At 43.7% G+C, this 72,089-nt stretch overlaps 1 protein-coding gene across 1 annotated transcript; it reads right to left on the minus strand.

Moving 5' to 3' along the window:
* Positions 1–30,577: 30,577 nt before the first annotated feature.
* Positions 30,578–59,524, minus strand: LOC110520721 (hyaluronan synthase 2). The gene is made up of 4 exons (XM_090216323.1): positions 58,962–59,524; positions 47,801–48,427; positions 36,456–36,557; positions 30,578–33,686 (listed from the first exon to the last, which is right to left on the minus strand). The coding sequence occupies exons 1-4, from the start codon at positions 59,013–59,015 to the stop codon at positions 32,751–32,753; spliced, it is 1,719 nt and encodes a 572-aa protein (XP_090072449.1). The 5' UTR covers positions 59,016–59,524; the 3' UTR covers positions 30,578–32,750.
* Positions 59,525–72,089: the final 12,565 nt, after the last annotated feature.

Below are 72,089 nucleotides of genomic sequence, written 5' to 3' on the forward strand. Positions count from 1 at the left end.
TTCTTAACGGACTTGCCTAGTTAAATAAAGATGACATTAAATAAATATAGAGAATAGGGTGCCATTTGGGATTCAGACCTGGCTGGTTCACTCAGGTGGTAGTAGAGGTTGTGCATATAAACAGCTGTTAGTGAATGGGTGTGCCTGTTACAGGTCCACTGAGCAAACTAGCATCCCAGCAACCTGAATGGACCTCTGTTAGCACTGCTCAGCTGATGTCATGCACTCCCTCGTAATGCTAGAGGAAGACGAGGGGGAGGTTAAGGAGGAGGTGGAGAAGGGGGTGGTGGAGAGAGATCTGGAGGAGGGGAGGAGGAGGTGGAGAAGGGGGTGGTGGAGAGAGAGCTGGAGGAGGGGGTGGTGGAGAGAGAGGTGGAGGAGAGGGTGGTGGAGAGAGAGGTGGAGAAGGGGGTGGTAGAGAGAGAGGTGGAGAAGGGGGTGGTAGAGAGAGAGCTGGAGGAGGGGAGGAGGAGAGAGAGGTGGAGGAGGGGAGGAGGAGAAGGAAAAGGTGGTGTGGTGGGTGAGGAAGGGGAGGAGGAGGAAGATGGGGAGGAGGACATCTCATATTTAGTTCAGCTTGGATATTTGAAAGTAGTTTATGAATGAGATTCTAAATGGCACCCTATTCCCTACATAGTGCACTACTTTAGACCAGGCTCCTATGGGCCCTGGACAAAAGTCGTGCACTATATAGGGAATATAAACACGCTGGATTCTCATGGTTTCTCTCACTAGATATCCATAAAAACATGACGAACAATCATCAAATATCCCAAACATAAGTGAAATTTGTTTGCCAGACATATTCCTGGCTTCCTGGTTTATCTGTGGTTATGTGGTCTTGTTTAACAAAATCAAATGTACGCTCACTACTTGGTGCTCCCAATAAGTTGGATATGCAATAAAACCCTCTCCTGTTGTCGTTGTTTTGGGTCCTGACTGACAGCTGCATTTGCTGGCACATGTACATTTTACACGAGTACACTCAGATCAGGAAGGAAAATGTGAATTCTGGGGTGTGTCTGCCTCTATGATGTCATAACCTGTATAAAGTGAGAGGTTATCAACCTTTCAATACCTTGGACCACGCCAATACAAATGGATTGAGTAGTATGTTTGGTCGTGGTGACTGAGCTCTAATTGGAAGGGATTTCAACAAAACGGATTCACATCTGGAATTGAAATAAAATCAGGCAAGCATTGCACAACCTCTTACCGTCTGTTTAAAGTACTCCTTTTCCAACTGCTGGTTTTAATGCGTTTGTTCAGTTTTGTAATGTAAACTCCTGTTGGTCAGGTTATCACCCATTACAAATACAACCCTGCAGGTCTACCATGTGCTCTGTGAATGCTACTCTCCCCACACCACCCTGCAGGTCTACCATGTGCTCTGTGAATGTTACTCTCCCCACACCACCCTGCAGGTCTACCATGTGCTCTGTGATTGTTACTCTCCCCACACCACCCTGCAGGTCTACCATGTGCTCTGTGATTGTTAATCTCCCCACACCACCCTGCAGGTCTACCATGTGCTCTGTGAATGCTCCTCTCCCGACACCACCCTGTAGGTCTACCATGAGCTCTATGAATGCTCCTCTCCTAACACCACCCTGTAGGTCTACCATGTGCTCTGTGAATGCTCCTCTCCCGACACCACCCTGCCGGTCTACCATGTGCTCTATGAATGCTACTCTCCTGACACCACCCTGCAGGTCTACCATGTGCTCTATGAATGCTCCTCTCCCGACACCACCCTGTAGGTCTACCATGTGCTCTATGAATGCTCCTCTCCCGACACCACCCTGCCGGTCTACCATGTGCTCTATGAATGCTCCTCTCCCGACACCACCCTGCAGGTCTACCATGTGCTCTATGAATGCTACTCTCCTGACACCACCCTGCCGGTCTACCATGTGCTCTATGAATGCTACTCTCCTGACACCACCCTGTAGGTCTACCATGTGCTCTGTGAATGCTCCTCTCCCGACACCACCCTGCAGGTCTACCATGTGCTCTATGAATGCTACTCTCCTGACACCACCCTGCAGGTCTACCATGTGCTCTATGAATGCAACTCTCCTGACACCACCCTGCAGGTCTACCATGTGCTCTATGAATGCTACTCTCCTGACACCACCCTGCAGGTCTACCATGTGCTCTATGAATGCTACTCTCCTGACACCACCCTGCAGGTCTACCATGTGCTCTATGAATGCTACTCTCCTGACACCACCCTGCAGGTCTACCATGTGCTCTATGAATGCTACTCTCCCGACACCACCCTGCAGGTCTACCATGTGCTCTATGAATGCTACTCTCCTGACACCACCCTGCAGGTCTACCATGTGCTCTATGAATGCTACTCTCCTGACACCACCCTGCAGGTCTACCATGTGCTCTATGAATGCTCCTCTCCCGACACCACCCTGCAGGTCTACCATGTGCTCTATGAATGCTCCTCTCCTGACACCACCCTGCAGGTCTACCATGTGCTCTATGAATGCTCCTCTCCTGACACCACCCTGCAGGTCTACCATGTGCTCTATGAATGCTACTCTCCTGACACCACCCTGCAGGTCTACCATGTGCTCTATGAATGCTCCTCTCCCGACACCACCCTGCAGGTCTACCATGTGCTCTATGAATGCTACTCTCCTGACACCACCCTGCAGGTCTACCATGTGCTCTATGAATGCTACTCTCCTGACACCACCCTGCAGGTCTACCATGTGCTCTGTGAATGCTACTCTCCTGACACCACCCTGCAGGTCTACCATGTGCTCTATGAATGCTACTCTCCTGACACCACCCTGCAGGTCTACCATGTGCTCTATGAATGCTACTCTCCCGACACCACCCTGCAGGTCTACCATGTGCTCTATGAATGCTACTCTCCCGACACCACCCTGCAGGTCTACCATGTGCTCTGTGAATGCTACTCTCCTGACACCACCCTGTAGTTCTACTATGTGCTCTATGAATGCTACTCTCCTGACACCACCCTGCAGGTCTACCATGTGCTCTGTGAATGCTCCTCTCCCGACACCACCCTGCAGGTCTACCATGTGCTCTATGAATGCTCCTCTCCCGACACCACCCTGCAGGTCTACCATGTGCTCTATGAATGCTACTCTCCCGACACCACCCTGCAGGTCTACCATGTGCTCTATGAATGCTACTCTCCTGACACCACCCTGCAGGTCTACCATGTGCTCTGTGAATGCTCCTCTCCTGACACCACCCTGCAGGTCTACCATGTGCTCTGTGAATGCTCCTCTCCTGACACCACCCTGCAGGTCTACCATGTGCTCTATGAATGCTCCTCTCCTGACACCACCCTGCAGGTCTACCATGTGCTCTGTGAATGCTCCTCTCCTGACACCACCCTGCCGGTCTACCATGTGCTCTATGAATGCTACTCTCCTGACACCACCCTGCAGGTCTACCATGTGCTCTATGAATGCTCCTCTCCTGACACCACCCTGCAGGTCTACCATGTGCTCTATGAATGCTACTCTCCTGACACCACCCTGCAGGTCTACCATGTGCTCTATGAATGCTACTCTCCTGACACCACCCTGCAGGTCTACCATGTGCTCTATGAATGATACTCTCCTGACACCACCCTGCAGGTCTACCATGTGCTCTGTGAATGCTCCTCTCCTGACACCACCCTGCAGGTCTACCATGTGCTCTGTGAATGCTCCTCTCCTGACACCACCCTGCAGGTCTACCATGTGCTCTGTGAATGCTACTCTCCTGACACCACCCTGCAGGTCTACCATGTGCTCTGTGAATGCTACTCTCCTGACACCACCCTGCAGGTCTACCATGTGCTCTGTGAATGCTACTCTCCTGACACCACCCTGCAGGTCTACCATGTGCTCTGTGAATGCTACTCTCCTGACACCACCCTGCAGGTCTACCATGTGCTCTATGAATGCTACTCTCCTGACACCACCCTGCAGGTCTACCATGTGCTCTGTGAATGCTCCTCTCCTGACACCACCCTGCAGGTCTACCATGTGCTCTGTGAATGCTCCTCTCCTGACACCACCCTGCAGGTCTACCATGTGCTCTGTGAATGCTACTCTCCTGACACCACCCTGTAGGTCTACCATGTGCTCTATGAATGCTCCTCTCCTGACACCACCCTGCAGGTCTACCATGTGCTCTATGAATGCTACTCTCCTGACACCACCCTGTAGGTCTACCATGTGCTCTATGAATGCTCCTCTCCTGACACCACCCTGCAGGTCTACCATGTGCTCTATGAATGCTCCTCTCCTGACACCACCCTGCAGGTCTACCATGTGCTCTGTGAATGCTACTCTCCTGACACCACCCTGCAGGTCTACCATGTGCTCTATGAATGCTCCTCTCCCGACTCCACCCTGCAGGTCTACCATGTGCTCTGTGAATGCTCCTCTCCTGACACCACCCTGCAGGTCTACCATGTGCTCTGTGAATGCTCCTCTCCTGACACCACCCTGCAGGTCTACCATGTGCTCTATGAATGCTCCTCTCCTGACACCACCCTGCATGAATGAGAGCATTAGCGTTAGCGTTAGCTACTTGTATCTCTCTCTGCAACTGCCTGAAACCCTGCCGGATGTCTCCTCTTGACTGTCCATTAATTCCACTGAGATGTTCCATCTGTAAGTCTACATCTGTTTCTACTTTCCCTCTGCCAGAAAGACAATCAGTAACTATTAGTCCTTCCATTAATGGCGGTGTTTACAGAGACCGGTCTAAAAAGACATTCATCAAGACCTTTGATATGGTCACTTTATTCTCTGTGTAAATAAGTATTTAAGGACATTGTTTAAGTTCGCTAGAGAATTAAAGTCAGTCATGGAGGTCGGCTGCTGTCCGTCGGTGATGCGGTGGTTGTGATGGTAACTGCTGCAGCCTGTCCTAGATCAGGCTGCTGGGATTTAAACCATTTGTTCTTTCTGACAGTTTGAATCTCATCGGCGGCGTGAGAGACGTTTTATCATTGTAACTATTATCTCAGACTGTTTTTAAAGCCTTATAATTACTGTACAGTTGGCTCTGTGCCAAGGTGTGTCAGAGTCGACATGGACAGTCTGAGGTGATCTGAAAATACAGCCAAGTGGTATCAGAGTCGACATGGTCAGTCTGAGGTGATCTGAAAGTACAGCCAAGTGGTATCAGAAGTGACATGGACAGTCTGAGGTGATCTGAAAGTACAGCCAAGTGGTATCAGAAGTGACATGGACAGTCGGAGGTGATCTGAAAGTACAGCCAAGTGGTATCAGAAGTGACATGGACAGTCTGAGGTGATCTGAAAGTACAGCCAAGTGGTATCAGAAGTGACATGGACAGTCTGAGGTGATCTGAAAGTACAGCCAAGTGGTATCAGAAGTGACATGGACAGTCTGAGGTGATCTGAAAGTACAGCCAAGTGGTATCAGAAGTGACATGGACAGTCTGAGGTGATCTGAAAGTACAGCCAAGTGGTATCAGAAGTGACATGGACAGTCTGTTTGGAGTGACCGTTCAGTTTTAAAGTCTTTAACTTCTTCTGAAGAGTTCTTATGACTGGACTGCACCGTAAGAGTCATGATACCGAGCACCGTACTACTGTAGATACTACAGCCACATCTACCACTAGTTATTTTAATCTTAATCGGTTAGCACAGCCCAAGCCTTTTAAATACAGTCCACCAGACACAAGTGGTGTCAGGGGTGATATGGATGACGTGACCTTTTGGTTTTAACAGCTTTTAAGAATGAGTTCATAAGACAGGACTGGGCAGGACGGGTCCAGCCAGGGTCATAACGACGAGAGCCATTCTAGATACTAGAGATATATTAATCAGGTACAGTCTGTCTGTAAAGCCAGGGTCGTAACGACGAGAGCCATTCTAGATACTAGAGATATATTAATCAGGTACAGTCTGTCTGTAAAGCCAGGGTCATAACGACGAGAGCCATTCTAGATACTAGAGATATATTAATCAGGTACGGTCTGTCTGTAAAGCCTTTAAAGTACAAGCCAGTTCAGTCTAGTGTTATCAAAGGTCAGATGGACAGTACATTTGGGGTGACCTTTGGTCTTGAAGGATTTTTGAATATGCTTCTGAAACTGGACTGGACTCGTCAGCTAGAGTCAGCTAGAGTCAGGGTGGACTCATCAGCTAGAGTCAGCTAGAGTCAGGGTGGACTCATCAGCTAGAGTCAGGGTGGACTCATCAGCTAGAGTCAGGGTGGACTCGTCAGCTAGAGTCAGCTAGAGTCAGGGTGGACTCGTCAGCTAGAGTCAGCTAGAGTCAGCTAGAGTCAGGGTGGATTCGTCAGCTAGAGTCAGGGTGGACTCGTCAGCTAGAGTCAGAGTGGAGGCTTGGATCAGGTCCCATCACAGAGGCAAGACAAAGCAAGCAACCATCATCCTCCGGTTGGTGTCTGTAATGATGACCGAGGAACTAGGCGCTCAGGGATGTACAGATGCCCTAACTGTAACTCGAGGTTGACCGCTGGTTTTAACGTTTTTAGTTCCTTAAACTTGACTGGACCCATCAGCTAGAGCCGAGGTGGAGACTAGAGATATAGTCTTGGAGGGCAATAGTTGTATAGTCTTGGAGGGCAATAGTTGTATAGTCTTGGAGGGCAATAGTTATACAGTCTTGGAGGGCAATAGTTATACAGTCTTGGAGGGCAATAGTGTACAGTCTTGGAGGGCAATAGTTATACAGTCTTGGAGGGCAATAGTTATATAGTCTTGGAGGAAAATAGTTATACAGTCTTGGAGGGCAATAGTTGTATAGTCTTGGAGGGCAATAGTAATATAGTCTTGAGGGCAATAGTTGTACAGTCTTGGAGGGCAATAGTTGTACAGTCTTGGAGGGCAATAGTTGTACAGTCTTGGAGGGCAATAGTTATATAGTCTTGGAGGAAAATTGTTATTTAGTCTTGGAGGGCAATAGTTGTATAGTATTGGAGGGCAATAGTTATATAGTCTTGGAGGGCAATAGTTGTATAGTCTTGGAGGGCAATAGTTATACAGTCTTGGAGGGCAAGGCAATAGTTATACAGTCTTGGAGGGCAATAGTTATACAGTCTTGGAGGGCAATAGTTATATAGTCTTGGAGGGCAATAGTTGTATAGTCTTGGAGGGCAATAGTTGTATAGTCTTGGAGGGCAATAGTTATACAGTCTTGGAGGGCAATAGTTATACAGTCTTGGAGGGCAATAGTTATATAGTCTTGGAGGGCAATAGTTGTCTAGTCTTGGAGGGCAATAGGTATATAGTCTTGGAGGGCAATAGTTATAAGGTCTTGGAGGGCAATAGTTATATAGTCTTGGAGGGCAATAGTTGTATAATCTTGGAGGGCAATAGTTGTCTAGTATTGGAGGGCAATAGTTGTCTAGTCTTGGAGGGCAATAGTTATATAGTCTTGGAGGGCAATAGTTGTCTAGTCTTGGAGGGCAATAGTTATATAGTCTTGGAGGGCAATAGTTGTGTAGTCTTGGAGGGCAATAGTTATATAGTCTTGGAGGGCAATAGTTATATAGTCTTGGAGGGCAATAGTTATATAGTCTTGGAGGGCAATAGTTGTGTAGTCTTGGAGGGCAATAGTTATATAGTCTTGGAGGGCAATAGTTATATAGTCTTGCAGGGCAATAGTTATACAGTCTTGGAGGGCAATAGTTATACAGTCTTGGAGGGCAATAGTTATATAGTCTTGGAGGGCAATAGTTGTACAGTCTTGGAGGGCAATAGTTGTACAGTCTTGGAGGGCAATAGTTATATAGTCTTGGAGGAAAATTGTTATTTAGTCTTGGAGGAAAATTGTTATTTAGTCTTGTTGGGCAATAGTTGTATAGTATTGGAGGGCAATAGTTATATCGTCTTGGAGGGCAATAGTTGTATAGTCTTGGAGGGCAATAGTTATACAGTCTTGGAGGGCAATAGTTATACAGTCTTGGAGGGCAATAGTTATATAGTCTTGGAGGGCAATTGTTATATAGTCTTGGAGGGCAATAGTTATACAGTCTTGGAGGGCCATAGTTATACAGTCTTGGAGGGCCATAGTTATACAGTCTTGGAGGGCAATAGTTATACAGTCTCGGAGGGCAATAGTTATACAGTCTTGGAGGGCAATAGTTGTACAGTCTTGGAGGGCAATAGTTATATAGTCTTGGAGGGCAATAGTTATATAGTCTTGGAGGGCAATAGTTATATAGTCTTGGAGGGCAATAGTTGTATAGTCTTGGAGGGCAATAGTTGTATAGTCTTGGAGGGCAATAGTTATACAGTCTCGGAGGGCAATAGTTATATAGTCTTGGAGGGCAATAGTTGTATAGTCTTGGAGGGCAATAGTTATATAGTCTTGGAGGGCAATAGTTATATAGTCTTGGAGGGCAATAGTTATAAGGTCTTGGAGGGCAATAGTTATATAGTCTTGGAGGGCAATAGTTGTATAGTCTTGGAGGGCAATAGTTGTCTAGTATTGGAGGGCAATAGTTGTCTAGTCTTGGAGGGCAATAGTTATATAGTCTTGGAGGGCAATAGTTGTACAGTCTTGGAGGGCAATAGTTATATAGTCTTGGAGGGCAATAGTTATATAGTCTTGGAGGGCAATAGTTGTATAGTCTTGGAGGGCAATAGTTGTATAGTCTTGGAGGGCAATAGTTGTATAGTCTTGGAGGGCAATAGTTGTCTAGTCTTGGAGGGCAATAGTTGTATAGTCTTGGAGGGCAATAGTTGTCTAGTCTTGGAGGGCAATTGTTATATAGTCTTGTTGCATTTTCCATCATCTCAGCCTCTACAGTAGCCAGAGACGTCTTATCCGATCAGTTGGATTTGTGTCTCGTTACTTAAGCAGATTGATGTTAGGCTTTGTTTGACAACACTTTGTTAATTCAATGTTTTTTAAAGGTTACAGGGAGCCAATATCTGAAGAGTTTATTGGAGCACCTACATTGTATGTCTCTTGTACGTCTTCGTCTTTATCATCAAAGCGATTTTCTTCACTATGTTGCTGTAGTCTGAGGGAGACGGAGGACAGGCAAATTTTGTAACTAACATTTACAAAAAGGAAGGCACATTTCACTTCCCCAAAGTCTGCTCATCTTAACGACCAAAACTATGTAGACTTGACAGCAGTTTTGAATAAGAAAAAAAATGCCTTACCGTCTGTATTTAACAACCCAGAACAAACGGCATGAGGATCCACCCATCCATCGTCCATCCATCCATCCATCATCCATCCATCCATCCATCCATCCATCCATCCATCGTCCATCCATCCATCGTCCATCCATCCATCCATCCATCCATCGTCCATCCATACATCGTCCATCCATCATCCATCCATCCATCAGTCCATCCATCATCTATCCATCCATCCATCCATCCATCCATCCATCGTCCATCCATCCATCCATCGTCCATCCATCCATCCATCCATCCATCCATCCATCCATCGTCCATCCATCCATCCATCCATCGTCCATCCATCCATCCATCCATCCATCCATCCATCGTCCATCCATCCATCGTCCATCCATCCATCGTCCATCCATCCATCGTCCATCCATCATCCATCCATCCATCCATCCATCCATCGTCCATCCATCCATTGTCCATCCATCCATCCAGGCAGGCTGGGAGGGCACTACAGCCATGTTAAACCTATCAGAATGACTCCTTACCTAGATGGAAGAACAGTTTAGTTTTAAGGCGAGGCTGATACAGCAGTGTTTCTCCCAACACTCCTAAATGAACAGAGAATGACATAAATAAAGCCAGGCCAGTAGCACTCAGACACACGAAGCATCTGAGAAAGTACTTCAGTGTCCAGCTTCGCCTGTGGACTTCAGATGTAAAGGATGTGAGGATGTGAGTGGAGATCTCTGAGGTACAGGATAGGTGTTGTGTTCTCTATATTATCTCTGAGGTACAGGATAGGTGTTGTGTTCTCTACAGTATCTCTGAGGTACAGGATAGATGTTCTGTTCTCTACATTATCTCTGAGGTACAGGATAGGTGTTGTGTTCTCTACAGTATCTCTGAGGTACAGGATAGGTGTTGTGTTCTCTATATTATCTCTGAGGTACAGGATAGGTGTTGTGTTCTCTACAGTATCTCTGAGGTACAGGATAGGTGTTGTGTTCTCTATATTATCTCTGAGGTACAGGATAGGTGTTGTGTTCTCTACAGTATCTCTGAGGTACAGGATAGATGTTCTGTTCTCTACATTATCTCTGAGGTACAGGATAGGTGTTCTGTTCTCTACATTATCTCTGAGGTACAGAATAGGTGTTCTGTACCCTACATTATCTCTGAGGTACAGTATAGGTGTTCTGTTCTCTACATTATCTCTGAGGTACAGGATAGGTGTTCTGTTCTCTACAGTATCTCTGAGGCTCTACGGAGTCTAAGACACTAAACTACTGATAATGAATGAAAGGCTATAGTTGGATTTAGAGGCACAACTTATTTTTGACATTGGCAGAGACTGTAGATGTACAATATGTCATAGTTTTGTTTGAATGTTTTCAAGGTTATCCAGAGAGTTATTCATGAATCAAAGTCACTTCAACACAGCACTTTCAACGTGTTCATTTCCTTTACGCGTTAAAACAATGATTTAAAACGTATCCGCTAAAAGGCTCAGAGTAGTCTTAAATCACTGTGTTCTGAAGCAAATAACTCTTTAGAGGGGCTTGTCTTTTCATGTCGGATGTACAGCGTAAACACTCTTAACAGATGTTGCTCGGTGACAAGATAATCCCAGCAGTACTATTGGGAAGACTCAGCAGTCAGGCTGCACAGTACTGCTGTGAACCACTACAACACTATAAAACCAGGGCCCTCCAAGCCCTCCCACCCTTCAGAGACTGCGCCAGGCAGTTTTCAGGGCTGGAAGTGGGACTGAGGGCTGACTGAGGGGAGTGCTTTGCTTGACATGTGCAAGGAGCGCCAGTCAGGCTGAATTTCAAAATGGCACCCTATTTCCCTATAAAGTGCACTACTTTAGGGCTCTGGTCATATGACTCTGGTCACAAGTAGTGCACTATATAGAGAATAGGGTGCCATTTGATACGTAGTCTCCAGAATCACAGGAAGTCCCCTTGTTTATAAAGCATCTGGAGCTGAGCGGAATGGCAGTGTCCCTGGGGACCAGTAAATCACCCGAGCACAGCCATGTCAGAAGGGCCTTTGTTGCATGCTCAATCAAAAACGCAACCAAATGGAGGAATGGGAAGTTACTTTCAGACTTGAAAAGAGTACAGAGACATGTTTCAGATAGGGTTGATTCTTGCCTTTTCCTCTGATTGCTGTTGTCACCAATGCAAGAAAACACACAGTCCTTTCCAGTGGAGATTTATTTTTCATTAGTATGGTCTGAGTACTTTCATTTTGAATTGTATTTAACTGAGTACTGTAGCCTGTCTGCCTGACATCTACTGTATCAGCCCCGATATTGGACACTAAGCCCTTTTTGAACCAGATCTTGGTTTAGGGAGGAGGAAATCCCATTGCTTTTATTTATTTATTCATTGTTTGTTTTAGAGGAACTCGAGCGTCAATATGTCCTTCCTGCATTGGCTTTTCTCTTTTCTACCAGCCGTTCCTCCAGTTTCCACAGCCATTTTCTCTGTTCTACCAGCCGTTCCTCCAGTTTCCACAGCCATTTTCTCTGTTCTACCAGCCGTTCCTCCAGTTTCCACAGCCATTTTCTCTGTTCTACCAGCCGTTCCTCCAGTTTCCACAGCCATTTTCTCTGTTCTACCAGCCAGTCCTCCAGTTTCCACAGCCATTTTCTCTGTTCTACCAGCCGTTCCTCCAGTTTCCACAGCCATTTTCTCTGTTCTACCAGCCGTTCCTCCAGTTTCCACAGCCATTTTCTCTGTTCTACCAGCCGTTCCTCCAGTTTCCACAGCCATTTTCTCTGTTCTACCAGCCATTCCTCCAGTTTCCACAGCCATTTTCTCTGTTCTACCAGCCAGTCCTCCAGTTTCCACAGCCATTTTCTCTGTTCTACCAGCCGTTCCTCCAGTTTCCACAGCCATTTTCTCTGTTCTACCAGCCATTCCTCCAGTTTCCACAGCCATTTTGAGTAGAAATATATTTATTTATTAGTCCCTTGTGATATACCTGATTTAAATAATGCGTGGAAAGCTTGGGAAAATAAAATCTCAAAGATGTAGTTCATTAATTGAAGTCCACTCCTCCATCTTCTACATACAGTCGCTAGTGAAAGTCTACACCCCCCCGGTACAGGCTTCACATTTTGCCACCTTAACCTGTTACTCAGGACAGACGGGCGACTCTGGCAGCTCAAGACAGACGGGCGACTCTGGCAGCTCAGGACAGACGGGAGACTCTGGCAGCTCAGGACAAACGGGAGACTCTGGCAGCTCAGGACAGACGGGAGACTCTGACAGCGCTGGGCAGGAGAAAGACTCTGGCAGCGCTGGACAGGCGGGAGCACCTGTAGGGAGGAGACGGAGAGACAGCCTGGTGCGGGGGGCTGCTACCGGAGGGCTGGTGCGTGGAGGTGGCACCGGATAGACCGGACCGTGAAGGCGCACTGGAGGTCTCGAGCACTGAGCCTGCCCAACCCTACCTGGCTGAATGCTCCCCGTAGCCAGGCCAGTGCGGCGAGGTGGAATAGCCCGCACTGGGCTGTGCTGGCGAACCGGGGACACCATGCGTAGGGCTGGTGCCATGTACCCCGGCCCGAGGAGACGCACTGGAGACCAGATGCTCTGAGCCGGCTTCATGGCACCTGGCTCGATGCCCACTCTAGCCCGGCCGATACGAGGCGCTGCTATGCACAGCACCGGGCTATTTCTGCGCACCGGGGACACTGTGCGCCTCACGGCATAACACGGTGCCTGCCCGGTCCCTCTCTCTCCACGGTAAGCACGGGGAGTTGGCTCAGGTCTCCTACCTGACTTAGCCACACTCCCCGTGTGCCTCCCCCAATACTTTTTTGGGGCTGCCTCACGGGCTTCCAACCGCGCTGCCGTGCTGCCTCCTCATACCACCGTCTCTCTGCTCTGGCTGCCTCCAGCTCTGCCTCCAGCTCAGCCTTGGGGCGGCGATATTCTCCAGCCTGTGCCCAGGGTCCCTTGCCGTCCAGAATCTCCTCCCATGTCCAGGAGTCCTGAGTTCGCTGCTGCTGCCTGTTACCATGCTGCTTGGTCCTTTGGTGGTGGGTGCTTCTGTAACGTTCGTTGTTGGGTGAAAGAGAGGAGGACCAATGAACAGCGTGGTAAGTGTTCTGTAACGTTCGTCGTTGGGAGAAAGAGAGGAGGACCAATGAGCAGCGTGGTAAGTGTTCTGTAACGTTGGGAGAAAGAGAGGAGGACCAATGCGCAGCGTGGTAAGTGTTCTGTAACGTTCGTCGTTGGGAGAACGAGAGGAGGACCAATGAGCAGCGTGGTAAGTGTTCTGTAACATTGGTCGTTGGGAGAAAGAGAGGAGGACCAATGAGCAGCGTGGTAAGTGTTCATCGCTTTTAATGACGTACTAGAACAATGAACAAAACAATAAATAACAAACGAACAGTCCCGTAAGGTGACCGACAAAAACACTAAACAGGAAATAAGCACCCACAACTCAAAAGTGAAACCAGGCTACCTAAGTATGGTTCTCAATCAGGGACAATGATTGACAGCTGCCTCTGATTGAGAACCATACCAGGCCAAACACAGACATCCCAAATCATAGAAAAAAGAACATAGACTACCCACCCAACTCAAGCCCTGACCATACTAAAACAAAGACATAACAAAAGAACTAAGGTCAGAACGTAACAATCACAGAAGACTGAAATATCACAAAACCATTTGACCTAGAAACACCGGATTTTCAGTGTAAAAAAAAAAGGTATATTAATTATGAAATTATGGATAACATTCCACCCATGAGGCCACTGGATCATGTGACTGCAGGAGAGGACTACAATTATATCTGAAAAGGAATTCAATTGTTTTTTTGTTTTTTTTATCTACACAACCTACTCTACATTTTCAAAATAATAGTTTTCTTTTTCAGCTGGACAATTACACACATTTTAATGCCAAAGACACACCAGAATGGCTTTCCAAGCAGTGTTAAGTATGCCAGTCAGTCCTGGCTGAAATCTTCTAGAAAATGAGAGACAAAGTTTGAATAATGTTTCCCAACCAAATTTACTGAGCAATTTTGACAAAAAACTATGGATATATGTTGCCTGCTGTAAAGGTGCTTCCACCCAGTATTAAATCTGGGGTGTGAAGACAGACGCAATCAAGACATCTTCATTTTCTATTTGTAATTAACCCCTGACAACCCCACCCAACTCATGGTTTATAGTGAACCCTGATAACTCCACCCAACACATGGTTTGTAGTGAACCCTGACAACCCCACCCAACACATGGTTTATAGTGAACCCTGACAACCCCACCCAACTCATGGTTTATAGTGAACCCTGATAACTCCACCCAACACATGGTTTATAGTGAACCCTGACAACCCCACCCAACTCATGGTTTATAGTGAACCCTGATAACTCCACCCAACACATGGTTTATAGTGAATCCTGACAACCCCACCCAACTCATGGTTTATAGTGAACCCTGATAACCCCACCCAACACATGGTTTATAGTGAACCCTGACAACCCCACCCAACACACAGTTTACAGTGAACCCTGACAACCCCACCCAGCACACAGTTTATAGTGAACCCTGACAATCCCACCCAGCACACAGTTTATAGTGAACCCTGACAATCCCACCCAGCACACAGTTTATAGTGAACCCTGACAATCCCACCCAGTGTATAGGGAAACCGTTCCAAACTGACTACATACCGAGAAAGCCACAAGGCAACGTTTACAGAGTTTTAAATGAGCTCTCCTTGGTAAGGTCCACAACATTTAAAACAACATTTCCTCCAATATACCACACACAGAGATGATAGAACAATACCTAAAGGTCGACGCAAGGTCAAATAATAAAGGTCAATAATTGGTTGAACTCTGGAGTGGTATCCTGTAATATATCTACTACTACTATCTAGAAATCATTGGACAATCATTTAGACCCTCGAACCTCATTGTCAATACATTCAATGAATCCTCTTTGACAAACTCTTGTTCCATACCCAGGTTCTTCCAGACATAATGTTGGCAGCAGCACATGAATTAAAAAGCTCACAAGATGGTGTGCATTGACTTCCTGTCCTTCAGCCATTCATCAACAGTCAAACACGGAATTACTTACAATGTTCATTCATTTGATTTGTGGCACAATGATCACCAATGCCCAGTATTGGCTGTAGAAAGTAAATACAGGTGGTGGAAGACCGTCCAGTCGAGACCTGCAGGGTTCAAGTGCTACTTGAAATATTTCAAACACGTGTAACGTTTGCTTTAGTTTGCCAGGAGTGCCAGGCGGGTGTGGTTTGCAGTGTTGTGACTATTCCGTTAGTCCCATTGTGCCAGGCCAGCTCAATCAAGCCCAGATAAAGTATGTGAAAGGGTAAACAAATAGTCTTTGAACCCAGGTCTGAGTCTGATCAGCCTCTCATGCTGTGTATTTTCCTCAGTGTTATGACATAATGTTTTCTTTATAAATGCCATATTCTTTTCAATCAACAGAGTAGCTGATTGCTGGCAAACCCCAGTGATCCTGACTGGGGCAGTCGGATATATTTGGAAAACTATCCCAAGTGGTTTACCCCGTGGAAAAAGGGGAAACTGCAATCTCATTACCAATACACTGTACCTTTTTATAAATCCTGTTTTTCAGGGTTGATCCATCATGTCAGTGTCTTTACTGTCATTTGTCATCCTGTAGGGAGCAGCCCTGCTAGTAATCATATATAACCACACTATTGACCTGTCATTGTGGAGTCAATAATTAACCTACCATTGTGGAGTCACTAATTAACCTGTCATTGTGGAGCCACAAATTTACCTGTCATTGTGGAGTCACTAATTAACCTGTCATTGTGGAGTCACTAATTAACCTACCATTGTGGAGTCACTAATTAACCTACCATTGTGGAGTCAATAATTGACCTGTCATTGTGGAGTCACTAATTGACCTGCCATTGTGGAGTCACTAATTAACCTACCATTGTGGAGTCAATAATTGACCTGCCATTGTGGAGTCACTAATTGACCTGCCATTGTGGAGTCACTAATTAACCTACCATTGTGGAGTCACAAATTGACCTGCCATTGTGGAGTCACTAATTAACCTGTCATTGTGGAGTCACTAATTAACCTGTCATTGTGGAGTCACTAATTGACCTGCCATTGTGGAGTCACTAATTAACCTACCATTGTGGAGTCACAAATTAACATGCCATTGTGGAGTCACTAATTGACATGCCATTGTGGAGCCACAAATTGACCTACCATTGTGGAGTCACTAATTAACCTACCATTGTGGAGTCAATAATTGACCTGTCATTGTGGAGTCAATAATTGACCTGTCATTGTGGAGTCACTAATTAACCTACCATTGTGGAGTCACTAATTAACCTGTCATTGTGGAGTCACTAATTGACCTGCCATTGTGGAGTCACTAATTAACCTGTAATTGTGGAGTCACAAATTGACCTGCCATTGTGGAGCTACAAATTGACCTGCCATTGTGGAGCCACAAATTGACCTGCCATTGTGGAGTCACAAATTGACCTGCCATTGTGGAGTCACAAATTGACCTGCCATTGTGGAGTCACTAATTAACCTACCATTGTGGAGTCAATAATTGACCTGTCATTGTGGAGTCAATAATTGACCTGTCATTGTGGAGTCACTAATTGACCTACCATTGTGGAGTCACTAATTAACCTGTCATTGTGGAGTCACTAATTGACCTGCCATTGTGGAGTCACTAATTAACCTGTAATTGTGGAGTCACAAATTGACCTGTCATTGTGGAGTCACTAATTGACCTGCCATTGTGGAGTCACTAATTAACCTGTAATTGTGGAGTCACAAATTGACCTGCCATTGTGGAGCTACAAATTGACCTGCCATTGTGGAGTCACAAATTGACTTGCCATTGTGGAGTCACAAATTGACCTGCCATTGTGGAGTCACTAATTAACCTACCATTGTGGAGTCAATAATTGACCTGTCATTGTGGAGTCACTAATTGACCTGCCATTGTGGAGTCACTAATTAACCTGCCATTGTGGAGTCACAAATTGACCTGCCATTGTGGAGCCACAAATTGACCTGTCATTGTGGAGTCACTAATTAACCTGTCATTGTGGAGTCACTAATTAACCTGTCATTGTGGAGTCACTAATTAACCTGTCATTGTGGAGTCACTAATTAACCTACCATTGTGGAGTCACTAATTAACCTGTCATTGTGGAGTCACTAATTAACCTGTCATTGTGGAGTCACTAATTAACCTGTCATTGTGGAGTCACTAATTAACCTGTCATTGTAGAGTCACTAGTTAACCTACCATTGTGGAGTCACTAATTAACCTACCATTGCGGAGTCACTAATTAACCTGTCATTGAGGAGTCACTAATTAACCTGCCATTGAGGAGTCACTAATTAACCTGTCATTGTGGAGTCACTAATTAACCTGTCATTGTGGAGTCACTAATTAACCTACCATTGTGGAGTCACTAATTAACCTACCATTGTGGAGTCACTAATTAACCTGTCATTGAGGAGTCACTAATTAACCTACCATTGTGGAGTCACTAATTAACCTGCCATTGTGGAGTCACTAATTAACCTGTCATTGTGGAGTCACTAATTAACCTGTCATTGTGGAGTCACTAATTAACCTACCATTGTGGAGTCACTAATTAACCTACCATTGTGGAGTCACTAATTGACATGCCATTGTGGAGTCACTAATTAACCTGTCATTGTGGAGTCACTAATTAACCTGTCATTGTGGAGTCACTAATTAACCTGTCATTGTGGAGCATAAGCAAAGTGTCTTGACTCTTTCCAGACACTCCTGCCCTGGGGCAGCCATGGTAAATCCCATTGACTTCTCCCCCCCAACGTTACGGGTGGTCGGGCTGATCTGGCCTGGTGCTCCACAATCAAAGTATCCCCTCTAGTGCTCTTTCCTTCCCTTCTTCAGACCCTCTCTACTTAACCACTAATAACGTCATTACATCTATTCACCAGAACTTAACTACATAATTACATGTAATCACCAGCAGGTAATGAGTTGATAACTCCCTTTTGTTGCAGACAGCCAGGGCTTCAGTATGACGGGGGACGTTGGTAAACTCCGTCTGCTGCTCTACCAGAGGTTTGTGGTTGACCACCCAGGGTTCCCCCACAGAAACACCATGTTTGCGTCTCAAATGGCACCCTATTCCCTATTGTGGGCCAAAGGCCCTGGTCAAAAGTAGTGCCCTATATAGGGAATAGGGTGCTATTTGGGACGTAACACCATCAAAGTGGGGGCAACCGTGGGATATACAGTTTAATCCTGTTAAAACACAATGGGTTCTTCTATGGTTGTAAACCTGATTCAGGGCAGACAAACAGGCAGGATGGCTGAGTCAGTCATATGGGATCCAGTCAGGATAGCTGAGTCAGCCATATGGGATCCAGTCAGGATAGCTGAGTCAGTCATATGTGATCCAGTCAGGATAGCTGAGTCAGACATATGGGATCCAGTCAGGATAGCTGAGTCAGTCATATGTGATCTAGTCAGGATAGCTGAGTCAGTCATATGTGATCCAGTCAGGATAGCTGAGTCAGTCATATGGGATCCAGTTAGGATAGCTGAGTCAGCCATATGGGATCCAGTTAGGATAGCTGAGTCAGTCATATGGGATCCATTCAGGATAGCTGAGTCAGCCATATGGGATCCAGTCAGGATGGCTGAGTCAGTCATATGTGATCCAGTCAGGATAGCTGAGTCAGTCATATGGGATCCAGTCAGGATAGCTGAGTCAGTCATATGTGATCTAGTCAGGATAGCTGAGTCAGTCATATGTGATCCAGTCAGGATAGCTGAGTCAGTCATATGGGATCCAGTTAGGATAGCTGAGTCAGTCATATGGGATCCAGTCAGGATAGCTGAGTCAGCCATATGGGATCCAGTTAGGATAGCTGAGTCAGTCATATGGGATCCATTCAGGATAGCTGAGTCAGCCATATGGGATCCAGTCAGGATGGCTGAGTCAGTCATATGGGATCCAGTCAGGATGGCTGAGTCAGTCATATGGGATCCAGTCAGGATAGCTGAGTCAGTCATATGGGATCCAGTCAAGATAGCTGAGTCTGTCACATGGGATCCAGTCAGGATGTGTGTGTGTGTCAGGATGGATGTGTGTGTGTTTATGTGTGTGCATGTGTGTGTGTGTTGTTTCACATACCTCATGCCCATCAGGAGAGTCTTGACTTTTCACTGTTTTCAGATGGAGCACACAGCTGTTTTAGCAGGGAGGGGAACAGCAGGCTGTTTTATCAGGGAGGGGAACAGCAGACTGTTTTATCAGGGAGGGGAACAGCAGGCTGTTTTATCAGGGAGGGGAACAGCAGGCTGTTTTATCAGGGAGGAGAACAGCAGGCTGTTTTATCAGGGAGGGGAACAGCAGGCTGTTTTATCAGGGAGGGGAACAGCAGACTGTTTTATCAGGGAGGGGAACAGCAGGCTGTTTTATCAGGGAGGGGAACAGCAGGCTGTTTTATCAGGGAGGGGAACAACAGGCTGTTTTAGCAGGGAGGGGAACAGCAGGCTGTTTTATCAGGGAGGGGAACAGCAGGCTGTTTTATCAGGGAGGGGAACAACAGGCTGTTTTAGCAGGGAGGGGAACAGCAGGCTGTTTTATCAGGGAGGGGAACAGCAGGCTGTTTTAGCAGGGAGGGGAACAGCAGGCTGTTTTATCAGGGAGGGGAACGACAGCAGGCTGTTTTATCAGGGAGGGGAACAGCAGGCTGTTTTATCAGGGAGGGTAACAGCAGGCTGTTTCATCAGGGAGGGGAACGACAGAAGGCTGTTTTAGCAGGGAAGGGAACGACAGCAGGCTGTTTTATCAGGGAGGGGAACAGCAGGCTGTTTTATCAGGGAGGGGAACAGCAGGCTGTTTTATCAGGGAGGGGAACGACAGAAGGCTGTTTTATCAGGGAGGGGAACGACAGCAGGCTGTTTTAGCAGGGAGGGGAACAGCAGGCTGTTTTATCATGGAGGGGAACAGCAGGCTGTTTTAGCAGGGAGGGGAACAGCAGGCTGTTTTATCATGGAGGGGAACAGCAGGCTGTTTTATCATGGAGGGGAACAGCAGGCTGTTTTATCATGGAGGGGAACAGCAGGCTGTTTTATCATGGAGGGGAACAGCAGGCTGTTTCATCAGGCAGGGAAACGACAGAAGGCTGTTTTAGCAGGCAGGGGAACGACAGAAGGCTGTTTTAGCAGGGAGGGGAACGACAGAAGGTTGTTTTAGCAGGGAGGGTAACGACAGAAGGCTGTTTTAGCAGGGAGGGTAACAACAGAAGGCTGTTTTAGCAGGGAGGGGAACGACAGCAGGCTGTTTTATCAGGCAGGGGAACGACAGAAGGCTGTTTTATCAGGGAGGGGAACGACAGCAGGCTGTTTTAGCAGGGAGGGGAACAGCAGGCTGTTTTATCAGGCAGGGGAACGACAGAAGGCTGTTTTATCAGGGAGGGGAACGACAGCAGGCTGTTTTAGCAGGGAGGGGAACAGCAGGCTGTTTTATCAGGCAGGGGAACGACAGAAGGCTGTTTTAGCAGGCAGGGGAACGACAGAAGGCTGTTTTAGCAGGCAGGGGAACAGTAGGCTGTTTTAGCAGGGAGGGGAACGACAGAAGGCTGTTTTAGCAGGGAGGGGAACGACATCAGGCTGTTTTAGCAGGGAGGGGAAGAGTAGGCTGTTTTAGCAGAGAGGGGAACGACAGAAGGCTGTTTTAGCAGGGAGGGGAACAGTAGGCTGTTTTAGCAGGGAGGGGAACAGTAGGCTGTTTTAGCAGGGAGGGGAACAACAGCAGGCTGTTTTATCAGGGAGGGGAACGATATCAGGCTGTTTTAGCAGGGAGGGGAAGAGTAGGCTGTTTTAGCAGGGAGGGGAACAACAGTAGGCTGTTTTATCAGGGAGGGGAACGACATCAGGCTGTTTTAGCAGGGAGGGGAACAGTAGGCTGTTTTAGCAGTGAGGGGAATGACAGAAGGCTGTTTTAGCAGGGAGGGGAACAAAGACAGGCGGTGCGTTTCGTTGATTCTAGGTTCCAGGTCCATCTGTGATTTTATTAACGGCGGCAGGGTAAATATGATTTCTCTGAATGTCCTGTTGGTCATGAAAGACTAATGACGACAGTCAGTAAATAATTGCTGTCGAGGGGAGGGAGGGTCTCTTCATTTGTCTCCGTTTGGACCATTCCCCGCTGAGCGAAACAATGACACAAATGAAATAAAACACATGTTTTTTGTTGGGAGGCAAGAGACAAAACCCCCTGGAGATAAGTGAACAGGACATCTTGACAACAGACACTTGAATGGTAGATGACGTAGAATGGTAGATGACATTGAATGGTAGATGACATTGAACGGTAGATGACATTGAATGGTAGATGACATTGAATGGTAGATGACATTGAACGGTAGATGACATTGAATGGTAGATGACATTGAATGGTAGATGCCATTGAATGGTAGATGACATTGAATGGTAGATGAATGGTAGATGACATTGAATGGTAGATGACATTGAATGGTAGATGAATGGTAGATGACATTGAATGGTAGATGACATTGAATGGTAGATGAATGGTAGATGACATTGAATGGTAGATGAATGGTAGATCAAATTTATTTAAATCAAATTTATTTATATAGCCCTTCGTACATCAGCTGATATCTCAAAGTGCTGTACAGAAACCCAGCCTAAAACCCCAAACAGCAAGCAATGCAGGTGAAGAAGCACGGTGGCTAGGAAAAACTCCCTAGAAAGGCCAGAACCTAGGAAGAAACCTAGAGAGGAACCAGGCTATGTGGGGTGGCCAGTCCTATTCTGGCTGTGCCGGGTGGAGATTATAACAAAACATGGTCAAGATGTTCAAATGTTCATAAATGACCAGCATGGTCGAATAATAATAAGGCAGAATAGTTGAAACTGGAGCAGCAGCACAGTCAGGTGGACTGGGGACAGCAAGGAGTCATCATGTCAGGTATTCCTGGGGCATGGTCCTAGATGACATTGAATGGTAGATGGCATTGAATGGTAGATGACATTGAATGGTAGATGAATGGTAGATGACATTGAGTGGTAGATGGCATTGAATGGTAGATGACATTGAATGGTAGATGAATGGTAGATGACATTGAATGGTAGATGACATTGAATGGTAGATGAGTGGTAGATGACATTGAATGGTAGATGACATTGAATGGTAGATGACATTGAGTGGTAGATGGCATTGAATGGTAGATGACATTGAATGGTAGATGAATGGTAGATGACATTGAATGGTAGATGGCATTGAATGGTAGATGAATGGTAGATGACATTGAATGGTAGATGACATTGAATGGTAGATGAGTGGTAGATGACATTGAGTGGTAGATGGCATTGAACGGTAGATGACGTTGAATGGTAGATGACATTGAATGGTAGATGACATTGAATGGTAGATGACATTGAATGGTAGATGAGTGGTAGATGACATTGAATGGTAGATGACATTGAATGGTAGATGACATTGAATGGTAGATGAATGGTAGATGGCATTGAATGGTAGATGACATTGAATGGTAGATGAGTGGTAGATGACATTGAGTGGTAGATGACATTGAATGGTAGATGGCATTGAATGGTAGATGACATTGAATGGTAGATGAATGGTAGATGACATTGAATGGTAGATGGCATTGAATGGTAGATGGCATTGAATGGTAGATGGCATTGAATGGTAGATGACATTGAATGGTAGATGGCATTGAATGGTAGATGACATTGAATGGTAGATGGCATTGAATGGTAGATGGCATTGAATGGTAGATGACATTGAATGGTAGATGGCATTGAATGGTAGATGGCATTGAATGGTAGATGGCATTGAATGGTAGATGGCATTGAATGGTAGATGGCATTGAATGGTAGATGACATTGAATGGTAGATGGCATTGAATGGTAGATGGCATTGAATGGTAGATGGCATTGAATGGTAGATGGCATTGAATGGTAGATGACATTGAATGGTAGATGGCATTGAATGGTAGATGACATTGAATGGTAGATGGCATTGAATGGTAGATGACATTGAATGGTAGATGGCATTGAATGGTAGATGGCATTGAATGGTAGATGGCATTGAATGGTAGATGACATTGAATGGTAGATGGCATTGAATGGTAGATGACATTGAATGGTAGATGGCATTGAATGGTAGATGACATTGAATGGTAGATGACATTGAATGGTAGATGACATTGAATGGTAGATGATGTTGAATGGTAGATGACGTTGAATGGTAGATGATGTTGAATGGTAGATGACATTGAATGGTAGATGACATTGAATGGTAGATGGCATTGAATGGTAGATGGCATTGAATGGTAGATGGCATTGAATGGTAGATGACATTGAATGGTAGATGACATTGAATGGTAGATGGCATTGAATGGTAGATGGCATTGAATGGTAGATGACATTGAATGGTAGATGACATTGAATGGTAGATGGCATTGAATGGTAGATGGCATTGAATGGTAGATGACATTGAATGGTAGATGGCATTGAATGGTAGATGACATTGAATGGTAGATGACATTGAATGGTAGATGACATTGAATGGTAGATGGCATTGAATGGTAGATGGCATTGAATGGTAGATGACATTGAATGGTAGATGACATTGAATGGTAGATGGCATTGAATGGTAGATGACATTGAATGGTAGATGACGTTGAATGGTAGATGACGTTGAATGGTAGATGACGTTGAATGGTAGATGACATTGAATGGTAGATGACATTGAATGGTAGATGACATTGAATGGTAGATGACATTGAATGGTAGATGACATTGAATGGTAGATGACATTGAATGGTAGATGACATTGAATGGTAGATGACATTGAATGGTAGATGACATTGAATGGTAGATGACATTGAGTGGTAGATGACATTGAATGGTAGATGGCATTGAATGGTAGATGACATTGAATGGTAGATGACATTGAGTGGTAGATGACATTGAATGGTAGATGACATTGAATGGTAGATGACATTGAATGGTAGATGAATGGTAGATGACATTGAGTGGTAGATGATGTTGAATGGTAGATGACATTGAATGGTAGATGGCATTGAATGGTAGATGAATGGTAGATGACATTGAGTGGTAGATGATGTTGAATGGTAGATGACATTGAATGGTAGATGACATTGAGTGGTAGATGACATTGAATGGTAGATGACATTGAGTGGTAGATGACATTGAATGGTAGATGACATTGAATGGTAGATGACATTGAGTGGTAGATGACATTGAGTGGTAGATGACATTGAATGGTAGATGACATTGAGTGGTAGATGACATTGAATGGTAGATGACATTGAATGGTAGATGACATTGAGTGGTAGATGACATTGAATGGTAGATGACATTGAGTGGTAGATGACATTGAATGGTAGATAAAGGTTAAATAAAACATACAAAATAATAAATGACTCTAATGTAACTATATAAGCATGTGGGAAGCAATAGTTGATGCTGAATTAAACACAGCTATTAAGACTCAGATCGTATGGCCTTGGACAACCTTTTCTATGTGGATAGATGTTATCTATTTATTTACATATACACCCTCATTAAGTATGTATTTTGACCTCTCAAAACCATGGTAACTGATAATGTTATAGTGGCCAGCCAAATCTATAAAATGTACTGTAATGACCTCTAGATTCCTAACAATTATTCAGTGCCTTCTTCACCTAGCCTGAGTGTTTATGTATTACAGTAACCATGCTCTAGTATGTCCCAAATCTAATTGTCTTATTAAGGCCAACAGTTGTAATGAACATTGAAGTCACAAGTATAAACCTAAAAAATAAATTAATTCAGTGGAATTCATGTAAGGTTGACCTAGTGTGTACTGTAGATTCATGTAGGGTTGGCCTAGTGTGTACTGTAGATTAATGTAGGGTTGGTCTAGTGTGTACTGTAGATTCATGTAGGGTTGACCTAGTGTGTACTGTAGATTAATGTAAGGTTGACCTAGTGTGTACTGTAGATTAATGTAGGGTTGGTCTAGTGTGTACTGTAGATTCATGTAGGGTTGACCTAGTGTGTACTGTAGATTCATGTAAGGTTGGCCTAGTGTGTACTGTAGATTCATGTAGGGTTGGCCTAGTGTGTACTGTAGATTCATGTAAGGTTGGCCTAGTGTGTACTGTAGATTCATGTAGGGTTGGCCTAGTGTGTACTGTAGATTCATGTAGGGTTGACCTAGTGTGTACTGTAGATTCATTCAGGGTTTAGTTGCAAAACGCTGTATACCCATTGGTTATCTGGAATGGTATGCTCCTATCCTGTATGTCCATTGATTAGCTGGAATAGAATGTTCCTATCCTGTATATCCATTGATTAGCTGGAATAGAATGTTCCTATCCTGTATATCCATTGGTTATCTGGAATGGTATGCTCCTATCCTGTATGTCCATTGATTAGCTGGAATAGAATGTTCCTATCCTGTATATCCATTGATTAGCTGGAATAGAATGTTCCTATCCTGTATATCCATTGGTTATCTGGAATGGTATGCTCCTATCCTGTATATCCATTGATTAGCTGGAATAGAATGTTCCTATCCTGTATATCCATTGATTAGCTGGAATAGAATGTTCCTATCCTGTATATCCATTGATTAGCTGGAATAGAATGTTCCTATCCTGTATATCCATTGGTTATCTTGAATGGTATGTTCCTATCCTGTATATTTAACACCAATTCTAGCCTCATGCTACAGTGTTTGGTTAGAGTTTGGCCTCGTCCCAAATGGCACCCTATTCCCTATATAGTGCACTACTTTTGACCAGAGACGAGATAAAAACAAATTCAATTTAAATAATTTGAGCACCCAGTGTTTAGTGGGGTGGCCGTGGTTCACCGTGTGTGCACTATATTGAACTGTCCGTTTTCCCTGTGCCTGACTTCATACTAACGACACCCAGTACGTTACACCACTCATAAATCTACACCAAATACCTCATAATGACAAAGCAAAAACAGGTTTTTAGCATTTCTTGCAAATGTAATAAATATAAAAAACCGGAAATATCAAGTATTCAGACCCTTTACTCAGTACTTTGTTGAAGAACCTTTGGCAGCGATTACAGCCTCAAGTCTTCTTGGGTATGACGCCACAAGCTTGGTACACCTGTATTTCAACAGTTTTGACGATTCTTCTCTGCAGATCCTTTCAAGCTCTGTCAGGTTGGATGGGGAACGTCACTGCACAGCTATTTTCAGGTCTCTCCGGAGATGTTTGATCAGGTTAGAGTCTGGGCTTTGGCTGGGCCACTCAAGGACATTCAGAGACTTGTCCCGAAATCACTCCTGCGTTGTCTTGGCTGTGTGCTTAGGGTCGTTGTCCTGTTGGAAGGTGAACTTTCGCCCCAGTCTGAGGTCCTGAGCACTCTGGAGCAGGCTTTCATTCAGGATCTTTCTGTACTTTACCTCTGTTCATCTTTCCCTCGATCCTGACTAGTCTCCCAGTCCCTGACAGGTTTCCTCCAGACGTGAGGCTTGGCATTCAGGCCAAAGAGTTCAATCTTGGTTTCATCAGACCAGAGAATCTTGTTTCTCATGATCTGAGAGTCCTTTAGGTGCCTTTTGTCAAACTCCAAGTGGGCTGTCATGTGCCTTTTACTGAGGAGTGGCTTCCGTCTGGCCACTCTATCATAAAGGCCTGATTGGTGGAGTGCTGCAGAGATGGTTGTCCTTCTGGAAGATTCTCCCATCTCCAAAGAGGATCTCTGGAGCTCTGTCAGAGTGACCATCGGGTTCTTGGTCACCTCCCTGACCAAGGCCCTTCTCCCCCAATTGCTCAGTTTGGCTGGGCGGCCAGCTCTAGGAAGAGTCTTGGTGGTTCCAAACTTCTTCCATTTAAGAATGATGGAGGCCGCTGTGTTCTTGGTACCTTCAATGCTGCAGAAATGTTTTGGTGCCCTTCCCCAGATCTGTGCCTCGACACAATCCTGTCGCTGAGCTCTATGGACAATTCCTTCAACCTCATGGGTTGGTTTTTGCTCTGACATGCACTGTCAACTGTGGGACCTGATATAGACAGGTGTGAGTCTTTCCAAATCATGACCAATCAATTGAATTTGGACTCCAATCAAGTTGTAGAAACAATTCAAGGATGATCAATGGAAACAGGATGCACTTAATTTTCAGTCTCATAGCAAAGGGTCTGAATACTTATGTAAATAAGGTATTTATGTTCTCTAATTTTAATACATTTGCAAATATTTCTGAAAACCTGTTTTCACTTTGTCATTGTGGGTATTGTGTGTATATTGATGAGGAAATAGTTTTAACTTAATACATTTTAGAATAAGGCTGTAACGTAACAAAATGTGGAAAAGGGGGAGGGGTCTGAATACTTCCTGAATGCAGTGTATCTTGTTTTGCAACAACATGCGATGGTTTGTCTCTGACATGAAACCACGTAGTGATAGGTTTTAAACACACCTGTCTGTCATTCAACAACCCCGTTCCGAAAACACACCAATCTCTTTCATAAATTCTTTAAACAAAAAAAATAGAATTTACGAAAGATTCAGAAAATGCATATATATACAGTGGGGCAAAAAAGTATTTAGTCAGCCACCAATTGTGCAATTTCTCCCACTTAAAAAGATGAGAGAGGCCTGTTATTTTCATCATTGGTACACTTCAACTATGACAGACAAAATGAAAAAAAAATCCGGAAAATCACATTGTAGGATTTGTTATGAATTTATTTGTAAATTATGGTGGAAAATAAGTATTTGGTCAATAACAAAAGTTTATCTCAATACTTTGTTATATACCCTTTGTTGGCAATGTAAGTCTTCACAAGGTTTTCACACACTGTTGCTGGTATTTTGGCCCATTCCTCCATGCAGATCTCCTCTAGAGCAGTGATGTTTTGGGGCTGTTGCTGGGCAACACGGACTTTCAACTCCCTCCAAATATTTTCTATGGGGTTGAGATCTGGAGACTGGCTAGGCCACTCCAGGACCTTGAAATGCTTCTTACGAAGCCACTCCTTCGTTGGCCGGGTGGTGTGTTTGGGATCATTGTCATGCTGAAAGACCCAGCCACGTTTCATCTACAATGCCCTTGCTGATGGTAGGCTTTGTTACTTTGGTCCCAGCTCTCTGCAGGTCATTCACTAGGCCCCCCTTGCGTGGTTCTGGGATTTTTGCTCACCGTTCTTGTGATAATTTTGACCCCACGGGGTGAGATCTTGCGTGGAGCCCCAGATCGAGGGAGATTATCAGTGATCTTGTATGTCTTCCATTTCCTAATATTTGCTCCCACAGTTGATTTCTTCAAACCAAGCTGCTTACCTATTGCAGATTCAGTCTTCCCAGCCTGGTTCAGGTCTACACTTTTGTTTCTGGTGTCCTTTGACAGCTCTTTGGTCTTGGCCATAGTGGAGTTTGGAGTGCGACTGTTTGAGGTTGTGGACAGGTGTCTTTTATACTGATAACAAGTTCAAACAGGTGCCATTAATACAGGTAACGAGTGGAGGACAGAGGAGCCTCTTAAAGAAGAAGTTACAGGTCTGTGAGAGCCAGAAATATTGCTTGTTTGTAGGTGACAATTACTTATTTTAAACCATAATTTACAAATAAATTCATAAAAAATCCTACAATGTGATTTTCTGGAAAAAGTTGAAGTTGTGTACCTATGATGAAAATTACAGGCCTCTCTCATCTTTTTAAGTGGGAGAACTTGCACAATTGGTGGCTGACTAAATACTTTTTTGCTCCACTATAGGGTTTTGGAATGAAACTCTTCACATCTAGAACATTCACAACAGCCAATGTGTTCTTTAGAGTCTCAATGGCTTCTAGAATGGTTGAGTTATTCAGTCCCACAGATCCTCATGGTATATGATTCAGCTGTACTGCTAATGATTCCACTGTGCAGAGTCTGGCAGCTCTGACCAAGAACTGGAGCTCTGCATGCAGGAGAACATGACATGAGTTACATACATTCATTCCCACAGACAAAGGGGAATAGCTCCAGCTCTGAGCGCTACTTTAATGCCTCTGGCAAAGCTGGGAATGGCGTTTCACTGCTGACGCACTGCAGACCCTGGGTTCAAGTAGTATTCCAAATCTTTCACATAGTTTCAGCGTTTGCTTTAGCCTGCCTGGAGTGCCCGATGGGCGGGGTTTTACACTTTTGGAATGATTCCATTGGTTCCATTTTGCCAGGCAAGCTCAATCAAACATAGACAAAGTATGTATAAGGATTTCGGATAGTTTTTGAACCCAGGTGTGACTCACTGGGGGACTTGGCTCCGATGTTGCCCACATGTGCCGTTCTGGATGTATGACTGGGTCTCTCGGTCTGTTACTACAGTGAGGTAGCTAGACAGAGAAAACACAGCTGGCTTGGTGGCTGTGCAGTACTGAGAGAATTCACGTGTACTTTTTCTTTCCATGACCCAACCAACCAGGAAGAAGCTGGATTTCAGTTTTTTTACCACCTGTTGAAAGTGGTATAGTACAATGTTGTGGTTCCAGTTTTCCCCTTATGGTCTGAGACCAGACAAGAGTTTTCATCACAAATGGAACCCTATTCCCTATATAGTGTACTCTTCTTGACTTGGGTCGTTTGGGAGCCATGTTGGAGACTGGACAGAAATACAGCAGAACTCAGGAGGATTTTAACAGCAGGTGTTCAATCCAATGTTAGTCTAGGAGGACTTAAACATGTCATTTTGTGTGAGTAATAACCTAGTTCTGTACTCTGGAATGGGCTGTCTTGAGTAATAGAGTATTGAGTTAGAATTCTGTGGGAGAATTCTGTGAGAGAATTCTGTGGGAGAATTCTGTGGGAGAATTCTGTGGGAGAATTCTGTGGGAGAATTCTGTGGGAGAATTCTGTGAGAGAATTCTGTGGGAGAATTCTGCTTTAAGAAAAATAAAAATCTTCCCCATTAATACCATGTGATGTATCTCATTCAAAGTGAACCTCCTGGATGACCTGGGAAGATCAGTGAGAGGATTCTTATGGAATGGCCAAGTCTAGACGACTGATTTCACTACTCTGCTACAGTATACTAAAATGTTTGTGTGTACAATAAATAAGCTTCTCTGCCATGGCAACTCTCCACCCCGTGATACTTGTCTGGAGAAAGGCCCTCTATTCTCCAGATTCAGCTGTCTCCATTGAAACAATAAAACACAACAGCAGCCAAACAGCAACATCCGCCAATGTAAACCGAACACTACTACACTAGTGAGAATGTCTCATTTTATGTGCAAACAAGTGTGTTTTACTGACCATCAGTGTTATAAGACACGAGGGAGTCACACATATTCATTATGACAGAAGTAGTATTACAGATCAATGATGACAACTTTCTAGACATAGTAAGACATTATTTATTTATTGTTTGGCACAACACAAAAGTGCTTCAGGATAATACTACCCATGATCCCAAAATCACGGTTCAATATTCGGTCTGATCAATTCTAATAAAATGGATTAAAATGTGTTCTTAAACTCTCTAAAGAGTCAATAATCAATAATCAATACTCTGGAATAGATCATTACATTTTTGCGAAAATGTATCTTTTGGGATTTTAATCTGATGTGGATTAACGCATTGTTTATACAATTTTCAGAACGCATCATGTGACGAAAGTCCTCATGTGTATGAAACCTTGAAACCTATTTCAGGAAGTCCTACAGTAAGGCAAGAGGTGGTCAAAACCGCCGCCTGAAGAGATACTGCGTGGCAGGCTTTTGCTCCTGCCCTGCAGTAACAGTTAGCCTGGTCCCAGATCAGTTTGTGCTGATCAGTAGATTAGAGTGTGTTAGAGCTAGCCTGGTCCCAGATCAGTTTGTGCTGATCAGTGAATTAGAGTGTGTTAGAGCTAGCCTGGTCCCAGATCAGTTTGTGCTGATCAGTAGATTAGAGTGTGTTAGAGCTAGCCTGGTCCCAGATTAGTTTGTGCTGATCGGTAAATTAGAGTGTGTTAGAGCTAGCCTGGTCCCAGATCAGTTTGTGCTGATCAGTAAATTAGAGTGTGTTAGAGCTAGCCTGGTCCCAGATCAGTTTGTGCTGATCAGTAGATTAGAGTGTGTTAGAGCTAGCCTGGTCCCAGATCAGTTTGTGCTGATCAGTAGATTAGAGTGTGTTAGAGCTAGCCTGGTCCCAGATTAGTTTGTGCTGATCAGTAGATTAGAGTGTGTTAGAGCTAGCCTGGTCCCAGATTAGTTTGTGCTGATCGGTAAATTAGAGTGTGTTAGAGCTAGCCTGGTCCCAGATTAGTTTGTGCTGATCGGTAAATTAGAGTGTGTTAGAGCTAGCCTGGTCCCAAGATCTGTTTGTGCTGTCTTGCTAATTTAGATTTGCGAAAGGCTATGTTAAGATTAGGGCTGGAGCAAAATCCTGCAGAACGGCTACCTCTCCAAAACCAACGATGGTCTCTATAAGGTCTATTATGAAATGTATATTATCAAATATATAATTATCTATAAACCACAGAATCTTCTTATAAATATTGCTGGTTTTCTCTCAATGTACATAAAAAAAACACACAGGTTAATCACCCTTCTTGTATTCAATAACTTATCCCTAGAATTGCATTTTATTGTTATCATTGCAGACAAAAACCCAGCTGTTAACTTCACATTTTTGGTCAGATACACACATCATTGTTATAACAGTTGAATGCACAATGCATTTTTTTTCTCTCCATTTTATATAAAAAAATGAATGAAAATAAAGAATCTTTGGTGTTTATTAAAGCAAAAATAGAATTTAAAAAAAGTCTATATAAAAAGGCATTAAAATATAATATGTAAATTACAAAGTAACACGTCAACAGATACAGCATGGCCAAAGAACTGAGAAATTCCAGCTTTGACTTTCATTAACAACTGTGTATAAAAAAAAGAGGACAAATATGACCAAAAAAACATCATAAATTATGTTATAATCAAGAACGAGCCATTTTCTGGGTGCTTCCCGATCACTCACTCATACAATGAAAAGCATACCCACTGAGGTATTTCATCTTCAAATGACTCTGTCAAGCATTATGCACAATGGGAGTGAGACTTTAAAAGTGCATAGGACATTATGCACATCATCTCTGTGTATCTATGTGGAAAAAACAGGATGTCCATTTGGTGGTTTTCCATTTGGCAAAACACATCACCAACAAGAGTTTTTTTTACCTCATCATCACAATATTTCATAAGGAAATATCTAGGGTTTCTTGTTGCAGTCAGTCACAGCAGCAATGATATCGCTCTTCTGGCATCGTCACTTCACGTCACCTGCCGAGAGTCCAACAATCAATGAGCAGTTTGAGATTCTTCACTTTGTAAACGTTGAGAGGGAGCATGTCTGCGTCTCGAACTGCACCCTGATCCGTAAAAAGTGTGTTACTTTGTTGACCAGAGCCCTGTATGGACCCTGGTGAAAAGTAGTGCACTATACAGGAAATAGAGTGGCGTTTAAGATCCGATCGAGGAGTTTCAGTGGAGGAGGGGGAGGAGGAGGAGGAAAAGAGGAAGATGTCATACATCCAGCACCATATCATACTGCTGTTCTTTCTTCCTCTTGCCACATTTAGTGATCAGTACCATGTACAACGTCAAGAGCATGACCCAGTAGCTGGCGTACACTATCGCACCAACGATTAAGACTATCTTTTCAGAGTCTGGAAAAGGAGAATCTTTTCTGGTTTCCTGGACGACCGTATAGATAATGCCAAGGAAGAGGATGGTGAACCAGACCGATATGGGAACGAGCCCTACGAAGTTAGTCACGATCGTCTTCCTCCCTGACGTGCCCCAGCCAGCCTTGTTTATGGTGGCGATAGCAAACATCTTGGCCGGTAGCAGACTGGACATGTACAACACTGAGTAGAAGGACATGAAGACCATGACGATGTTGCCCCTCATGCAAGAGGCAAAGGAGGACTTGATGAGGGCGACCGCCTGGACGATCAACAGGAAGAGAAGGATATTCCAGATCCTCCCCTGGTAGAACAGCTGTATCGCCGTGGCGATGAGGAAGAAGGGGAAGAACCCAGTGATGACAGCCTCGTAGGTCATCCAGAGGTGGTGTTTGTGGAACCACATGGCGTTGTAGAGCCACTCTCTGAAGTAAGACTTACTCCACCGGGTCTGCTGGTTCAGCCAGCGCAGGTAGGTGATGGGGGTCTCGGTCAGGCACTTGGACCGGGCCGTGTACTTGGTGGCGTAGCCCAAGCTCAGCACGCGGTTGGTGAGGTGGCGGTCGTCGCCGAAGCTACAGTGGCTGCCCATGAAGGTCTGGTTGTACCAATCCTCTATGAACTCGTGGAGCAGGTTGTTCCTGTACATTCCCAGTGGTCCACTGATACACTGGACGCAGCCGAAGTAGGACTGACACGCTCGCTCGATGTTGAAGGCCATCCAGTAACGGACGCTGCTAAGAAACGAGATCCAGGACTCGTATTTGTTCAGGATCTGTGGAGGAAGAAAGACACATAAGGTCAGGGTATTTAAGTTGGTTAACAACTGCTGTAAACACATTCTATAGTATCAGCATAGCAACCAAACGGCACAATCGTGGGCAGTTGGTTTAAGGACCCCTAATTAGCAAAAGAAAATGCTATCAACTCTCCCAGAGCTCCTACAAATGTTCCACCTATCAACCTGCTATTGTGTAGAATTCTCACATGGGAGTAATCAATGTAAGCCTAAGGTATAGGCTAACTCAATTTTGTCGAGGAATGTCCTGTTGTGTAGATACATTTTTATAGTTTGTATTATTTGGTATTCGGGGAACTTTAAATGAAATAAGGGCAGATTTGGTCCTCAACAACAGTGTAGGCTTAACCATGAGTCTTACTCTTGTCCAGAATACTTTACAGGATCATAAAAGAAAGCACTAAAGCTTTATTTTATGCACTGAAGCTTACTTGTTGAAAAAGCTATCAAAATACTTTTACTAGGTTTGTGTTTATTTCTTTGTAGTTTCTAGATGTGGGCCGTAAAAGGCATCAACATCACTACATCAGTTAATAAACCACAGGGTGAGAAGATTCTCTCAGCTTAACCCGGAGCAACTCTGAAGATTCTCTCAGTTTAACCCGGAGCAACTCTGAAGATTCTCTCAGCTTAACCCGGAGCAACTCTGAAGATTCTCTCAGTTTAACCCGGAGCAACTCTGAAGATTCTCTCAGTTTAACCCGGAGCAACTCTGAAGATTCTCTCAGTTTAACCCGGAGCAACTCTGAAGATTCTCTCAGTTTAACCCGGAGCAACTCTGAAGATTCTCTCAGCTTAACCCGGAGCAACTCTGAAGATTCTCTCAGTTTAACCCGGAGCAACTCTGAAGATTCTCTCAGTTTAACCCGGAGCAACTCTGAAGATTCTCTCAGCTTAACCCGGAGCAACTCTGAAGATTCTCTCAGTTTAACCCGGAGCAACTCTGAAGATTCTCTCAGTTTAACCCGGAGCAACTCTGAAGATTCTCTCAGTTTAACCCGGAGCAACTCTGAAGATTCTCTCAGTTTAACCCGGAGCAACTCTGAAGATTCTCTCAGTTTAACCCAGAGCAACTCTGAAGATTCTCTCAGTTTAACCCAGAGCAACTCTGAAGATTCTCTCAGTTTAACCCGGAGCAACTCTGAAGATTCTCTCAGTTTAACCCGGAGCAACTCTGAAGATTCTCTCAGTTTAACCCGGAGCAACTCTGAAGATTCTCTCAGTTTAACCCAGAGCAACTCTGAAGATTCTCTCAGTTTAACCCGGAGCAACTCTGAAGATTCTCTCAGCTCAACCGAAGCAACTCTGAAGATTCTTTCAGTTTAACCCAGAGCAACTCTGAAGATTCTCTCAGTTTAACCCGGAGCAACTCTGAAGATTCTCTCAGCTCAACCGGAGCAACTCTGAAGATTCTCTCAGCTCAACCGGAGCAACTCTGAAGATTCTCTCAGCTCAACCGGAGCAACTCTGAAGATTCTCTCAGTTTAACCCGGAGCAACTCTGAAGATTCTCTCAGTTTAACCCAGAGCAACTCTGAAGATTCTCTCAGCTTAACCCGGAGCAACTCTGAAGATTCTCTCAGTTTAACCCGGAGCAACTCTGAAGATTCTCTCAGTTTAACCCGGAGCAACTCTGAAGATTCTCTCAGTTTAACCCGGAGCAACTCTGAAGATTCTCTCAGTTTAACCCGGAGCAACTCTGAAGATTCTCTCAGTTTAACCCGGAGCAACTCTGAAGATTCTCTCAGTTTAACCCGGAGCAACTCTGAAGATTCTCTCAGTTTAACCCGGAGCAACTCTGAAGATTCTCTCAGTTTAACCCGGAGCAACTCTGAAGATTCTCTCAGCCTACATGTGTTTGATACCATTTAATTCAGTCCATAAACCTAATCCAGACATTATTATGAGCCGTCCTCCCCTCAGCAGTATCCACTGGGTTAGATGACCCACCTGCACACCCAGTACATCTCTGAAAGCAGTTGGACAACCCTAGCTTTGTATCCATGCCGTATGTGCTGTAGGTGCTGAACCAAAGGAGGTTGGTGGCACCTTAATTGGGGAGGACGGTGCTCGTGGTAATGACTGGTGTGGAATGAGTGGAATGGTATCAAATACATCAAACACATGGTTTGCTGCCATTCCATTTACTCCATTCCAGACATTATTATGAGCCGTCCTCCCCTCAGCAGACTCCACTGTGCTGAACCCAACACTAGTATTCTATCAACAGAAGACTGGAGCTGGTTTCAGCACCTACAGTACGGTACCAGGCTAGGAGAACACAGTCTCAGACAAACAGACTAGTCAATAACAATGGAGACTGGAGCTGGTTTCAGCACCTACAGTACGGTACCAGGCTAGGAGAACAGTCTCAGACATACAGACTAGTCAATAACAATGGAGACTGGAGCTGGTTTCAGCACCTACAGTACGGTACCAGGCTAGGAGAACACAGTCTCAGACATACAGACTAGTCAATAACAATGGTAGGAGCTGGTTTCAGCACCTACAGTACGGTACCAGGCTAGGAGAACACAGTCTCAGACATACAGACTAGTCAATAACAATGGTAGGAGCTGGTTTCAGCACCTACAGTACGGTACCAGGCTAGGAGAACACAGTCTCAGACATACAGACTAGTCAATAACAATGGAGACTGAAGCTGGTTTCAGCACCTACAGTATGGTACCAGGCTAGGAGAACAGTCTCAGACATACAGACTAGCCAATAACATTGGAGACATTACCTGGACGTCTCCTCCCACTCCTCCCACCATGGGGTCTTCCTCCAGAACCTTCACCATCTCCACAGAGGACGCAGGATCCAGCATAGTGTCAGAGTCACACACCTGAAACACAAGGGGGGACACACAATCCTGTTGAATCCACAAAACACTTCACACCTGAAACACAAGGGTACACACTATCCAATTCAATCCCCAAAACACTTCTCTCTCTCTCTCTCTCACTCACTCACTCACTCACTCACTCACTCACTCACTCACTCACTCACTCACTCACTCACTCACTCACTCACTCACTCACTCACTCACTCATACACTCACTCACTCACTCACTCACTCACTCACTCACTCTCACTCTCACTCTCTCTCTCTCTCACACACACACACACACACACACACACACACACACACACACACACACACACACACACACACACACACACACACACACACACACACACACACACACACACACACAAAGTTAGAAAGTTAAACTAGGCCAGAAGATCTCGTTACACAGACAAAGAGTCCTTCATCAAGTTTTTGGGCGGGATATGTTTGTTTTATATTGGCCAATTTGACCAATCAGCAGCGCATGAATTACACTGACTACTGATGTACAGGGTTGCTACATTAATTACACTGATTACTGATGTACAGGGTTGCTACATTAATTACACTGATTACTGACGTACAGGGTTGGTACATTAATTACACTGATTACTGATGTACAGGGTTGGTACATTAATTACACTGATTACTGACGTACAGGGTTGGTACATTAATTACACTGATTACTGATGTACAGGGTTGGTGCATTAATTACACTGATTACTGACGTGCAGGGTTGGTACATTAATTACACTGATTACTGATGTACAGGGTTGCTACATTAATTACACAGATTACTGATGTACAGGGTTGGTACATTAATTACACCGATTACTGATGTTCAGGGTTGGTACATTAATTACACTGATTACTGATGTACAGAGTTGGTACATTAATTACACTGATTACTGATGTACAGGGTTGGTACATTAATTACACTGATTACTGACGTACAGGGTTGCTACATTAATTACACTGATTACTGATGTACAGGGTTGGTACATTAATTACACGGATTACTGACGTACAGGGTTGGTACAATAATTACACTGATTACTGACGTACAGGGTTGGTACATTAATTACACTGATTACTGACGTACAGGGTTGGTACATTAATTACACTGATTACTGACGTACAGGGTTGGTACATTAATTACACTGATTACTGACGTACAGGGTTGCTACATTAATTACACTGATTACTGATGTACAGGGTTGGTACATTAATTACACGGATTACTGACGTACAGGGTTGGTACATTAATTACACTGATTACTGATGTACAGGGTTGGTACATTAATTACACTGATTACTGACGTGCAGGGTTGGTACATAAATTACACTGATTACTGATGTACAGGGTTGGTACATGAATTACACTGATTACTGGTGTACAGGGTTGGTACATTAATTACAATGATTACTGATGTACAGGGTTGGTACATTAATTACACTGATTACTGACATACAGGGTTGGTACATTAATTACACTGATTGCTGATGTAAAGGGTTGGTACATTAATTACACTGATTACTGATGTACAGGGTTGGTACATTAATTACACTGATTACTGACGTACAGGGTTGGTACATTAATTACACTGATTACTGACGTACAGGGTTGGTACATTAATTACACGGACTACTGATGTACAGGGTTGGTACATTAATTACACTGATTACTGATGTACAGGGTTGGTACATTAATCACACTGATTACTGACGTACAGGGTTGGTACATTAATTACACTGATTACTGATGTACAGGGTTGGTACATTAATTACACGGATTACTGATGTACAGGGTTGGTACATTAATTACACTGATTACCGATGTACAGGGTTGGTACATTAATTACACTGATTACTGATGTACAGCGTTGGTACATTAATTACACTGATTACTGACATACAGGGTTGGTACATTAATTACACTGATTACTGACGTACAGGGTTGGTACATTAATTACACTGATTACTGATGTACAGGGTTGGTACATTAATTACACTGATTACTGATGTACAGGGTTGGTACATTAATTACACTGATTACTGACGTACAGGGTTGGTACATTAATTACACTGATTACTGACGTACAGGGTTGGTACATTAATTACACTGACTACTGATGTACAGGGTTGGTACATTAATTACACTGATTACTGATGTACAGGGTTGGTACATTAATTACACTGATTACTGACGTACAGGGTTGGTACATTAATTACACTGATTACTGATGTACAGGGTTGGTACATTAATTACACTGATTACTGATGTACAGGGTTGGTACATTAATTACACTGATTACTGATGTACAGCGTTGGTACATTAATTACACTGATTACTGACGTACAGGGTTGGTACATTAATTACACTGATTACTGACGTACAGGGTTGGTACATTAATTACACTGATTACTGACGTACAGGGTTGGTACATTAATTACACTGATTACTGACGTGCAGGGTTGGTACATTAATTACACTGATTACTGACGTACAGGGTTGGTACATTAATCACTCTGATTACTGACGTACAGGGTTGGTACATTAATTACACTGATTACTGATGTACATGGTTGGTACATTAATTACACTGATTACTGATGTACAGGGTTGGTACATTAATTACACTGATTACTGACGTACAGGGTTGCTACATTAATTACACTGACTACTGATGTACAGGGTTGGTACATTAATTACACTGATTACTGATGTACAGGGTTGGTACATTAATTACACTGATTACTGACGTACAGGGTTGGTACATTAATTACACTGATTACTGACGTACAGGGTTGGTACATTAATTACACTGATTACTGACGTACAGGGTTGGTACATTAATTACACTGATTACTGACGTACAGGGTTGGTACATTAATTACACGGATTACTGACGTACAGGGTTGGTACATTCATTACACTGATTACTGATGTACAGGGTTGGTACATTAATTACACTGATTACTGACGTACAGGGTTGGTACAATAATTACACTGATTACTGACGTACAGGGTTGGTACATTAATTACACTGATTACTGACGTACAGGGTTGGTACATTAATTACACTGATTACTGACGTACAGGGTTGGTACATTAATTACACTGATTACTGACGTACAGGGTTGGTACATTAATTACACTGATTACTGACGTACAGGGTTGGTACATTAATTACACTGATTACTGACGTACAGGGTTGGTACATTAATTACACTGATTACTGACGTACAGGGTTGGTACATTAATTACACTGATTACTGACGTACAGGGTTGGTACATTATTACACTGATTACTGACGTACAGGGTTGGTACATTAATTACACTGATTACGATGTACAGGGTTGGTACATTAATTACACTGATTACTGACGTACAGGGTTGGTACATTAATTACACCGATTACTGATGTACAGGGTTGGTACATTAATTACACTGATTACTGGTGTACAGGGTTGGTACATTAATTACACTGATTACTGATGTACAGGGTTGGTACATTAATTACACTGATTACTGATGTACAGGGTTGGTACATTAATTACACTGATTACTGATGTACAGGGTTGGTACATTAATTACACTGATTACTGACGTACAGGGTTGGTACATTAATTACACTGACTACTGATGTACAGGGTTGGTACATTAATTACACTGATTACTGACGTACAGGGTTGGTACATTAATTACACTGACTACTGGCGTACAGGGTTGGTACATTCATTACACTGATTACTGACGCACAGGGTTGGTACATTAATTACACTGACTACTGACGCACAGGGTTGGTACATTAATTACACTGACTACTGACGTACAGGGTTGGTACATTAATTACACTGATTACTGACGTACAGGGTTGGTACATTAATTACACTGATTACTGACGTACAGGGTTGGTACATTAATTACACTGATTACTGATGTACAGGGTTGGTACATTAATTACACTGATTACTGATGTACAGGGTTGGTACATTAATTACACTGATTACTGATGTACAGGGTTGGTACATTAATTACACTGATTACTGATGTGCAGGGTTGGTACATTAATTACACTGATTACTGACGTACAGGGTTGGTACATTAATTACACTGATTACTGACGTACAGGGTTGGTACATTAATTACACTGATTACTGATGTACAGGGTTGGTACATTAATTACACTGATTACTGATGTACAGGGTTGGTACATTAATTACACTGATTACTGATGTACAGGGTTGGTACATTAATTACACTGATTACTGATGTACAGGGTTGGTACCTTAATTACACTGATTACTGATGTACAGGGTTGGTACATTAATTACACGGATTACTGATGTACAGGGTTGGTACATTAATTACACTGATTACTGATGTACAGGGTTGGTACATTAATTACACTGATTACTGACGTACAGGGTTGGTACATTAATTACACTGATTACTGACGTACAGGGTTGGTACATTAATTACACTGATTACTGACGTACAGGGTTGGTACATTAATTACACTGATTACTGACGTACAGGGTTGGTACATTAATTACACTGATTACTGACGTACAGGGTTGGTACATTAATTACACTGATTACTGATGTACAGGGTTGGTACATTAATTACACTGATTACTGACGTACAGGGTTGGTACATTAATTACACTGATTACTGATGTACAGGGTTGGTACATTAATTACACTGATTACTGATGTACAGGGTTGGTACATTAATTACACTGATTACTGATGTACAGGGTTGGTACATTAAACTCTTTTGGATGTCAAGTTGAAGCTTTGTTTGCAACGTGGATGTTTCCCCGGAAAGATCGTTCCAAAACAAGTTAGTGTCCAGTGGGAAGGTCCGTCCGTTGGTCAACAAACAACCGTGTGAGTATTGTGAGTAAAGTCATATTTGCAGCGATCTCTTCACAGATTAGAAAGGTTTCTTCAGTCACTCCTTAATTGGGAATGATTTCATTGGGTAAGTGAAGTCATTGGGGCCGGTGTAAGGAGGGCTGGGGTTTGGCTGGAAGGCTGGAAGGAAGGAAGGTTGCTGTGCTGTTTGGGACGTCATCCTGTACTGGAAGTGATACAGTAAGGTTGTGTTCTGACTGAGAGAGGGTTGTGATTGGTTGTGTTCTGACTGAGAGAGGGTTGTGATTGGTTGTGTTCTGACTGAGAGAGGGTTGTGATTGGTTGTGTTCTGACTGAGAGAGGGTTGTTATTGGTTGTGTTCTGACTGAGAGGGTTGTGATTGGTTGTGTTCTGACTGAGAGAGGGTTGTGATTGGTTGTGTTCTGACTGAGAGGGTTGGGTTGTGATTGGTTGTGTTCTGACTGAGAGAGGGTTGCTATTGGTTGTGTTCTGACTGAGAGGGTTGGGTTGTGATTGGTTGTGTTCTGACTGAGAGAGGGTTGTTATTGGTTGTGTTCTGACTGAGAGGGTTGTGATTGGTTGTGTTCTGACTGAGAGAGGGTTGTGATTGGTTGTGTTCTGACTGAGAGGGTTGGGTTGTGATTGGTTGTGTTCTGACTGAGAGAGGGTTGTTATTGGTTATGTTCTGACTGAGAGAGTGTTATGTTATGATTGGTTGTGTTCTGACTGAGAGAGGGTTGTGATTGGTTATGTTCTGACTGAGAGAGGGTTGTGATTGGTTGTGTTCTGACTGAGAGGGCTGGGTTGTGATTGGTTGTGTTCTGACTGAGAGGGCTGGGTTGTGATTGGTTGTGTTCTGACTGAGAGGGTTGGGTTGTGATTGGTTGTGTTCTGACTGAGAGAGGGTTGTTATTGGTTATGTTCTGACTGAGAGAGTGTTATGTTATGATTGGTTGTGTTCTGACTGAGAGGGTTGTGGTTGGTTGTGTTCTGACTGAGAGAGGTTTGTGTTCTGATTGGTTGTGTTCTGACTGAGAGAGGGTTGTGATTGGTTATGTTCTGACTGAGAGAGGGTTGTGATTGGTTGTGTTCTGACTGAGAGAGGTTTGTGTTGTGATTGGTTGTGTTCTGATTGAGAGAGGGTTGTGTTGTGATAGGTTGTTTTCTGATTGAGAGAGAATTGTGATTGGTTGTGTTCTGATTGAGAGAGGGTTGTGTTGTGATTGGTTGTTTTCTGATTGAGAGAGGTTTGTGATTGGTTGTGTTCTGATGGTGACAGCGATTTTGTAGTATAGCTGTATAGCTGTTTCAAAATGGTCATTTATGGAGAAAGATCAAGACAGCTGTTTGTATTGTTTGAAGAGGAATACATTTTGATTGTGTAGCGCTGTGATAATTCAATTTCTATCTTTCTGCTGTAAGAGCAATGTATTAAAACACAAATGGCATGAAAGGAGAGTAACTAAAGAGAATGATATCGCCAGAATATAATCAAACCACCTCAGGAAAAGACTTCTGTACCCCTAACCAGTCTATTGGTTTTGATACACAGAACACCAACACACACTCCCCCTTTCCCGGTGAGAACAGATACCCATGCGTAGGTAGGCATAGCCAGTTGGCACGTCTGCTAATGTGCACAACATTCCTCATGTTATTTTCATCATCAGCAGAGTGTTTGATTAAGCGAAGCTGCATCACTGCCATAGAAATGGAATTCCGTTTCTTTGATCACTGCCCCTTGGCAACCAGTCCCATAGCAACATTAGCACCAAACCTGTTCTGACGGGGCCATAAATGGCATTAATATTCACAGATCACCCGCATCAAATTACTGCAAAGACTACAGATGCTGAAAACGAAGGGGGAAAGTCCCATTTAATATTTATAGTTTGACTGTAAAAGAGGTAACAGATTGCAGCTGTAGCGAGCCTCAGCTTGGGGAGATGACATGAAAACCGCTAATAATCAGTTGTTCCTTCGATAAGTGGTTATCGGGAATAGCTTGTGTAAAAGGTCTCCTCTGTAAAACATGTTCAATCTGGCGTCAGTCGGTTGATCTGTGCCACAAATACCACAGGGTTTTGACATCACAAAAAGCTAAGGTCGGGGGGGGTCATGAAGTCAGCAGACGAACAATGGATTCACCGTGGTTCCATCTGGATTCATACTACACATACGACATGTCCTCTGTCTGACAGAGTTGTAGGTCTTCTCCTAACGTAGGACATGTCCTCTGTCTGACAGACAGCGTTGTAGTCCTTCTCCTAACGTAGGACATGTCCTCTGTCTGACAGACAGCGTTGTAGTCCTTCTCCTAACGTAGGACATGTCCTCTGTCTGACAGACAGCATTGAAGTCCTTCTCCTAACATAGGACATGTCCTCTGTCTGACAGACAGCGTTGTAGTCCTTCTCCTAACGTAGGACATGTCCTCTGTCTGACAGACAGCGTTGTAGTCCTTCTCCTAACGTAGGACATGTCCTCTGTCTGACAGACAGCGTTGAAGTCCTTCTCCTAACGTAGGACATGTCCTCTGTCTGACAGACAGCGTTGTAGTCCTTCTCCTAACGTAGGACATGTCCTCTGTCTGACAGACAGCGTTGTAGTCCTTCTCCTAACGTAGGACATGTCCTCTGTCTGACAGACAGCGTTGTAGTCCTTCTCCTAACGTAGAACATGTCCTCTGTCTGACAGACAGCGTTGTAGTCCTTCTCCTAACGTAGGACATGTCCTCTGTCTGACAGACAGTGTTGTAGTCCTTCTCCTAACGTAGGACATGTCCTCTGTCTGACAGAGTTGTAGGTCTTCTCCTAACGTAGGACATGTCCTCTGTCTGACAGACAGCGTTGTAGTCCTTCTCCTAACGTAGGACGTGTCCTCTGTCTGACAGACAGCTTTGTAGTCCTTCTCCTAACGAAGGACATGTCCTCTGTCTGACAGACAGCGTTGTAGTCCTTCTCCTAACGCCGTAGTACGCCTGTACGCCTCACATGGAGCTAGTTCCTCGAACAAACGAGGGGTTGTCTGAGGACAGCTTGGGTGTCCTGGGGAGCTTTCGTCTCACAGTGTGGTGAATATTACCCATAATGCACCTGTCGGCAGAATAATGACCCCGCAAAGCAATGCCGGGTAACACTCTTTACACTAAGTTTCTCTTATGCCTGTGTAGTTAAGTGTTTACCCAATGCCAACATATCAATACATCCACACACAGTTATGGTGAGAATATAAGGTTTAGTTATTTTGACCCTATAGGTCCTGGTTAAAAGTAATGCACTATATAGGGGAAAAGGGGGTGGTATTTGGGACGCACTCGGCCATGTTAGTTTATTGTGATGATCATGCAGCAACCGGTAGCTGGAGAAAGGTCACGTCAAGTTCATTCACTGATGCAACATATCTTATCAGACATAACAGGACTGCTAAGAGGAATGCTTAAAGGGACAATTCAACGTCATAGCCATCCTCTCCAGCACCACTCCATCGTCAATATGTCTTATCAGACATAACAGGACTGCTAAGAGGAATGCTTAAAGGGACAGTTCAACATCATAGCCATCCTCTCCCGCACCACTCCATCGTCAACATGTCTTATCAGACATAACAGGACTGCTAAGAGGAATGCTTAAAGGGACAGTTCAACGTCATAGCCATCCTCTCCCGCACCACTCCATCGTCAACATGTCTTATCAGACATAACAGGACTGCTAAGAGGAATGCTTAAAGGGACAGTTCAACGTCATAGCCATCCTCTCCCGCACCACTCCAACGTCAACATATTTGAAAATGGCACGTTTCTATGTTTAGTAGCACTTGTTGGCTGAAGCTAGTCGTACCAAACAAGTGTGCTAGCATACTCCCTTAAAAACACCTTCACTTTAAAAATGATAAAAGAGTGGCAATAGTACTGTTTGTCCATTTTGAGATGCCGTAGCCAGTATACACTTCCTCAAAATAGTCAGAATTAATCTAAGATAACTCAAGAAATCAGTTTTTTGCCGAAGTGATCTTAGTGATCTTACATCTAACTAAGATGTTTGGTGCTGTGTTTTTCAATGAAAAAATGTGCATGAAACAAGTCGTCTTATGTTGAATGACAACAATGACTTTATTGAAGAATCCCTACCGTTGACCAATCACCGACCAAGGGGTGGAAACAGACACCGAACTTAGGCCAGTCACCGACCAAGGGGTGGAGTCAGACACCGAACTTAGGCTTGCCTCCAGAAAAAAACTGTGTGTGCACGAACAGCTGAAAAAACCCTGACCGAAGTCCAAAACGAACCAAAATGTCACTAAATGTTGTTATAATACAGTATATGCACGAACTCTACCGAACTGTTTTGGCACCCTATTCCCTATATACTGCACTACTTTTGACCAGGGCCCTTAGGGTAGTGATCAAAAGTAGTGCACTATGTTTGGGAATAGGGTGCCATTTGGGACGTAACCTAAGTCAAGTCAAGTAGGTAATCTGTGTGTTGCCAAGCCAAGGCTTTAACAGTCACGATCAGGTACATTAGACAGACAACCCCGCAGTGAGAATAACCACACAGGTCTGGTAGCTAATAGCTAGCTAAAACAGATCTGTGACAAGGACAACACAGTTAGCCCTCCATAAGCTTTGGATCAGAGGTTAGAAGTTTGATCAGATCTACACTCCAGTATTATCCAGAGCAGTTTGGAGGACCTACACTCCAGTATTATCCAGAGCAGTTTGGAGGACCTACACTCCAGTATTATCCAGAGCAGTTTGGAGGACCTGCACTCCAGTATTATCCAGAGCATGTTTGGAGGACCTACACTCCAGTATTATCCAGAGCAGTTTGGAGGACCTACACTCCAGTATTATCCAGAACAGTTTGGAGGACCTACACTCTAGTATTATCCAGAACAGTTTGGAGGACCTACACTCCAGTATTATCCAGAACAGTTTGGAGGACCTACACTCCAGTATTATCCAGAGCAGTTTGGAGGACCTACACTCCAGTATTATGCAGAACAGTTTGGAGGACCTACACTCCAGTATTATCCAGAACAGTTTGGAGGACCTACACTCCAGTATTATCCAGAGCAGTTTGGAGGACCTACACTCCAGTATTATCCAGAGCAGTTTGGAGGACCTACACTCCAGTATTATCCAGAGCAGTTTGGAGGACCTACACTCCAGTATTATCCAGAACAGTTTGGAGGACCTACACTCCAGTATTATCCAGAGCAGTTTGGAGGACCTACACTCCAGTATTATCCAGAGCAGTTTGGAGGACCTACACTCCAGTATTATCCAGAGCAGTTTGGAGGACCTACACTCCAGTATTATCCAGAGCAGTTTGGAGGACCTACACTCCAGTATTATACAGAGCAGTTTGGAGGACCTACACTCCAGTATTATCCAGAGCAGTTTGGAGGACCTACACTCCAGTATTATCCAGAGCAGTTTGGAGGACCTACACTCCAGTATTATACAGAGCAGTTTGGAGGACCTACACTCCAGTATTATACAGAGCAGTTTGGAGGACCTACACTCCAGTATTATACAGAGCAGTTTGGAGGACCTACACTCCAGTATTATCCAGAACAGTTTGGAGGACCTACACTCCAGTATTATCCAGAATAGTTTGGAGGACCTACACTCCAGTATTATCCAGAACAGTTTGGAGGACCTACACTCCAGTATTATCCAGAGCAGTTTGGAGGACCTACACTCCAGTATTATCCAGAGCAGTTTGATCAGACCTACACTCCAGTATTATCCAGAATAGTTTGGAGGACCTACACTCCAGTATTATCCAGAACAGTTTGGAGGACCTACACTCCAGTATTATCCAGAGCAGTTTGATCAGACCTACACTCCAGTATTATCCAGAATAGTTTGGAGGACCTACACTCCAGTATTATCCAGAACAGTTTGGAGGACCTACACTCCAGTATTGCTGTATAACTATTCACAATGTACTATATACAGCACAGTTGGTGCTGTTTACTTAGTAAATGTTAATGAAGGAACTTAATACACGCCTTGGGATAGTAGCTAATGCGGATACTGTCACTTTTAAAGTTCCTCACTGAGAATACTGTGTGTTTTGACGCGATGCTACGCAACATGATCTGACTCCAACCTATTAGCCTACAGGTCTCTCCACTTTGTCTGAGTTGGACTGAGTGCAGAAACATATGTAAATGGGTTTCACGCTGAGCTCTAGCACTCTGTGAACAGCATTAGCCTTACAGCCGTAGGGCTACAGTACATACACAAGGCCTCCGGCACCATCCTTTTAAAGAAGGAGAGCACAAAAGGGTCTTTGTGCACCCCCCCCCCCTCCAACCCCTCCTCCCCCCAGGACTTACCTGAACATAGTCCACACTCCTCCCCAGGGCTTTGAAGGCTGTGTACATTACTTCCCTCTTGCCTCCCCACTTCTGCATGATACAGACACATTTATTATTGAGCACAAGGCGCGAGATGGCCTGCAGGCTCTCAGCGTACATCTCGTCCGTCTCCTCAGATCCCCGGTGGTGGTAGTTATTTTTCCAGACGTACGTGGTGGCTTTATCCCACCCCATGATCTCCCGGAAGATCTCCATCATGTAGTTGTCGTCCTCGTTATTCCCGTCGATCACCATGATGACCTTGATGCCCGGGTAGGTCAACCTCTTGACCGATACCAAACACTTCCTCAGGTAGGCCGGGTCCTCCTGATAGGCTGCAATGCACAGGGCCAGTGATTTGGTGAGTTTGATGGGCGTCTCCATGGATCTCCTCATGTTCCGGTGTTCTAGGACAGCAAACAGGCTCTGGATGATAAGGTGGATGACCAGGATGGCCCCGTACAGCCCGAAGGACAAGTGGTTTCGTGCCGTGGTGAAAAACTGGTAGCCCATTATGTAGGCGGTAGAGATCCCCACGAGGAGCGACACTCCAAACATTGTCGTCCCGAAAATTCTTAGGTAGGTGAGAGCTTTGTCACATTTCATCTGGAAAAGCAAACAAGAACAGAATCACTGTCAATGTCAAATGAGATGACAGTAGAGACATACAGTGGGATCAATAATGAGATGACAGTAGTGACACTGGGAGGACATTGATATGGTAATTACTAAATGAACACAGCTTCAGATATTAATTGGTCAACTTGTTAGAGATATACAGAAGACATAATGATGATAATGATGATATATGTTCCTAATAATCACTATAATGATGATAATGATGATAAATGTACCTAATAATCATCATTACGATGCGTCACTGTAAAAGCTCTTCCCTAACTCTACACTGTCACCATAGCAACAGACTCCATGTTTCACAACAACAACAAAAAACGGGTTCAGATAGACTGTAAACAGACTCCTCCCATCTCTCTCTCCCTACATCCCCCTCCCCAAAATCCCCCTCTAAATGTCAGATGGTTCTCTATGGCCGATTGTTCCCAGTCTCTTTATTAATGCTGCATCCCATCTGCTGGGCAGACGTAAGAGTCGAGCGAGAGAGAGAGCACCACCCTCTGACATCATCTGTTTATATCTCCGTGGGAAGACAAGAGCAGGGAAATGTAAAACGCTGCCTCTCCACTAAAGACCCTTCTGTCACATTGAACAATATGGTGGTACATTTTATCAGTTGAGGCAGTAGGAAGGTGGCACCTTTTGTTTAAGGCTTAGACATGTGATAGTTTAAGTGACACTTCAAGGTGTCTAATGCTGTTGAAAAGCAATGAAACACTAATCACGACTTGTTTTATTTGAATGCCAGTTTTTTGGGTCTCCACTAAAGACCCTTCTGTCACAGTGAAGCAGGTAGTAGTGCATCTTGTTACTTTGTTTTAATTAAAGATCTTGGATCTATCATAAGTGACACTTTGATGTGTCCAATGCTGCCTACATGGGTCTGTCCAGTAACACTAAAGACCCATCTGTCACAATGGAGAACAAAGTGGTACTTCTTGGTCAAGTAAAGGCTGAGGTCTTCTGGGTAGACTATATTAAAGGCTGAGATCGTCTTGGTAGACTACATTAAAGGCTGAGATCGTCTTGGTAGACTACATTAAAGGCTGAGATCGTCTTGGTAGACTACATTAAAGGCTGAGATCGTCTTGGTAGACTACATTAAAGGCTGAGATCGTCTTGGTAGACTACATTAAAGGCTGAGATCGTCTTGGTAGACTACATTAAAGGCTGAGGGCATCTTGGTAGACTACATTAAAGGCTGAGATCGTCTTGGTAGACTACATTAAAGGCTGAGATCGTCTTGGTAGACTACATTAAAGGCTGAGGGCATCTTGGTAGACTACATTAAAGGCTGAGATCGTCTTGGTAGACTACATTAAAGCCTGAGGGCATCTTGGTAGGTTACATTAAAGGCTGAGGGCGTCTTGGTAGACTACATTAAAGGCTGAGTGCGTCTTGGTAGACTACATTAAAGGCTTATATGTAGTCTAAGTTGCAGTCCAAGTCTATCTAAAAGCAAAGAACCCCTGACATGTCTTGTTTGACTTGTGCTTGTAATTAGAGTTTTTAAATCAGCCGCCTCCTTGACTTGGATTAGGGACTGGAACGGGAACAGTGACATATAGAATGCTGCATGCATGGGTCTCTCTCCACGTGACCTAAAGCAGTAGGCGTAAAAGAAACGCCTGAACTAGATCCCCCTACATACTGGTCTGGAACTAGATCCCCCTACATACTGGTCTGAAACTAGATCCTCTACATACTGGTCTGAAACTAGATCCCCCTACATACTGGTCTGAAACTAGATCCCCCTACATACTGGTCTGGAACTAGATTCCCTACATACTGGTCTGAAACTAGATCCTCTACATACTGGTCTGAAACTAGATCCTCTACGTACTGGTCTGAAACTAGATCCTCTACATACTGGTCTGAAACTAGATCCCCCTACATACTGGTCTGAAACTAGATCCTCTACATACTGGTCTGAAACTAGATCCTCTACATACTGGTCTGAAACTAGATCCCCCTACATACTGGTCTGAAACTAGATCCTCTACATACTGGTCTGAAACTAAATCCCCTACATCCTGGTCTTGACAAGAAGGAAATAAATTGTCGGGGGAGGTTCACTTCTGCACTGTTCAACCAATCCAGTAAATGTAGAGGATGAGTTAAGATGGTGTTTCTCCTTTTTAACATCCAAAAATGGAAGACAAATTAAGTCACAGGCTCTCTTTTCTTTTCCCCTGAAAACTGGAACATCCGGTTGTTGGGGACTCAGCAGAGGCTACTCTCCATGAAAGACCTCTCTATCTGTCACAGTGAAGAAGAAGCTGGTACATCGTGGTTAAAGTCTTGGATATGTGATTGCATAAGTGACACCTTGAAGTGTTTCCGTGCTGTTGTGAAGCAAAGAAACCCTGACACGCCTTGTGTCTAGACCGTAGTTTGGTTTCTTTTTGTTAAATCAGCCACCTCCTTGGCATCGAATAAGGCCTGGCTCACTTGATACAGGATGAAAAGTGGATGTAATCAGTGTGTGAGGCGAGCTGAGTGCTGAACTGGCATGTTTCTGGACTTTTAAGCGTCATCACATTTACAAGACCTCTGACTCCATTCCCCTCCATATGGTCCATAAGTCCCCACCCCTTGGCCAACTGGTTAACCTAACGCATTGGTGTTACCGTCTGTAGTGTTAAACCAGTACAAAGAGTGTCCAAACCCTAAAATCTTTATTTTCAAGTCTCACTGTTGTAGGCTACACTTTGTGTGAACTGTGAACCTAAACCCCCTCATTCAGATGGTGCTAAAACAGCCTAGATAACTAAACCCTGCGGGCCAGATGCAGAAGGATTTAACCACTAATGTGTGTGTGAAGTGACGTTTTGCCTGCCCCCCCTCCCTCCTCCTCCCCTTAACCCCCTTGTACCTCCGGACCCTATGTAGATCTAAACCCTAGTTTGATGTTGGTAATGATGTGTTGTTGTTGATGGGGGCCGGGGGGGGGGGTGCTCATTTTGGAAGTGGGCTGCTCATTTGACGGCTACTTGGAGCAGGCCTTTGCCGAGAAGCTGCTTAAGCACCAGTCCCTCGTGGCACGCTTGGACAGCCTCGGGTGGAGCCTCCAGATTGTGGGCCTGACGAAAACTAGGACAAAGAAATTGGCTAGGTACTGTTCTGTTTCAGCTGTCGTGGACTGTTTGGAGAAGGAGGTGCTTTCTGTACCCTTGGGTGCCATATATGCAGGGACCTTTGAAATCTTTGAACTGAAATAAAATGTACTTGGTGGATGTAAATAAAGTATTTCAAATGTGTGTGTGTGCGCACGTGTGTGTGTGTGTGCACGTGTGCGACATTGAGGGTGTCATCAACGTATTGAGATGATGTCACCTCACAGTTGCACAAGGCCCTGTGTGTGTGTTGTCCCTGGGCTGTTTGCCGGTGGGTTAGCTTGAACACTTGCAGACTGACAATACGTCCCAAATGGCACCCTGTATAGTGCACTACTTTTGACCAGAGCCATATGGGCCCTTGTTTAAAAGTAGTGCATTAAATAGGGAATAGTGCGCCATTTGCAACGCGGACTAACTGACGCACTGTGTTGGCTGGGTCTGGGGCTGGGGCTGGGTCTGGACCTGGGTCTGGACGGGACACTCCCTTTGCCTGAGATAACACCGCCAATGATCTCAATTGATAGTGAGTAAGGATGAGTAAGTGATGGGGGATGTTAGAGAGTGAAGGCTGAGTTAGTGATGGGGGATGTTAGAGAGTGAAGGCTGAGTTAGTGAAGGGGGATGTTGGAGAGTGAAGGCTGAGTTAGTGAAGGGGGATGTTGGAGAGTGAAGGCTGAGTTAGTGATGGAGGATGTTGGAGAGTGAAGGCTGAGTTAGTGATGGAGGATGTTGGAGAGTGAAGGCTGAGTTAGTGATGGAGGATGTTGGAGAGTGAAGGCTGAGTTAGTGATGGAGGATGTTGGAGAGTGAAGGCTGAGTAAGTGAAGGTGGATGTTGGAGAGTGAAAGTAACCAATAAAAACCTTGTGGCTGCAGCCAACTGCAAATCTAACACATGTCATGTTGTACCGTGCTATAACTACAGTTGAGGTAGCGTGAGAGAGTGTGTGTGTGTGTGTGTGTGTGTGTGTGTGTGTGTGTGTGTGTACGTCAGCTACCATGTCGGCATGTAAAGACTTCATATTTACACCTGTTGTCTGACTACATGTCTGAGAATCCAACATGAAGACCATTAGTTTGATTCTGCTGGAGCTGGCCCTGTTCCAGGAGGGGTATAAAGGCTAGGCGGACACAGGGAGGGGTTTCCTGTGCTGAGCTGGATAGACTCGACGGAGAGTTGAAAACCTAAACTCTAAGGCTTCTACAGGTTAGATGAAATACAACACTGAGGCCAGAGCAGAGCTGAGCATTAGCTGAAACTGGGCCAAGAGGACTTGACGTCTGTTCTGTGCAACAACTGAAATATAATCGTGGCAATGACTGGAGTCAATGGACTTTACAGCTCTAAAATGAATACCTGCTGTAGTCAAAAACACTTTATTAATGTAGTGGTCTACCGCCGTGGAGGTGCAGTTCACACCTGGTCAGTGACACCAAATCCCCTGTATAGTGCACTACTTTTTTTTTACCAGAGCCCTGTAGGCCACAGCTGTATGAAGTGCACTAGATTGGGAATAGGGTGCCATTTGGGACACAAACCATGCCCACACTTGATATAACTTTAATAACCCTTGTCTTGGTAACACTTGTCTTGCTAACAGTTGTCTTGGTAACACTTGTCTTGCTAACAGTTGTCTTGGTAATAGTTGTCTTGGTAACACTTGTCTTTCTAACAGTTGTCTTGGTAACAGTTATCTTGCTAACCATTGTCTTGCTAAGCATTGTCTTCGTAACACTTGTCTTGTTAACAGTTGTCCTGCTAAAAGTTGTCTTGCTAACAATTGTCTTGCTAAAAGTTGTCTTGCTAACAGTTGTCTTGCTAAACGTTGTCTTGCTAACAGTTGTCTTGCTAAACGTTGTCTTGCTAACAATTGTCTTGCTAACACTTGTCTTGGTAACAGTTGCCTTGCTAACAGTATGTGTAGAAGGAGGATGAAAGGATAGAAGAGGGTTGTTGAATGAAAAAACAAGACATTGAATTGACATTCTCAGGTGTATGGTGAGGTGGAACTTCATGTGTGGAATAATCAATCAATCAATCAGTCAATCAAATGGTGTACCATCACCATGAATATATGGCGTCAATGGCTCTTACACCTTCCAGCATGTGCAGAAGGGGGAAATATATCTGGATAGAAGGGGGTTATTGAAGGAAAAAATCAGTTGGTGTCCTGTATTTAATAAACGTTAAAGTGATGTCCTTGTGTTGCTGGATGGGATTTAGCGTAGCACTTACAGACTGCACGCTGAAGTGGAACCTCGTGTGTAGTCATGAAGACCAGTAAAGAAGGATCCCCATTCCATTATCTCTAGTTTCATAACGCATTTGTGTTACATGCTAATACAGTAACGGTACTATATTACAGTACTGTAGTTCAAGACGACAGAGATTCCACTTCATGTCCTGAGAGGCACAGCTGCAGTGAAATGAAAGACGGCCCTCAATACTGCCATTATAAATGTCAGGAAACACATGCCTCATGACGACTATTCTATAGCAGATTAAAAGACAGGAGCGCATGGAATGACCAGGGATCCTTGTACAAGATGTTAATTATATATACAGCACTGTACTATCTTAAAAGCTTGCTTCTGTAGTTAGTTACTTGTAGTTCTTGCTTGCTTAAGTAGTTAGTAACTTGTAGTTCTTGCTTGCTTCTGAAGTTAGCTACTTGTAGTTCTTGCTTGCTTCTATAGTTAGCTACTTGTAGTTCTTGCTTGCTTCTGAAGTTAGCTACTTGTAGTTCTTGCTTGCTTCTGAAGTTAGTTACTTGTAGTTCTTGCTTGCTTCTATAGTTAGCTACTTGTAGTTCTTGCTCGCTTCTATAGTTAGCTACTTGTAGTTCTTGCTAGGCTTACTTCTGTAGTTAGCTACTTGTAGTTCTATCTAGGCTTGCTACTGTAGTTAGTTCAGATCAAACCTTCTCTTGAACTGGACTTATAAGCAAACTCAATGAACAAAAGTCACTGAGGTTCTGAGGTTCGGAAACGTGATTAAGAGACAACTAATGTGTCAAAAGGGTGTGTGTGTGTGTGTGGTTGTGTGAAGTGACGTCCCCCGTCCCCCCCTCCTCCCCTTAACCATCTTGTAGTTCCGGAACCCTATGTAGATGTACAGCCTTTCCCTGTGGCTGCAGTATTCTCCCTGGTGGGGGAATCATGTTGTCATTAAGTGTTCCATCATTAAATGGAACACCCTACTCCTCTTCCTCTCCTGATTGGAATCAGCTGTAGTAGTTACCGTACAGCACAGAGTCTTTCCTCATACAACTCCCTCTGTCTTTCTGGATGGGTTGAACCTCAGGAAGAGGAGGAGACTGTGTGTGATGTTGAACTTGGGCGGTGGTGGCGCCTTGCCATCCATGGCTCCTGGATGCTTTCCTGATTCAGCTAGCTCTCTGACTCATCCATCACATCTCTCTGTCCCTCCCTCCTTCCTGTCTGGTCCGGTCAGTGATCCTCCACCACTACTACTTATTGTTGCTCCAGCTCTCTGACTTTCTCCTACTCACCTCCTCTTTATGCTTCCCTCCTTCCCTCGCTCCTAGCTTCCCTCGCTCCTAGCTTCCCTCCATCCCAGCTTCCCTCCATCCCAGCTTCCCTGCTTTCCTCCCTCCCAGCTTCCCTGCTTTCCTCCCTCCCAGCTTCCCTGCTTCCCATCTTCCTTCCTTCCCTGCCTCCCAGCTTTCCCGCTTCCCTGCCTACCTGCTTCCCAGCCTGCAGTGTTTAAGCATGGCTGGAAAGGCCCTGACTGGGAGCACTAATACGGAACAGGCGTGGAATGCTTCCTGTGTAAATACACTAACTAACTCATTAGTGGATAGTCCTACAGAACTCTTCCTCTGTAAATACACAAACCACGTCATTGGTGGATAGTTCTACAGAACTCTTCCTCTGTAAATAGACAAACCACGTCATTGGTGGATAGTCCTACAGAACTCTTCCTCTGTAAATACACAAACCCCCTCATTGGTGGATAGTCCTACAGAAGTCTTCCTCTGTAAATACACAAACCACCTCATTAGTGGATAGTCCTACAGAACTCTTCCTCTGTAAATACACAAACCACCTCATTGGTAGATATAACCCTCAGAGATCTTGATTGCACACTGTATATAGTGTAGGTGGGATTAGATAGGAAGAGTACGCCTACTAGAAATGGGATAAATAGTAGTCTGAAATGCAGACATAAACAATGCATTAGTTTGTGTGTGTTGCCATCTCTCTGTGTAAGTTGTTGAGCAATGGCCCACACGTAGACACAGGCATGCTGAGTCATGACTTTCCTCATAGTAAGGAAGAGTAAGTAACCTTGTCCGAGCCAGAACGGACAAACGACTTTCCTCACAGGCAGCGGGCTTTATTGTGACAAAGTTATTGTTAAGCTATAAATGTGTACTGGTCCGGTAGATCAGGGATTCCCCAACTTGGTCATGGAGCCCCCCTTGGGTGAACGTTTAGTTTTTTTCCCCCAAGCACTACACACCTGAATCAAAGGGTTGATTATTTAAATGGGTTGTGTAGTGCTAAGGCAAAAAACGGGGGGAGACTGAGTTTGTGAAACCTTGCGGTAGATGACAGTAGTCTTAACTAGATGACTGGATGTTTCGGTTTTAAAGACAGTATTGCCATTGTGACAATCTATGTGGTCATGTTCAACCATTTAATAACAATGTCATAACTGTGGCTGAGGAAGTAGATAAACGCTGGTTATCTGACCTATGATGCCTGCCATCTGTCATAACAATGTTGACAATATAGTGACATATAATGAAAGGGAAGTCGGCCCACAGGTTTATGTCGTGGCTGTGTTAAACCCAGAATTCTTAGTTGCTACATTCATTTTTGGACGTATTAATTAATGAATTTAAAAAACAGAGGCGGGTCACTGCTTTGTTATTGTTTCAACTGAGGATTCCAGCTTTAAGCATCTCCATATATGTTGAGTTGAGGACTCCCACGTCTCAACAGGAGTCTTCATGCGGTTATAATGAATGACAGCATGTACCCTTGCAGTCATGTGGTTTTGTTTTCACACAGTTTAAACCATGTATTTGATCATTTACAGTCATATCCCACTGGGCACACACTGGTTTAAACAACATTGTTTCCATGTCATTTGAATTAAATTATGTTGAACCAACGTGGAATTAAATTACGTTGAACTAGCGTGGAATAGACGTTGAATTGACATCTGTGCCCAGTGGGATATTTTACTTTCAGAAATGAAAATAGTCTACTGTATACTGTAGGTGTACATCTTTGAAAAAATATATAATCCCTGCACAACACATGAGATATGATTATCTCCATAAAGTATAGGCTTATCATAAATAAACTGCTGTGGAATCAAGTCAACTCAACACCACGAGCTAAATAAACTGCTGTGGAATCAAGTCAACTCAACACCACGAGCTAAATAAACTGCTATGGAATCAAGTCAACTCAAAACCACTAGTTAAATAAACTGCTGTGGAATCAAGTCAACTCAACACCACGAGCTAAATAAACTGCTATGGAATCAAGTCAACTCAAAACCACGAGCTATATAAACTGCTATGGAATCAAGTCAACTCAAAACCACTAGCTAAATAAACTGCTATGGAATCAAGTCAACTCAACACCACGAGCTAAATAAACTGCTATGGAATCAAGTCAACTCAAAACCACTAGCTATATAAACTGCTGTGGAATCAAGTCAACTCAAAACCACTAGCTATATAAACTGCTGTGGAATCAAGTCAACTCAAAACCACTAGCTATATAAACTGCTGTGGAATCAAGTCAACTCAAACCACTAGCTAAATAAACTGCTATGGAATCAAGTCAACTCAAAACCACTAGCTAAATAAACTGCTATGGAATCAAGTCAACTCAAAACCACTAGTTAAATAAACTGCTATGGAATCAATACAACTCAAAACCACTAGCTAAATAAACTGCTATGGAATCAAGTCAACTCAAAACCACGAGCTAAATAAACTGCTGTGGAATCAAGTCAACTCAACACCACGAGCTAAATAAACTGCTATGGAATCAAGTCAACTCAAAACCACGAGCTAAATAAACTGCTGTGGAATCAAGTCAACTCAACACCACGAGCTAAATAAACTGCTATGGAATCAAGTCAACTCAAAACCACGAGCTAAATAAACTGCTGTGGAATCAAGTCAACTCAAAACCACTAGTTAAATAAACTGCTATGGAATCAATACAACTCAAAACCACTAGCTAAATAAACTGCTATGGAATCAAGTCAACTCAAAACCACGAGCTAAATAAACTGCTGTGGAATCAAGTCAACTCAACACCACGAGCTAAATAAACTGCTGTGGAATCAAGTCAACTCAAAACCACGAGCTAAATAAACTGCTGTGGAATCAAGTCAACTCAAAACCACGAGCTAAATAAACTGCTATGGAATGAATGGTGGGCTGCTATTTATGTATTTCGAACACCGCGCGCATCCACGCTGAGGGTCTATAAAACGCCTGAGCGGGAAAGGGAGGAAGTTCGAAGATTGTTGTGTCCTTGAATAAGGAGGGAACTTCACCCTAATTGGCTCCAGTACTACTGTGGCTGACCGTGTAAAACACCATATTTCACTGCATCTGACCTGTGTATATATGACAATAAATACAAAATAAATAAAATACTGTATCCATGGAAAAACCGACATTTCGAACCGACTGAGCGTGCTCTGGAAGGAAACCCAATAGCTGCCTTGTCATTGGCTCAAGCACCCTTGCGATTCGAATGACGTATGAGGCTGTGACGTCGACATATGTTTTATTCTAACGGTGCAATAAATGATTTGGACAGTGATTATGTCCATCCTCGATGGAGTACCGTGTGAATCCAGTTTACGTTATGGTGTACATTTGTTTTATCCCCGTAGGCAGCAGGGAATAATAAAGAACTACGCTGTTTCGACTTTATAGTTCCACTATTTCATTTATCCACCGCATATTGGCTGAGATTAATGCAATACTAATGTCCATAAAAATAAATAAAAAGTCGTAACCAAACCACACATCAACATGTCTACAGGACTGTTCTATATGGGGTATATCCTACCATATCCCAAACATATGCCATAGTACTTTAATATAACAAACACTAAATACTTTCCACACCCTGACAGATACAGCATCACGATTCATTGATGTGGATTAAACCATGACTTGGCAACTACCGGACAATCATGACATGTCAATGAACTTTAGTTGCCAAGTTTCATCCAAAGCTCCATTCATTGAATTCAAATTATTCTAAATGAAAATGTCAAACAAAATAAAAATGTATGTTCTCACAATGAAATAAAAACAGCCAGTTAGTTGATAACAAAGTTGTCAAAGTGAATAATATTGATGTGATGGGCATTACCTTGAAGTAGCTGTGTGTGGCTGTGCCGTTTCTTTCAATGGATGCAGTCAGCATAGGCTCGGTTAGCAGCGTTCAACTTGGAGAAAACTTCTCAGCAACGTATCTTCTTCTATGAGTCACCTTTGCAGAAACACTCATGAAGCTTCATAAAATGTCTCTTCAGAAATAAAAAAGTTTGTGCAATTTTCCAAGTCTCCTTGCTGTGAACGGTTGAAAACATTCATTCAAGTATTGTATTTGTTCTTCTTCTTTTAACTTCTCTCTTTGCAGACATTAATTATATCATGTATACATTTTAAATGTATACAAATCATCTTGTTAGTCAACTTTGGCATAAGTGTAATATATACAACAAATAAAAGAAATAAACAAAATAAAGAAAAAATTGGTCATTCAACAGTAGTCAATGTTGGTGAGAAGAGCTGTAGGTAATACAGGTTAAAGTCATGAACTGCCCAACCGCGCTACTTTTACTACTTCTTCAGCGTCTAATTCCTTCCAGACGTCCTGGGTTTATGCTTCCTGCACGTAGCTCCTTACATTTCAAAAGACTCTTAACCAGGGAGAGTTTTTGGACTTGTTTTAATAAGGGGGGAAGGTTTGGGGATGAGGAGGAGCAACATATTGAGGAGAGAAGAGAGAGAGAGAGAAAAAAAGTTGATGCCCACAAGTAAGTACCCCATTCAAACTTCTGAGACGTGGACCCCGGGATGGAGACGTGCCTTAGGCGAATTAACCTCAATGTTCTTGGGGGAATACATGCAGAGAGATTGCATTCGATTTTGAATATGCTTTCGAAATCTGCAAATAGTTTCTTTGCTACTTTGAATGAGGGTTTTCCATGACAATGTCAGAGTATAGCCTACAGATAAAACACATAATCCTTTAGCAAAACAAAACAAAAAAACACTGCATTTAGTCGTTGTTATACTAGCTCGAAATAATCACTATTATTCTTGCAATATAACTTGTAATATTTTCCTGCTATCTTTTCTGTGCCCGTAAAGACCGTAATTATCCACCTGGTATTTGTCTGCCATCCATCAGTAGGAGCGCAGTACAAGCATTGGCCAGCAGGGAGCGCCATATAATTCTAAACCCAGTACTAGAGCCCTTGCCATGGAATAGTCTACTGCGGAGTCATGTAATAAGATCTAAATATATGACTCTGGTCTACTGTAGATGCACAGTCATTGGACAAGGCACATTCCTCTACCTTGTGATGGAATTCAAATAGGTGTAAAAATGACAATATCAGTTATTCTAAAAGCTAATCAAATGGCTAGCCACAGTATTACCCCCACCCTTTACGCTGCTGCTATTCTCAGTTTATTATCTATGCATAGTCACCTTAACTCTACCTACATGTACATATTACCTCAATTACCTTGACTAACCGGAGCCCCCGCACATTGACTCCGTACCGGTATCCCCTGTATATAGCCTCGCTATTGTTATTTTACTGCTGCTCTATAATTATTTGTTACTTTTAATTCTTAATTTTTTAATTATCTATTTTTTTTACCTAACATGTATTTTTCTTAAAACTGCAATGTTGGTTAAGGGCTTGTAAGTAAGCATTTCACTGTAAGGTCAACCAACACCTGTTGTATTCGGCGCATGTGACAAATACTATTTGATGTGATTCATTAGCTCATGTTTTCAACAGAGAAAAAGTGGTTTTCATCTACCGTCCCAAGAGCTTTGTATGTTATCATTATTGAATGTGACAGAAATTCCTAATTAAAAGTCACTTGGCTGAAATTCCAAACATAATATATAAGATGAAAATAATATTGGTCGCTCACATTTCTTATTATTATAATCCCTGAGTTGAACACGAACAGTTGGATCGAATGACATGTCATTGAAATACCCCATACAGCTGTGTGTGTTTATTTGTTCTGTATAAAACATATTCCTGTCAAGCTCAAATGACTTTCTCTGCCAGGGAGGGACATTGTCATGGCCTGTTTGACAGAGGGCCAAATATGAGTACCCTTATTTCTCCTGTCTATGTTGCCCAGCCACTATATTGATTTAAACAAGGATACCCAATTACTTTTACCTTCCCCACGCACACGAATACACACACAAACACACACACAATCGTTCCCCATCAGTGCTGCAGTCAGAACGACCACCTTGGATGGAGAGAGACAGAGCGAGAGAGAGACAGGCAGACAGAGAGCCAGAGAGAGAGACAGAGAGAGAGACAGAGAGAGAGACACAGAGAGACAGAGAGACAGAGAGACAGAGAAGGAGACAGAGAGAGACGAGAGAGAGACAGAGAGAGACAGAGAGACAGAGAGACAGAGAGACAGAGAGGGAGACAGAGAGAGACAGAGAGAGAGACAGAGAGAGACAGAGAGAGAGACAGAGAGAGAGACAGAGACACAGAGAGAGACAGAGAGAGAGACAGACAGAGAGCCAGAGAGAGAGACAGAGACACAGACAGAGAGAGACAGAGAGCCAGAGAGAGAGAGAGAGAGAGAGAGATAGCCAGAGAGAGAGACAGAGAGAGAGACAGAGACACAGAGACAGAGAGAGACAGAGAGAGAGACAGAGAGCCAGAGAGAGAGCCAGAGAGAGAGACAGAGAGAGACAGAGAGAGAGACAGAGAGAGAGACAGAGAGAGACAGAGAGCCAGAGAGAGAGAGAGAGAGAGAGCCAGAGAGAGAGACAGAGAGAGAGACAGAGAGACAGAGACACAGAGAAAGACAGAGAGAGAGACAGAGAGAGAGACAGAGAGAGAGACAGAGAGAGACAGAGAGCGAGACAGACAGAGAGCCAGAGAGAGAGACAGACAGAGAGCCAGAGAGAGAGACAGACAGAGAGCCAGAGAGAGAGACAGAGAGAGAGACAGAGAGAGCCAGAGAGAGAGAGAGAGAGAGAGAGAGAGAGAGACAGAGAGAGAGACAGAGAGAAAGACAGAGAGCGAGACAGAGACACAGAGACAGAGACACAGAGACAGAGAGAGAGACAGAGAACATGAAGGGTTCTATGCTATTCCATCAGCCCAGAGAGGTGCTGATGAGTGATGAATTCAGGCCTTCACTGGTTTTCTTAGGATACGTCCCAAATGGCACACTATTCCCTATACAGTTCACTACTTTTGATCAGAGCCCTATGGGATTCCCTGATGGGCTATGGTCAAAAGTAGTTCACTAAATAGGTAATAGGGTGTCATTTGGAACTCTAGCTCTGCCCGACTTTGATGAACAGCAACCGTATGTTTCCCAACTGAGGATGCCCAGAGCAGAGGCAATGGCACCAGGCTAGGACACAAACCATGTATTGTTTTAAGGCCTAGTCAGTCTCGCCAACCAAGCACCAATCTAAACATCACGTTGGTTTCCTCGCTAGTGATAAAACAATTATGACATCACATTAAATGTCTCTTTCCTTCCAAACAGTAGACTGTTGAAGTGTATACTTTTGGTACTGTTCCATTGGTTAATTTGGTTCCAAATTGGTTAAAGGTGAAAAAAAAACGCTTCTTGACAGCTTCTACCCCCAAGCCATAAGACTCTTGAACAGTTAATCAAATGGCTACTCGGACTATTTACATTGTCCCCAACCCCAACCCTCATTTTTACACTGCTGCTACTCTCTGTTCATTATCCATGCTACACCATCTCTTTGCTGTATTAGTCTATAAGATAAATAAGATGGAAATATGAGCATGCTCTCATGGTAATGTTTAGAAGGGTCTATTTTCTGGATTGTTTTTCTGAATTTTGTTTTATATTATCTTTATCTTACTTTACCTACATGTCCACAATAAAGAAAGGGAAGGGGGATACCTAGTCAGTCGACCAACTGAATGTATTCAACTGTAATGTGTCTTTCATTTTGAATTTGTCAATCAAGTGCCTCTTAAGTATTTCAAAGTATATGACATGTGTTTTGAAAATATCTAAACTGACGCAGGTGAAGGTCGTCAGGATTGACTCTTCTACTAGAAACAGTGGCACCTTTAGAGGACCGTTGCCTTTTAGTGTGTTGATTGTGTAAGACGTGAGACGGATTATGATAGGATGTTGTCATGGTTTAATGTGATAGGCAGGCAGACCATGTTCCCTTTCCTCAGATGAGTCAGGTGATTTTTAATCCATGTTGTCAGACTAAGCCTACAGGGCGTCATGTGACAGGGCCCGTAACTGTTGCTAACAACACTCTGTTGACCAACCAGGAATCAAACCCTGGTATCCAGGATGAATGTGTCGGCTCGTCACGCTAAAGCCTAGGCATTAGCATGGAGAATTGAGGCTTTGATTTGTTCTCTTCTCTCCAGGCCCCTCTAAAGTAATGCAGTGATCTTCAGGCTACCTAAAAAGGCTACCTAAGTATGATTCTCAACCAGAGACAACTAACGACACCTGCCTCTGATTGAGAACCATACTAGGCCGAACACAGAAACCAACATAGAAAAACAAACATAGACTGCCCACCCCAACTCACGCCCTGACCATACTAAAACAAAGACAAAACAAAGGAACTAAGGTCAGAACGTGACAAGGCCCCTCTACAGTAATGCAGTGATCTTCAGGCCCCTCTACAGTAATGCAGTGATCTTCAGGCCCCTCTAAAGTAATGCAGTGATCTCAAGGCCCCTCTACAGTAATGCAGTGATCTTCAGGCCCCTCTACAGTAATGCAGTGATCTTCAGGCCCCTCTAAAGTAATGCAGTGATCTCAAGGCCCCTCTACAGTAATGCAGTGATCTTCAGGCCCCTCTACAGTAATGCAGTGATCTTCAGGCCCCTCTAAAGTAATGCAGTGATCTCAAGGCCCCTCTACAGTAATGCAGTGATCTTCAGGCCCCTCTAAAGTAATGCAGTGATCTCCAGGCCCCTCTAAAGTAATGCAGTGATCTTCAGGCCCCTCTAAAGTAATGCAGTGATCTTCAGGACCCTCTAAAGTAATGCAGTAATATCCAGGCCCCTCTAAAGTAGTGCAGTGATCTTCAGGCCCCTCTAAAGTAATGCAGTGATCTCCAGGCCCCTCTAAAGTAATGCAGTGATCTCCAGGCCCCTCTAAAGTAATGCAGTGGTCTCCAGGCCCCTCTAAAGTAATGCAGTGATCTCCAGGCCCCTCTAAAGTAATGCAGTGATCTCCAGGCCCCTCTAAAGTAATGCAGTGGTCTCCAGGCCCCTCTAAAGTAGTGCAGTGATCTCAAGGCCCCTCTAAAGTAGTGCAGTGGTCTCCAGGCCCCTCTAAAGTAATGCAGTGATCTTCAGGCCCCTCTAAAGTAATGCAGTGGTCTCCAGGCCCCTCTAAAGTAATGCAGTGATCTTCAGGCCCCTCTAAAGTAATGCAGTGATCTCCAGGACGCTCTAAAGTAATGCAGTGATCTCCAGGCCCCTCTAAAGTAATGCAGTGATCTCCAGGACGCTCTAAAGTAATGAAGTGATCTCCAGGCCCCTCTAAAGTAATGCAGTGGTCTCCAGGCCCCTCTAAAGTAGTGCAGTGATCTCCAGGCCCCTCTAAAGTAATGCAGTGGTCTCCAGGCCCCTCTAAAGTAATGCAGTGGTCTCCAGGCCCCTCTAAAGTAATGCAGTGGTCTCCAGGCCCCTCTAAAGTAATGCAGTGATCTTCAGGCCCCTCTAAAGTAATGCAGTGATCTCCAGGACGCTCTAAAGTAATGCAGTGATCTTCAGGCCCCTCTAAAGTAATGCAGTGATCTCCAGGCCCCTCTAAAGTAATGCAGTGATCTCCAGGCCCCTCTAAAGTAATGCAGTGGTCTCCAGGCCCCTCTAAAGTAATGCAGTGATCTTCAGGCCCCTCTAAAGTAGTGCAGTGATCTCCAGGACGCTCTAAAGTAATGCAGTGGTCTCCAGGCCCCTCTAAAGTAATGCAGTGATCTTCAGGCCCCTCTAAAGTAATGCAGTGATCTCCAGGACCCTCTAAAGTAATGCAGTGATCTCCAGGCCCCTCTAAAGTAGTGCAGTGATCTCCAGGACGCTCTAAAGTAATGCAGTGGTCTTCAGGCCCCTCTAAAGTAGTGCAGTGATCTTCAGGCCTCTCTAAAGTAATGCAGTGATCTCCAGGACCCTCTAAAGTAATGCAGTGATCTCCAGGCCTCTCTAAGGTAATGCAGGGATTTTTTGTTTATTTATTTATTTTTATTATAGGAAAAAAGTCTCTCCTCACCAAAACACAATCAGTCAGAGAAAAATAATATTTGGCATAGACTCCTAAGGTAAACATTACTCCCTCTCATTAACATACAGTAAATATACAGAGTTAAATCAATAACACTCCATTATACTATAGGATGACGTCATCACATATTGTCATGCCTCCTCCCGCTCTCCCTCTCTGGCGCTCGAGGGCGCCAGGCTGCCCTTCACTATCTGTCACCATTATGATGCACATCAGCGCTCATTGGACTCACCCTTGGGCCCCTCACCTTGTTGATTGCCCGTCTATATCTGTCTGTTTCTCCGTTGGTTCCCCATGTCAGCATTCATGTTGTTATGTTTTCTCTTGTCCAGACACTGTCCGTGTTCTGTTCCTGTCCGTGTTCTGTGCCTGTCTGTGTTCTGTTCCTGTCCGTGTTCTGTTCCTGTCCGTGTTCTGTTCCTGTCCGTGTTCTGTTCCTGTGTCTGTGTTCTGTTCCTGTCTGTGTTCTGTTCCTGGTCTGTGTTCTGTTCCTGTCCGTGTTCTGTTCCTGTCCGTGTTCTGTTCCTGATCTGTGTTCTGTTCCTGTCTGTGTTCTGTTCCTGTCTGTGTTCTGTTCCTGTCCGTGTTCTGTTCCTGTCCGTGTTCTGTTCCTGTCCGTGTTCTGTTCCTGTCTGTGTTCTGTTCCTGTCCGTGTTCTGTTCCTGTCCGTGTTCTGTTCCTGTGTCTGTGTTCTGTTCCTGTCTGTGTTCTGTTCCTGGTCTGTGTTCTGTTCCTGTCCGTGTTCTGTTCCTGTCCGTGTTCTGTTCCTGTGTCTGTGTTCTGTTCCTGTCTGTGTTCTGTTCCTGGTCTGTGTTCTGTTCCTGTCCGTGTTCTGTTCCTGTCCGTGTTCTGTTCCTGTCCGTGTTCTGTTCCTGATCTGTGTTCTGTTCCTGTCCGTGTTCTGTTCCTGTCCGTGTTCTGTTCCTGTCTGTGTTCTGTTCGTGTCCGTGTTCTGTTCCTGTCCGTGTTCTGTTCCTGATCTGTGTTCTGTTCCTGTCTGTGTTCTGTTCCTGATCTGTGTTCTGTTCCTGTCCGTGTTCTGTTCCTGTCCGTGTTCTGTTCCTGTCCGTGTTCTGTTCCTGTCCGTGTTCTGTTCCTGTCCGTGTTCTGTTCCTGTCCGTGTTCTGTTCCTGTCCGTGTTCTGTTCCTGTCTGTGTTCTGTTCCTGTCTGTGTTCTGTCCGTGTTCTGTTCCTGTCTGTGTTTTCATTAAATGTTCACTCATTGTACTTGCTTCTCGTCTCCAGTGTCTGTCCTTACACATACTGTACATTACCAATATATACACTTATTTAACCTTTATTTATTGGCTTCAAAATAATCTCAATTCAGACCAGGGTCTCTTTTTCAATGCTGTCCAGTATTACAACTATCAACAATCCAAACAGATTAAACAGAAACGGCAGGGTAGCAGGGTAGCCTGGTGGTTAGAGCATTGGACTAGTAACCGGAAGGTTCCAAGTTCAAACCCCCGAGCTGACAAGGTACAAATCTATCGTTCTGCCCCTGAACAGGCAGCTAACCCAATGTTCCTAGGCCTTCATTGAAAATAAGAATTTGTTCTTAAACTGACTAGCCTAGTCAGGAAAAAATTAAAAAACAAACTACAGACTTAAATGTTAAGGAATGGTAAAGAAAGCAGTTAACACATAATGAATGTTAAAGAAAGCCGGACTCATACAGTTAACACATAATGAATGGTAAAGAAAGCCGTTAACATATAATGAATGGTAAAGAAACCTGTACTCATACATTTAACACATAATGAATGGTAGAGAAAGCCGTACTCATACAGTTAACACATAATGAATGGTAAAGAAAGCCGTACTCATACAGTTAACACATAATGAATGTACTCATACATTTAACACATAATGAATGGTAAAGAAAGCCGGACTCATACAGTTAACACATAATGACTGTTAAAGAAAGCCGGACTCATACAGTTAACACATAATGAATGTTAAAGAAAGCCGTACTCATACAGTTAACACATAATGAATGTACTCATACAGTTAACACATAATGAATGGTAAAGAAAGCCGTACTCATACAGTTAACACATAATGAATGGTAAAGAAAGCTCTACTCATACAGTTAACACATAATGAATGTACTCATACATTTAACACATAATTAATTTATTCATACAGTTAACACATAATGAATGTACTCATACATTTAACACATAATGAATGGTAAAGAAAGCCGTACTCATACAGTTAACACATAATGAATGGTAGAGAAAGCCGTACTCATACAGTTAACACATAATGAATGGTAAAGAAAGCCGTACTCATACAGTTAACACATAATGAATGTACTCATACAGTTAACACATAATGAATGTACTCATACAGTTAACACGTAATGAATGGTAAAGAAAGCCATACTCATACAGTTAACACAAAATGAATGGTAAAGACAGCCGTACTCATACAGTTAACACATAATGAATGTACTCATACAGTTAACACATAATGAATGGTAAAGAAAGCCGTACTCATACAGTTAACACATAATGAATGGTAAAGACAGCCGTACTCATACAGTTAACACATAATGAATGTACTCATACAGTTAACACATAATGAATGGTAAAGAAAGCCGTACTCATACAGTTAACACATAATGAATGGTAGAGAAAGCCGTACTCATACAGTTAACACATAATGAATGTACTCATACAGTTAACACATAATGAACGTACTCATACAGTTAACACATAATGAATGTACTCATACAGTTAACACATAATGAACGTACTCATACAGTTAACACATAATGAATGTACTCATACAGTTAACACATAATGAATGTACTCATACAGTTAACACATAATGAATGTACTCATACAGTTAACACATAATGTCCCTTTCCTGTATTGCCATTTGTCCTAATGAACATTGAGAGCCAAACTCCTTATCCCATAATTGGATGAGCATATCATTTGTTTAAAGCAGGAGCCTGCTGAAAAGAGCACAATTGAGAGTAATATCATGTCATGATATTTAGCTTCCCCGGGTCCTGTTGCTAAGAAGATGATGTGGTTTAGGGATTATTTAGACAGGTTTCACTGAATCAGCCCCTTCCAATGTCTTGTAGGATTACTACTATACTGTATCGCCCCAAACCCAGAGACAGTGGGAGTGGATTGTGAGTAATGGGTACTAATGCCCTTTGAACTCTTCAAGGAAAGCACCTTGCTATGCTTTGAGGTGGCCTGGCCGGTTGCTCACCATCACATTTTCCACAATGATATCCCTGGCTAGCTCCTCTCCTCCTCCACGAGAGTCACGTTCTGGTCAGGGGCTTCCTTTCAACTATAATCACTCTTTTCACTGAGACTCCATTATCGCTGACTAATCAGAGACGTGGGAGAGCTGCATGCAGCTCTCTGCAGAGAGAATGGGTCCATTGACTAAAGGGCAGTTAGTTACTGTAAGACGTTGTGCTGTTGAGTTGAGTGTTTGACTGTTTTTGCGTGTCTGCTGCGTCCCCGAAGAGTTATCTTCTCCAAATGAAACATGTGGTCTTCAGTGTGAGAAGATTAAGATGACGATAGACTACACCCCTACTCTTCCTCCTCCGCCTCCTCCTCCGCCCTCTCCTCATGGCTTGTTTTTAGCGTTTCCCAGGCGACAGATCAGAGAACAGCTCACCATAGTGCAGAACAGCAGACAGATCACTGTGATGGGAAGGGAGTGAGTTGGCAGGGACACAACACAACTTGAATACTATTATGAAGATTAAAGTGAAAGGATCAGGTCTGTAATAACTGTAGTCAAGCCCCTTCAACTCAGCAACATTCTACTGATTTATCAGAGTCTATTGGCAAGTATTTTGATCGTGTTGTAAACAATGTTTTGAATGGCCGTGTATATCATTACACCATATTTTCATACTGATTTTATGTAATTTTAGGATGATTTGCAATCCAGAAACTCCACAAATCACAATGTTGTTGTTCCTAAAGTTGCAAATCCAAGTGAGTAGTCACCAATGACTTACATAAATCCTGGATTGTTGATGCTTTGTATTGGCCAATGAGAGGCTTTGAAACCACCGGTCGGCCATATTGGCACTCCCCAGAAGAGGCAGTCCTCCATAAGATTTAATGGAATTCTACAGTATTTCAAGTAAGTGTTTCAATGACAAAATTACATGTATTTAAGTATTGTGTTGTTGTAGTGCGCTCAGTAACATTAAAACTTTTATTTACTTTTATTTTATTTAATTTTTTTACCTCTTTTTCTCCCCAATTTCGTGGTATCCAATTGTTGTAGTAGCTACTATCTTGTCTCATCGCTACAACTCCCGTACGGGCTCGGGAGAGACGAAGGTTGAAAGTCGTGCGTCCTCCGATACACAACCCAACCAAGCCGCACTGCTTCTTAACACAGCGCACATCCAACCCGGAAGCCAGCCGCACCAATGTGTCGGAGGAAACACCGTGCACCTGGCAACCTTGGTTAGCGCGCACTGCGCCCAGCCCGCCACAGGAGTCGCTGGTGCGCGATGAGACAAGGACACCCCTACCGACCAAGCCCTCCCTAACCCGGGCGACGCTAGGCCAATTGTGCGTCGCCCCACGGACCTCCCGGTCGCGGCCGGTTACGACAGAGCCTGGGCGCGAACCCAGACTCTGATGGCACAGCTGGTGCTGCAGTACAGCGCCCTTAACCACTGCGCCACACGGGAGGCAAAACTTTTTTTTTTTAAATACACTTTTTATACATATGTTTTTTATTTAAAAAAAAGATGTTTATCTCACATATCTAATTTAAAAGTATGCATTAAGGTGTCTGTAATATAATACATGTGGCAAAGACAAATGTCGACGTTAATAAATGCATTTGTAGAGCTTCCAAAATACTTTTTTTACAACAGTGTGAAGATGGACGTGCGGTGGCTTCAAACAGCTCCTCCTGTCAGTTGTCTAGTGTACATATAAATCACTGGTTGACACCATGCAATATGACTTGGTTTACTTTTACTAGTCCTGCCTCGAAGGTTTCCTTTGAAGTGACTGGAGCCATTTGAGCCATGATGGAGTCACGGTCGCATTGCGTCAGTATTGCTTCATTACTGTATGGAAGTCACTGAGAGGTCACAGAGTTAATCAATGCCCCCCTACGACAGACAGGAAGTCACAATACTGCTCTTTACTGCTTCTCTTCCACCCCGAGTCACTCTCCTCAGCTTCAAAGAGAAGCTTTAGTACCACTACAGCAGTAAGGACAGTCTACAGACTGACTGTTCATGACTGTGGTTGTCTGTCATTGGCAGGACAGGACACAGTGACATGCAACTAAACAACAGGTTAAAGGGATGTATCTAGCAATGTTCCCACCAAAAATGTTTTTGCACTGAGAAAAGGTCTTGAGAGAGGAAACGTTCATTTTGCCGCCAGCATTCTGTGTAACTTCTGGCGTGTGTTAACTGTGAACACTGAGGCTGTACCTGCTTGAAGTTACAGTTTCAGACAGTGGTCGATAGGCTATTGTAGCTATCAGAGCAGGTAGGGCTATCAGAGTGGCTTATCAATAAAACCCAATGGAGCAAATCCCACAACATTTCCACATGGATATAGCTATTGACCTTTGTGATGTTGTCTACAATAGTCAATATGTGGTGTTCAATGTAGGCCTACAGTCTAAGAGACCTTTTCAAACCTGATGCATGTTTTAACCATTTCATGACTGATGTTTACGTTGTCCAAAAGCTCACATCCTTTTATAAAAAATAAGAAATTATCTAAAACAATTGGCCAAATAGATGACTGACAAATGGAATCATATTGTGTTACATGATGCAAGAAACCACTTTACAAAAAATGCAATACATTGTTATCATTATTATTACTACCATATTTAAGCGTCTCAAAATAGGACACTGCCCCTTTAAGACAAAAAAATCTGATTCTGATCACAGGAGGCATGTTAACACCAGGTGTAAATGGGGTGGTGATCTCCTGAGTCTTCTCCCTAGCTCCTTACCGCCCCATGCTGGGAGGCTCCATAGCTCCATTCATCACCACGGCTTCTTGCGCCATCAAACTGCCTCCATTGTCTCCAGTGATTTTGCACAGCGCTCCACACGTTTCCCACGTTTACATTTGATAGTGAAAAAGGAAGAGAGGGCGTGACGTGTTGACTTCATTATCACTCCCCTGACCTGCAACTCTTTAGAACCCCAGTATTAGAGACCATGATGTTTAGAACCCCAGTATTAGAGACCATGATGTTTAGAACCCCAGTATTAGAGACCATGATGTTTAGAACCCCAGTATTAGAGACCATGATGTTTAGAACCCCAGTATTAGAGACCATGATGTTTAGAACCCCAGTATTAGAGACCATGATGTTTAGAACCCCAGTATTAGAGGACAGGATGTTTAGAACCCCAGTATTAGAGACCATGATGTTTAGAACCCCAGTATTAGAGACCATGATGTTTAGAACCCCAGTATTAGAGACCATGATGTTTAGAACCCCAGTATTAGAGACCATGATGTTTAGAACCCCAGTATTAGAGACCATGATGTTTAGAACCCCAGTATTAGAGACCATGATGTTTAGAACCCCAGTATTAGAGACCATGATGTTTAGAACCCCAGTATTAGAGACCATGATGTTTAGAACCCCAGTATTAGAAACCATGATGTTTAGAATCCCAGTATTAGAGGACAGGATGTTTGGAACCCCAGTATTAGAGGCCAGGATGTTTGGAACCCCAGTATTAGAGGACAGGATGTTTGGAACCCCAGTATTAGAGGACAGGATGTTTGGAATCCCAGTATTAGAGGACAGGATGTTTGGAACCCCAGTATTAGAGGCCAGGATGTTTGGAACCCCAGTATTAGAGGACAGGATGTTTGGAACCCCAGTATTAGAGGACAGGATGTTTGGAATCCCAGTATTAGATGACAGGATGTTTGGAATCCCAGTATTAGAGGACAGG

This window comes from Oncorhynchus mykiss, chromosome 2 (assembly GCF_057628025.1).
Source record: "Oncorhynchus mykiss isolate SJ-2025 chromosome 2, ASM5762802v1, whole genome shotgun sequence".
In the NCBI taxonomy this organism is placed as follows: domain Eukaryota; kingdom Metazoa; phylum Chordata; class Actinopteri; order Salmoniformes; family Salmonidae; genus Oncorhynchus; species Oncorhynchus mykiss.

Excerpts from the sequence above, each read along its gene's own strand:
- LOC110520721 (XM_090216323.1), bottom strand. The coding sequence starts at position 59,015 with ATGCTGACTGCATCCATTGAAAGAAACGGCACAGCCACACACAGCTAC. Across the intron at positions 48,428-58,961 it reads CCACACACAGCTACTTCAAG|ATGAAATGTGACAAAGCTCT; the intron begins GTAATGCCCATC and ends TTGCTTTTCCAG. Across the intron at positions 36,558-47,800 it reads GGAGTGTGGACTATGTTCAG|GTGTGTGACTCTGACACTAT; the intron begins GTAAGTCCTGGG and ends CTTGTGTTTCAG.